The following is a 72,089-nucleotide window of genomic DNA, read 5'->3' on the forward strand; positions in this document are numbered from 1 at the left end:
AGGTACACTCGGGGAATCTCCTAGTGAAGGAAGTTTCTGAGCGAGTTCATTTCTTATTTATTAAAATACTTTCTTGTTGGGTGAGATAACATCCTTATCTATTATGACTTTTTTTTCTTATATAAAAATGTAATATTTTTCTATTAAATTTGTAGTGTATCACGCTTTAAATAAAAAAAAAAAAAAAGACATGTTCTAACATTTCGTCCTGAAAACAAAAAATTTTAACATTTTCAACCATATGTTAAAAATGTCACAAATGAGTTTTCGATATTTGATTTCTAGAAATTCCACTTACACACTACTTTTAATACGTAATTTTAAAAGTAAAGCATTAAATAAAAAAGCCCTCTTGTGCCTTCACTCTCAAAGGACCCTTTTGCCGTAATGGGAAATTACTTAAATTTTTTAGTTCAGAAAGGTGTGATCATAATCCAAAATACTTAAATATAAAAACACTATATATAAACTTTTAGGTCTATGAAGCTTTTATAAATTTGAGTATTTTTAATTAAGTTTAAAAAATTGTTTATTTTGAATATTTAAAATCTTTATATCTTTTAATTAAATTTTTATTATTATTCTTTTTGTAATTTAGTAGAATTACTCATTATCTTATCTATTTATACTTATGTATTAAAAAAATATGAGATTTTAAAATTAATAAAAAATTATATTATAATTAATATAAAATGAGAAATAAATTTTATTATTTTTGTTAAAATTATGTTAAATGAGAATAGTAAAAGTCAGTATCATCTTACATTAATTACAATATTATTTTATAATAAAAAAGTTATATTTTTAAATAAATCCCATAAATTAATATATTTTTTAGACCGTGTTCTTATGTGAGTGATTATTGTGTAGAGATGATAGGAAGCAAACCTGAAGAATATTTGTGTTCTTTTTCTTAGATTTGAAAGCGTATCACATCGACGATTTGAGAGATTTGTGGTTGCATCTCATCCTTTTGACATGCAAATATTAGAGAGTGATTGAGCTGATTTTACAGTATTGCCCTCGTTATTGACGGTGCTGCGAAGTCAAGTCTTAACATTATGGATCCGCACCTCTTTTTGGAATCAGATCTATTTTTGTGGATAACCACATCTATTTTTGCAGTGCTTCAATTAAACCTATCAACTTTTTGTTGGATCCGGTTCCAACTCTCTCAAGCCTTCCTTTTAACCAGTTCTATTTTCTGTAGAATCTATTCCATTCCATTCACTTTTTTTTTTGTGTCATTCCAACTCTGTCAAGCCACGCATTCCAACTATGTTTTCAATTAATAAATATTTATAATATTTGTATTTATGATAGTAATATATGAAAAACTAATTACAACTTATATAAACATCATTTTATTATACTTTTTTAACACCAAGGATAATTAGGTCATTCTACATTTTCATCTATTAAATTTAATTTTTTTAGTCACATCAATCAAATCCTTTACAAAAATTACTCTAAAATTCACTCTATTATCACTCTCAAATCCATAAAAAAGAATAACATAAATATCACCTTCTAATCAACCCAAATCAATCATCTCCCTCTTTCTCAAATCATCACTCACATAAGAGCACACCCTTAATAAAGTTATCATTAGTTACAATCTCTTTTAATTATATTTTTAAAGATTTTATGATTTTTTAAAATAAAATTTAAATAAAATTATATATATATATATATAACTTTAATTTAATCTAAGAAAATATAAATTGAATTTTAACTTAATAAAACTTAAATCAGTAGAATATCCGCACCCGACCTATTTATAAAGGGATATTAAAATATCCGCTACCCATGAGTAACAAATACCGGCGTGTGTCAATATCTGTTGCAGATTTTATCCGTGAATATGAGTATTTTTGTCATCCCTACAAATGATAGAGAATACCATTATCTGCTCATGGGTAGACATGTCAAAGTGAGCCAACCCGACTCACACAGGTTGACTCACCACGAGTCGGGTTGAAAATGAGTGAACCTAACCCGGCTCACTTTATGGTGAGTCAAAAATTTTGTAACCCGGCTCAACCCACTAGGAGTTGGTGGGTTAAGTGGGTTGGCTCACCAACCCACATAAAAAAATTATTTATGTATTTATTTTTAAGTATTCAAATATTTAAATAATTTTTCAAACAATCCATGAGATGACAATCACAATAAAATCAAGAACAAATGTTTTCATCATGCTCATCACCAATATATGATGAATTGTTTTCAAGAAAATGTCCATATAGTCCAAGAAAACATGACTAACATTACACATTTTTGTCATATTATTCAACAAAATATAAATAAAAAAAAACTACACATTTTTGTCATACAAATCTAGAAAAATTTGCTTATAAGACGGTTGTTTGACTAATTTACTATAAAGATTATAATTAAAGATGAAAGTATCCACATATATAACTTGACAATCAAATTGATTAAACATTCAAACTATTCAAATATTATTGAGCAACATTCTAACATTTAAAAATATGAAATTATGAACTTATATAGTTAGAAGTAGTAAATAATTATTAAAAAAATAAAAGAACATTGTAAAAAAATGTTGATGGGTTAAGTGGGTCAACCCACCCACCCTCAATCCAGCTCGAACCCGTTTAATCTGTGGATTAAGTGATTCGGGTTGAGTTCAATCCATTTTTAAAAAAGTTAAATTTTTCTCAACCCAACCCAACTTAAATCCGTGATAAAATTGATTGACTCACGGATTGAAACCAATTTTAACATCTCTACTCATGGGTGTCCTAGACACTTCCTATCCTGATAATCGATTACCATTGTGTAGCTGAACGGTCGAGAACCTTTGCACCCATTGGATTGTGTTCCTAACCGTTCATCTTGTTGTGGTGTCATGATGACCGGTAGTAGCCGATCTGTCTTATTGGACTGAAAAATCATCCAACTTCGTAAGTTGGGTAGATTACATTAAAAAAAAACCATAAACATGATTAAGAGACATTGGACTGATATTAAACATCTCTTAATCAAAGTCTATTGAAAAAAATTATAAATAAGAATAAAAAAAATATAGTTATTGGTACATTTAATACATATTTAAGTTTGAGTTAATCTGTTTAACTATTTGATTTTGAACTAACTTGAGCGTCCTATTATGTTTAATAGGTACACCATATTGGTCTTAGACGAATAAAGTACTTTAATTGGGAGGGAAGGTCACGTAAGAAAATAGATAAAATTTGCATGAGAACGCTTATTCGAAACAGTAATATTTTATTAAAAGGTGTCATAATATTATTTTTCATAATTATGGTATATTTAATTAAACGTTTTTATTATTTTACGAAATTTTAGGTACCATATTTTCCCTAACTTTCCCAAATTCACTGAAACATCATGGTTCAGTATCTTACATTTAAAATAAATAAGAACTCACAGAAAAGAAATTGAACACCTCCACTAATAGAATCATACTCTTCAAGCACCAAATACATCAAAATTTAATGAATTTTTCTTATTATTTTGTATTAGCACAATGGAACAATAATAACAAAAAATGGACCACCAATCCATCTCTTAATATCAATATTCTTCATAATAAAAATACAAGAAGCAAGAAGGCACATGTATAATGAAAAAACTGGTTTTATTACTCTTTGATCGTAATTTCATGATTCCTACATGATAGCAAAAGCAGACGTTATGATGCATGCTTATCTGCAAATTACAAGATGAGAGAATCCTAATGCAGATTGCTCAACTACAAGTTCAAGGCAGATGTCTTCTAGTTGTTGGAGGACTTTCCAATCGAATATAATCATACATAATTCCTTCAAATAGAGATTTGGCATTTGACTGTGTCAAGTAGATGGTGTTTTTTCCTTTTACCAATTGATTACTATCTACACCTACACTATACAACTCATACAATCCATGGATGCCGTGCCTCGCTATGGCATTGTCACTGCCAATTAACTCTTGTGATGAGAAGTATGGAGGGTTTGAATTCGGCTTGTTGATCCTAACCTGATCATTTATCTCAAAACATGTTATAAACGATACTCATATATATACAGCAGAAAAAAAAGATCAATCATGGAAAAAGTAAATTGTTGTACCTCCAATCTAGAATTAGTGGCAGCTGCCAAGGCCAATTGCAGTGTGTAGTTTCCTCCCTCTATGATATTCTCAAGCTGGAACTGAATCTGCCATGTGGTTGGAACGAATTTGCCCGGTTCTGTGCTCCTGCATGCATCAGTGTGTAATTTAGAGGAGAAAACTAAACTGATGATGACAATCATAAAAATTTCTGTATGTTAAACAAAATTTACCTGGTAACTTGAGCATAAAACCAATTCTTATGATAGTCAGAAACACCGACTGTAAAAATGAGATCTTCTTTTGGATACAAATCAGCGTAACGTCCCCACAAACCGTATTGCCTAAACCTGTCACAGTAGAAATACTTTGGTAAAAACTGAAAATAGAGTGTGCATATTAGTATATACAAGTTAAAATTTGTTGTTGGCAATGAGTTTTTGGCTTACCCATTTTTGTTATCGTTTAGGTACAATTTGTTCTCAAGATCTGGGTAAGGGTCTGGTACATGGAACTCTGCAGCTGACCTATCCGGGATCCCAATTTCCCATAAAGTAGGACCATTTCTTGGAGGATTGTATACAAGAGAACCCAAGTTGATGTTGCCTCCTACACCACATTTTATATACAAGTTATTATCTTAGGAACCAAGTTATAATTATTTTTGGTATTTACTAACATCTCAAAAGCGTAAATTACTATGTAACTTATACTGAAAACTAACTTTTTTTCATTAAGGCTACAAAAGTGAACTATATTCTAATGCCATGCCATGAATCAATTGCTCCAAAAGTTTAAATCTTTGGATAAAAGCATAACTATTTTTATATATTTTACCTGGTTTGATATCAACATTGACTTCATATTTATAATTTCCAATGAAACCAGGGACCCATGCATACAAGTTGTAACTCCCAGGTACAATATTTGTAATTGAGAAGCTTCCATCTTTGTCGGTTTGAGTCCAGAATTGATAACCCTTTGAATATCGGTCAAACACATTTTAGCTGAATGCTTCACTAGTCATTCAAAATTCAACATATTAAAACTCACTACCTTGCTTTCTATTTGCCATGATCCTGCATCTCCAGGTAAAGCTAGACCAATGTAAGAACTTTCAGCTGGTTGAGCCATTCCCCTGATGAATTATATAAAGCAATTACCTATATAATTTGATCCTATGAAAACAAAGAATAAAATGAAGATAAATAAGGGATTGGCACATACCCATCATTAACTTGAAGCTTTCCTGACACCTTTCCCCGTTGTTGGGGTGGAAAGAAATCTTTTGATCCAATGAAATCATAAGGCCATTTTTTTTCTTCATTGGATAACTAATTTACCAAAGAACAACAATATATCGTGTCATAATATAATACTTCACTCTAATAATGTGCAATGAATAATCGTATGTGAGTGTTAAAGGTAAGAATAAGTACCTGTGTTACAGCATCTGACCACAGAGACTTAAACTGAGTTTTGGTTGGCACAGAGTTAAGGTAAACAAAAATTGGCCCAAAAACCTTCGTGTAAGTCTCCCCTTCATCAAATGCAGTGATTGCCTTCTTGCCAGCATAATGAGTGCTGGTAAACATCTGCACACAGAAAAAATAAAAAACCTAGTAGAAGAAGAACAACAACGAAAACAGAACTAAAGAAGTATTAATCTGAATGAAAATATTCAAACATGTTTAACATAGTATTATAATTTTCTGTAACATGCTTAATACCAGTTATCTACTTAATATAAGAGAAAACTCGATAAGGAATTGTTGATGCATGGAGGGATTCGTTAGGTCTTACGGAAAGAGAAGTTGAGCCAACATGAGAAGTGAGTTCTTGTTTAACGGGCCCACCATTGCGGAACTCATTACTGGGAGTTATCAACCAGAAACCCACTGGTGCTGAATCATCCTCTGTAATCCACCCATGAACAGAGTTATCTTTGTTCTCTGCCGAGTATTGGTATTTATCATCAACCTACAACCCAACAAACACGCGTTCGATTCATACACATTATGAGCAACAAAAAGAAAAATAGAAAAATTCAATGTCAATTCAACCAGATGCATAACCAATCACCTCTCCTCGAATTTGTGGGTCAGCTGCATGGGTTAAGAGAACAGCTTCAGGATACGCCAGCGCCTGGCCCGTTTTTCTATCTTCTGCAGTTGGCATCTTCCTTTGCCTTGTATCAGATAAGGCCATATAGTGGAACCTGCATCATTGGTTTGGTTGGTAATAAGTTAACCTTTGTTTTTTACGAGTCAATGAAAATTACTAACGTTAATTTTTGCAAAATCAAAGGCAAATTATGTTTTTTAACTTGTCTGACGGTAACAGTTTTGTAGTTACCTGTCTTCGTCGAGTTTGTAAACAGTTCTAATTTGATAAACCGTGACTGCAGGTAATCCTGGTGGACGATTAAATATTGCGTATGTATAAAACCCAGAATCGCCTCTTCGCAATATATACCTGCACCAAAATACGTTTATGTCAGACAATGTTGAGAAGCTAATTCTGCATTTGATTCAAAGTGTTTGAAAAATTTAGGTTTAAAATCCACACCTTAAGTCTATGTTTATGGGGACACTTGAGCCTTTCATGGAAGCACTCCATGTTTTTAGAAAGGAAACCTCCACCACAGTATCACTTGCTTCAATGACTGAGAACTTTGTCCCACTGAATCTGCAGCACAGTATCAATCATTAATTTGTCTCTTGAATTGCAACAGAGCATAAAGCATGCATGCATGCATGCATGCTTTTACTCTATTATTGGTTTTGCTATCTAGTGACTGAGAACTAATGACACGAATGACTGAATTTAAATTCGATATTCTCTTTCACTATTAATATATCATTTCACTAAGCAGATACAACAATCTTTTCCAAAATAATACAAACAGTGTACCTCTCAAAGATCCCAGATTTTCCTCCCTCGTTCCAAACAACGTCAAAGTACCTATAAAAAAGAAAAGTAAGGTTATTTATATATGAAAAACTAGCCATGACTTAATGTGGATCAAATTAACCTTTTTTCCATGATATACTTTGTAAGAAAATGGAACATAACTTCAATGTAATTTATTTAGCGTGAATAAGTGTAAGATATGTACATACCCTCTATCAAATTGATGGTTTTTTTGATCAAGTATATTTTGAGTTCCGTCATAGTATAGTCCAATAATATAGCCTCCGGGATTTGACAAATTCAGGGAAACTATGCCGTTTTCAATCACTACCTGAAAATCATCTCAAGACTTTAAACTGTTAAACCTAAGTATTTGACAACAAAATCAAAACAATTAATGGTTATTTCTTTATTTATTTTTTTTCAATATCCTGAACGAATTCTATCATTAAAAAGAACATTTATCACCTGGTCTTCATTTTTATTCAGCTTGACAGCAGCAGCAGTAGTCCTCAAACCCTTTCTGCAAGTGGGAAAAGCAGTTAAAAATCAAGTCAAGTCATTTCAAAGTGCGACGTTTTCATTTGACGGTATTCAAAAATAAAAAAGGGAACATAAGGACAATACTTGAGACTGAACTGAAATATTTTCCATAATTTTTTTATTAGAAAAAGATAAAACACCGAGTAACTTAAAAAAAGAAAAATAGGTATAAAAAGGTTATATTAAATATTAAATATTCAATTTATATTCAATTTATAATTAAATATTATAATTTATAATTGAATTTAAAAAATAATTAATAATAATGTCAATTTTATAAATGAAATAGTTCTATTTTAACAAAATTTGAGACTAAATTAAACAAAAATAATGAATATAAAGACTGAATTGAACAAAAATAATAAATATGGGGATTAAATTAAACAAAAATAAATAATACAACCACAAACTTGTATGTGACATTAGTATTGACACGTGACACAATTGTGACTTGACACGTGGACAATTTTTTTGAAATTAAAAAATTAAAAAAACTAGGAACTGACACGTGACATGTACGTTAACTATTTAAACACCATTAGTGAAAATGACCAAATTGACCATAATTTGACGAAAATGTGGACCTAATTGAACACAAAATGAAAATAGTGACCAAATTGAATAAAAACAATAAAAATAGTACACGTGGCATTAGTATCGGGATATCGAATATAGAGACTAAATTGAACAAAAATAACTAATATCGAGATTAAATTGAACAAAAATAAATAATACAACCACAAACTGATATGTGACACTAGTATTGACACGTGGACAATTTTTTTGAAATTAAAAAATTTTAAAAAATTAAAAAAAATTAAAAAAAAACTAGAAACTGACATGTGGCATGTACGATTCAAAATATTTAACTATTTAAACACCATTAGTGAAAATGAGCAAATTGACCATAATTTGACGAAAATATGAACCTAATTGAACACAAAACAAAAATAGGGACCAAATTGAATAAAAACAACAAAAATAGGGACCAAATACATATTTAAGCCTATATAATAAACAATGTAAGAGATGCATATATAGTAATAATAATAATAATAATACAATTTAATATTTAGTACTACAAAACGGTTTGTTGTTTCTCCTTTCCCAGCTATATGTTGTGCTTAATTATAAATTGTAATTCATGAAGAACGTTTTTGGAAACCTAGCTATTGGAATTGGAAACAAAACAATATCGCTTTGATCACTTGATTTAAAAAGAAAACGAAGAGAAAGACAAATACAATATGTTTCTCGTCAGTTAAAACATCAAAAAGAGAGAAATGGGGGAAGAAGAACATTTGAACTCACCTCAAAATGTTTTCATTTTGCTTGCTTGAAAAATTGAGGTAGAGATATGATTTTTCAAATAGGAATAATAATTTCTTGCTTATCTTTGTTTTAAATATGGGACTTGCTGACTGGTGTCCTAAGGACATTAATTAAGGATAGTTAATACGTATTGAAATTTACAACAATTCATAGTTAATTGTAATATTAAATAAAATTTGACCTAATCATAATTAATACAATTTTATTTTATTTAAAAGACAAGAAAATTCATAAATATTGTACAGTTGTTATAATATTTTATTTAATGTTTACCAATAAAAGTTAAACAATAATTAAATAATAAAATAACTATATTATAATGTTATTAAAAATTAAAATATAATTAAACATAAAAAAGTTTAAATTAATAAAAAACCAATAAAAATAGTATTAAACATTCAAAAAATTTACAAAAAATAAAAATGAAAATATCAATTTGAGATTTAATTGAGTCTCCAAAATGGTTATTTTTATTCCTTAAATATATAAAAGGATAATTTTGTCTTTATAAACTCAGTTTAATGCTTTTTATATTATTTTAATTAATAAAATTAATTATTCTAATTTTCAATGTAAAAATGACAAAATCAATGCACATTTATTATTCATTAACCAGTGTCCTGAGGGCACTTGTTAACATTATCCTTTATTTTTTTATCTTCTTTACTCTTTGATAACTTCTTGTAGGAGAATGTTATCCCGTGCCCTAAAAACACTAATTAAAAAATAATAAATGTGCATTAATTTTATAATTTTTACATTAAAAATTGGAAAAATTAATTTTATTAATTAAAATAATATAAATGTATATAACTGATTTTATAAAAACAAAAATATCTTTTAAAATCTCTAAGCAATAAAAATAACCATTTTGGAAACTCTATTAAATCTTAAATTAATACTTTAATTTTTTATATTTTGTATATCTTTTATATGTTTAATACTATTTTTTTGTTGGTTTTTTTGTTAATTTAAATTTTTTATGTTTAATAATATTTTAATTTTTAATAACATTAAAATATAGTTTTTATTATTTAATTATTTTTTACCTTCTCTAAATATTAAATAAAATATTATAATTATTGTATAATACTTATGGATATTATTGTCTTTTAAATAAAATAAAATAATATTAATTGTTTTTATGTAAGATTTCATTTAATATTACAATTAAATATGAATTTTTAAAAATTTTGATGTGTATTAATTATCTTTAATAAGTATTTAATAAGTATCTTTGAACATTAGTTTGCAATACCCAAAAATAAATAAACAATATAGTCTGTGCATATAATCAGCTCGAAGAAATGTTTTATAAACATCTCACATATATATATATATATATATATATATATATATATATATATATATATATATATATATATATATATATATATATATATATATATATATATATATATATATATATATATATATATATATATATATATATATATATATATATATGTCTTGTAAGTTTTTCTTCCATGCTAAAATTTTTCCAAGTTAAATAGTTTTGATATTGTTAGTTTTTTTTTTTTTCAATTTATGTATACCATTGTTTTATATATTATTTATATAGAAAAAATTTTGATTTGGGTTTTGCTCCTCTGTATTATTTGTTAATTTTTATATCTTTTCAACAATTTTTGAATACCTTCGTGTGGATATAAATTTTTTATTGAGTAAAAATGAAATAAGAAAGAAAATTTATAATTTTATTATTTTTTAAAAAAATTTATTGGAAGTGAATTAGATGTCTTATGTGGTGGACTTGCGTATCATTTGTATTGTGTTCGTCCCCGTAAACTTTTCTCGAAAGCTTTTTTTGTTCTTATGATTTTTTTATTATTGAGTCACAAAGAGATAAGCATAGAGCAAAAACATTGGTAACTATAATGGGGAAAAAGTAGAGTAAGGAAGAACCTAAACGAGACACTCTGAGAAGTGGCAGAGCAGGCACCAAAAAAGATTAAGCTGAGAAGCAAAGCCATTCTAAACCACCATTGGAAGGGAACTTGCTTCCTTATATTAGTTTCCACCATCATCTCTTACCGTTATGAACCTGCAAGTAACTTCAAGCTTCATTTCTGGTTATAAAAGATCACAACAATATTTCAAAGAATACTAAAATGAGTTTTAGCAACATGCCAAACTAACTTATAACGACAAAAGAAAAAAGATAAAGCTAATATTCAAATTCTGAAGAACACACAGAAACCTTGACTTTCACCGTTTTTTTTTCTTCAAAAACCGATAATAGAGTTGCAGAAAACCATATACGTACAGGAGGTGAAAAAATTTTGATGATAGATATTTTTCTTTGTAATTGTTTTTCTATAATAAATCTCTTTCGGAACCTTAAATATGCAACTTCAAACAACGTGTGGGAAGTGAATTACCTTATCTATGTAAATACAAAGTCAAATTTTCCTTTTAGGGTGGTGATAGACAAACATCTCTTATTTTAATAAACATTAATTCTACATTAATTATATCATATTTTTATTTTAAAATATAAATTTACTTGACAAGAGTCAACTACAAAATTTAAAAGTATTACTTTTCTCATATAGAAATTTAATTGAGAGGTCCACGTGAACTTTTTAGGAAAAATTTAACCTTCTCTATTTCTATAACACAAAAGTTGTTACTTTACAATATTACTTCGTGTTATATAATTTTCTTTTTTATATTCTGAAGTTGTGTTTATGTCTACCATATATTAAATTATAATGTCATAAACTCAACCACAGAATGATTCCTATTTTCTGAATTACATTTATGACCATGTGTATAAAGGAGGTTTGTATTACTCTTTAGGAAGATGACCAATAGATCAAAGTGTGAACAACTAATAATATTGCTATTATTTCCTTTTCCATGTATATTGCCATATTTGGCATTTGAAAGCGTTACTTTTTATACATTTTACAATTATTGATTATAATTGTAAGAAGTGTATTTTGACTTCTTTTTTTCAAAAAGTAGGCAATGCCAAGTGAAATGCACTTAATAATATTTTTTCTTAATAATGAACTTAATCTTTTTTTCTTAATAATGCACTTAAAGTTTTCATTATTAAGTACATTAAGAAAAAATATTAAATGTATTAAGAAAATTAATTATTATTAAAAATTTATTAATATCTTAATGTTTTCTAAATGGTGCTTTTAATGAAGACAACACATTACTATGATAGTGTAATTAATAAAAATTTAAACACTAATTAAATTTAAAATATTTTTAGAATAAAAATCATTAAAAAGGTGACTTTTCTTTTACTAGGTACACTTACTTTGTGTTTGGATGAAGCATTTCGACAATGCTGAGAATTTGAAATGCCTTGTATTTGAATTGCTTGCAATTAAATTCCCTTCATTTTCTAAATAACTTGTTTGGATAAATAAATTAAAATACCTTACATTTCAATTTCTTGTTTGAATAAAATAATTGAATTTCTTGTGAGATAAAATTTCATTTTTATAATATTTATTTTAGGCTTAATTATGTTTTGAGTTCATGATAAATTTGAAAACGGGTCGGTCAGGCTTGTCAAGTCAACAGGTCGATCGAGTCGTTGGGCCTGCCCGACACGTTTGCGTCGTCTGGCCCGCCAAACCCATGTGGGTCGCCAGGCTCGCCCGTCTTGCTTGGGCCATCCGCTGACCTGTCATGGTTGTCAGGTTTGTCGGGTCTGTTTGGGATTGAATCTAGAGTGTGAGGTTGAGTGAGAAAATTTTCAAATTCTACCTTTTTTTAAGGCATTTGAATTTCTTCTAATTTAGTTTATTGAAATACTTCAAAAAAATACATGCATTTTAATTGTTTTTTAATTTCTCTATCCAAACAAAGCATTTCATTGCAAAGAATTTCAAATTCTTTAAATAAATGAATTACTCTCTTAAATTGTCTTATCCAAACACATCATAATGTGAGGGAATACATTTGTGGGTGGGTGGGTCTTCATTTGGTAAAATATTTCTTAAAAAATTGTTATAGACTAAAGGAAGGTTCATTCGTGGGGAAATACATTCCTTGTGAGAGAAGTTTCGGTGTGGGTTCATTTGTTAAAACACTTTTTTTATTGGATGAGATAACATTGTCTATTATTTTTTTTCTTTATAGAAAACATTTTTGTATAAATTAATAATGTATTATGCTTTAAGAAAAAACCCATGTCGTAACAGTGGTCCAGACAAAAAAATTGTAATATTTTCAACCATGTTGAGAAAATGTTAAAAATATCAGTAATGATTTTTCGAAATCAAATTTTACTTTCAGAAATTCCATGTAGATAGGTATCATTTATTTGTAATCATAATTTTAAAAGCAAAGCATTTTAATAAAAAGCCCTCTTGTGTCTTCACTCTCAAAGGACCCTTTTGCCGTCAACTGAAATTACTAGAATTTTAAATTCAGATGGAAGGTGTGAAATATGATATGGACATAGTGTAAAATATTTACCTATAAAAACATAACATGTAATTTTTTAGATTTTATAAAGTTATAATTCTTTTTTTTTTAATTTGAATATTTTTAATCAGATTTTAATAAAAAAATTATATTTTATAATTAAGTTTTTATTTTTTTTTTCATAATGAGATGAAGTAATAATGTTTTTATTCGGTCAAGAGATAACAAAAATATTTGTATTTGCAGATAAAATTCGCGACAGATAGTTAGTATTTACGAGTATTTATTATTTGTGAAAAACAGATATTTTAATACTCGTTTATAAACAGGTTGAGTGCAGATATTATATTACTCGAACTCATTTAAGAATATTATATTTTATTAAGCTAAATTTAATTAAAATTATATTTAAAAATTTTATATAACATATATCTTTTTTAAATACTTAGAGATATATAAATATTCATTCGTAGCTATAAGTTTTAAAAGATTTAACATATATTTTTTAAATAAGTATTCAATGAATAAACTAATGAGTAATATTGTAATTTTTTTTTTCTTTTGTAAGTTGGATAACAAACAAACACTATTGGTGATCGTCGTGACCCATTGTTATCCTTTCTATGTATACGTGTATAAAAAATTATGAAATTTTGGAGTTAATATAAAATAATGTTATAATTAATATAAAACGATAAAATAGTTTCTGTTATATTTTACATTATTTATAATATCGGTTTATATTATATTAATAAAAAAATCTCACATTTTTAATATTTGAAGACAAATAAGCTACATTATATTATAAAATAAAATAACAATCACATCATTTAATTAAACAAAAAATTAATTGATAATCATTTAATTAAAAATATTAAAAAAAATTAGACGTAAATTTAAAAAAAAAATCAATTAAAAATATTTAAATTTATTTAAAATTTAAAAGCTAATTAATCTTAATCTTTACCTCTAATAAGAAAGGAAAAATTGGAGAAAAATAAGTAGACAGTAAAAGAGAACTGAGTAGATAATGCGTACCTGATCTGTATATATTATCCTCTTTTTTGTATTATCTTCTTGTCAATGACCTTTAGCAATAAGACAGTGGTGGCACTAAAATCAGGAAAGAAAATTATTATAATTCCCCACAATTACGAAAATAAAATAAAGTTACAAAGTTATAATTTTTTTCATTATTTGTTTTCTAATAACTTATATTAAAAACTTTAATGTACTGTATACGTACCTGCATGATTATTTCAATTATGTTGATTTCTTGAATTTTTAGATTCATATATAAATATTTTGTAAAAGGATGGGAGCACGGTAATTTTTATTAATAATAATTTTGCTGATTAAAAGGATTTTGAGCATTTAAAAGCTTTTTCATGCATGCAATACATTGTCATATTAACAATTTAAGTAAAGCAACTAGATACAAAAGAAAAAATATACTATAAAAAGGTTGAAATTTATTCTATAAAATTTGAGGAGGCTTTGTAAATATATAGATCTTAAATGAGTTAAAAGACACAAAAAACTGTACTACAAGATTTTTTTTATTAGCAATTTATATGTACGTATTTAAAATAAAACAGTGAAACATTTGGATGTTTTAACCCTTATAAAGAAAGAAGAAAAATAGAACAAAAATGGTAGACGTAATCAAGAAAATGAGATAGAATAAAAATAGGTTGAAAACATTCTGTACAATATATTTTTATATATATATAAAAAAAATATCTCTCAATTGTATGTGTATGTGTGCATATATTCTCATCTAAATATTATGAAAAATAAAAGAAAAAGAAGCAGATATCATATTAGAAAATGATATGAACCTGTGACTATCAGGATTTACAGAGAAGGGCAGAAAGAAGTTGATGTGCTTTTCTTAAAACAATGAGAGCTGCATGTGTATATATATAGCCTTTATTCAACCTATACTAATTATTAAAATCATACTGGTACTAAATAATTTAGTAAATTCATTCTTTAAAATTAATCACAGTTTATTAACTTTACTTTAACTTAATTGAATTCAGAAAAAAACTATTACACATAAAATTCAAATTATCATTTAATTATTCATATCAACCTCTCCTGTGAATTAAAAACAATTTTTAATTAATTGAGTTGCATAAGGAAAGCGTTTTGTACAACTATTATATATTAATAAATTAGGTTTGGTATATTTTGTTCTAAAACAAGTTACTTGATAAATTATGGTTGTGATATTTATCATTCTACATAAGGAGTACTATATTTGTTACTCTTAATTAATTGGAGAAAACTAAAAGTCATTAATTAATTTATTTAATATTAGTATTTAGTATATTCAGTTAATGATAAATACATATATATTTATTAATAATAATATTATCCCTTATTAACTCTATGGCTTCTTAAATTTTATAATTTAAATTGTGATTTAATTAGTAATTTGTTATTTATAATTAAATTTTGTTATTCATTTGAATTTTTATATTTTTTATTCAAGTCACTATTTAAAAAAATAATTAATGTGGCTCCCTATATTAAATTGAAGTTAACATCAGTTTTAATATGTCACAAGTTAAAATTTAGGTTACTTTTTTCATCTTGAAACACTTTTAATTTTTTTTTCTATTTATTTATTTTTATCTTCTATCCAACCTTCTCCACCTCCTTTCAACTCCCTCCATACAATCCTTACAAGTTGTTTAATTTAACTTTGCATTTGAAAAGTGGTGCAAAGTAGTGTGAGGTGGATGGTGATAAGAAATGGAGGGAGATAAAAGAAAAAAAAAACAAAGAATTTCAAAATAAAAAATAATATATATTTTGATACATAACATTTTTCAAGTCAATTTGATGAAAGGATCTCATTGAATTAAAAAATAATAATAATAAAGACGCATTTAAATAAAAGGTTTAATCATGTTTTTAGTCCTTATTTTCGTAGCGAAATCTCAATTTAGTCCCTCTATTTTTTTTTCATCTCAATTTGGTTCATGTTTTGATAAATTTGATCTCAATATAGTCCTTTTCATTAGTGATACAGTAACAACATTAAATGGGGTGTCACGTGTCAGTTCCTCGATTTTTTGAATTTTCTTTTATTTATTATTATTTTTTTAAAAAAATTGCCATGTGTCAAGTGGTCGTCATGCTACGTGGCAGTGACATAGTGATGTGGCAGTGATAATGCCAGGTGTTATTTTCTCAGTCTTAATTTGGTCCCTGTATGCTAATTTTTGTTTCAATTTAGTCCCTATATTTGTAAAAGTAGTGCAATTTTGTCCCTCTCCAAATTGAAACAAAAATTAATTTTTATATAAATGTTATACAAATATTTTTCTTAAATTTGATATTTTTATTCAAATTGATATTTTTATTATATATTTTTAACATAGCTAAGTTTATTTAAATTTGTGTTTCACATTCAACTTTACTTAAAATTGTTTTCAAATTTTAAATTTATATGTTTTTTATTGTTACATGAACTAGTTAATTTATGAATTTTTTTTTCTGTTAACATTATTTTCTATTAACAACTTTAAAATAATTTAAAATAAAGTTCAATGTAAAATATTAATTAAATGAACTTAATTTTGTTAAAAATATTTACTCGAAATATCAATTTTGATAGAAATATTTGTGTACATTTATATAAAAATTAAATTTGATTTCAATTTGGAGTGGGACAAAATTTCTCAATCTTTACAAAATTTGAGACTGAATTGAGACAAATATTAAAATAAATGTACCAAATTGAGAAATTGGAAATAACATAAGTGACACGTGTCATTGTCACTGCCACGTGGCACAATGACAGCTTGACACGTGGCAATTTTTTTTTTTTTTTATTTAAAAAAAATAAAAAAAAATTCAAAAAAAAAATTCAAAAAATCGAGAAACTGACACGTGGTACGATCAAATTTCCCAAAACAAGAACCAAATTGAGATGAAAAAAATAAAGGGAGCAAATTGAGATTTCGCTACGAAAATAGGAACCAAAAGCATGATTAAACCAAAATAAAAACATATATTAAGATCAAAACAAATAAAATACCTAAACATTACTATAAATTAAACCTTAAATTTTCAAATAACTTCTTTTAGTTTGGTTTAATATACATAATTAAATATGAATGTGCTTTTAACTTCTTAGTAATAAATACTATTAATCATCATTATTTCTTAAATGAATATCTTCTTAAATAACTTTTGACTTAAATAACTTTGTGTATAAATTATTTTCATAAATTAAAATTAAAATTATAAATATTAATTTCATTTATAAAAGAAAAAATAAAAAAAATACAAAATAAAATTATTTTCATAAAATAAAATAAACTTGTGTATAAATTAATTTGTAAATGCTTCCTCAAATAAGTTCTTTAACTTTAAGTTCTTATTTCAAATTTTATCTGAATTAATTTTTATAAAAAATATTTCGCTTTTACATTTTCTATAATTTATAGAAAAAAAAACTCAAAAATCCATTCTAAATTTTTTTAATCGTCTCTTGTCATATTATTATGAATTTGGTCAAACAAAATTATAAGTTACGTAAAATTTTGTCAAATTTATAATTTAGTCAAATAAGTTTAACAAAATTTAGCCAAGTTAACTAGTTTTTTTTATCATATTATAAATTTAGTCAAATAAAACATTATACTGTTTCACCGTTTTTTATATATAAAAACTTTATTTCGCTCCTTTATTAAATATAGATTTTTTAATTACTTTAAAAATTTGTATTTTAGTTTTTCTCTCTCTTTCTTATCAATTACTTACTTTATGGGAGTTTGACTTTTTTAACTTAACCTATGCTATTTGCATAAATTAATTTTATATTTTTAATATATATTGATATGTTCATTTATGTTTTAATTTTCAATTACTGTTAATAATAAAGCGTTTTTTGTCTCTTGAGAATCTCTTGTAAACCTTTTGTGTCATTAACTTTTTAATACTTTTTCTTCTTTTATTAATTTTAATTTTTCAGTCAAAATTATATTTTAATTTTTCTACTACTTTTTTTATCTCGTTAATGTTTTTAATAATATTTTACTTTTGTTATTTATTTTATTAGTCAAGCAAACTTAATCTTTAACTCTTTTAAAATCTATTAAACCTTTTTGAATCGCATTCATTTTTTATTTGTGTTATTATTTTAAGGGTTAAATATGTTTTTGGTCTTTCAAGTTTCAGCGAAATTTGGAATTAGTCCCTCATCAAAACTTTTGACCAATTTAGTCTTTCATCTTTCAAAATGTGTGAATTTAGTCCTTTTAACCAAATTTTGTTAAGTTTATCTGACGTTTCAAGCGCATTTCATGATAGTATTTAAATTATTTACACTGTTTGACACATTTTTGTTTCAATGTTAACTTAAATACTATCATGAAATGCGCTTGAAACATTAAATAAACTTAACAAAATTTGGTTAAAAGGACTAAATTAACACATTTTGAAAGATGAAGGACTAAATTGGTATAAAGTTTTGATGAGGGACTAATTCCAAAATTCACTGACACTTAAGGGACCAAAAACATATTTAACCCTTATTTTAATCAAATTAATTTTTAATTGATTTAAAAATTTATTAAAAAAATTAATTATATCCTATTCTTTCAATTTATTATTTGAAGTGATAAAAAATATAAATTTATTTTTGAATTCGTAAACAAGTTAAATTAACTTTTAATATTATATTTATGCATTTCTAATGATAAAGAATTAAATTGGTCAAGATTTTCAAGAAGTACTAATTGCAATTTTCATTAAAAGTTAAAGAATAAAAAACATATGTAACACTATTATATATATATATATATATATATATATATATATATATATATATATTTGAATTATGTATCTTTTGCTATTATTTATATTGATAGATATATCATATATTTGATTATTTGATTATTGTTATTATTATCAAATATTCTGTTTTATTAGGTTTTACTTTTTCCTTCATATGATGGGACATTTTACTTTATATATTGGGCAATGATATTTTGACTATTAAATTTTGACAACTTTCTCTTACCTTACAACATGATGTGTCATTTTATAAGTGATTTTTAAATATTGAGAATGAGAAAAAGAAAAAAATATAAAATCACTTAGAAGATGACACATAAGATTGTAAGAGAAAATTGTCAAAATTTAGTAGTCAAACATTCATTTCCCTTATATAATAAATCAGGTTCTAATAAATCAGTAAACAAGCTATCATTGAGTTGTTTTCATTAAATACTTTTTTTTTAACATTTGTCTTTCTCATCGTTTATACATATCTAACAACTTATGTGATTGATATGAAATATTATGATAGATTTATATGTGATTAAATAGAATATAATGATATTATTGATTGTTATGAAAAGTCACAATAAAATTAAAATAAAAATTTACCGTAAGATATCGATAGACATTAGTTAATAAAACGATTAGGTTTTGTCTTTAGTTATAATTTTTTTTTCGAATTAACTACAAAAATAAAAAAGATAAACTAGGAAAAAAAATAATAGAAAGATTAGATTTTGTCTTTGGCCATATAGATTTTTTACCATTAATCATAAAAAAAAAGGAGATAGATTATAAGAAGAATGTTCAGTTGAAGAAGAGAGAGATCGAAGAACGTATCTTGAATCTCATGAAATTATGAGTTCTATTGTGCATGCCTTCGTACAAATTGTAGGATGAGACAGGTCCTATATGGTAGTGTAAGTATATACTTTTAAATCCAACAAAAAATCTTGAACAATAATTTTAGAATGTGAAAATAATATATTTAAATTACATAATTTTAATATTAACTTTAAATAAAGTTTCTAAAGTTGATTATCTGCTTATCACAATAAATAAACAAATAATAAAATAAGAGTCTCTCTGTTCACTAATACCACTCCCACTCTGTCTTCAAATAAAAAATTTAAAAAATAATGAATTTGGCTACAGGGTTGGAGACTCTTCCTACTCCCTCCTTTATAAACTCCGCCATTTTCTATGCACAAGGTTCAGTAGCCGTTGGAGGACTTTCTAAGCGAATATAATCATACATAACTCCCATGAAAGGACCTTCTGCAAATGACTGTGTCAAATAGATGATGTTCTCTCCTTTTACCAATTGATCACTATCTACACCTACACTATACAAACTATACAATCCATGGATTCCGTGCCTTGCTATGGCATTGTCATTGCCAATTAGCTTTGTTGAGAAGTGAGGACGCTCTGCATTCGGGTCGTTGAACCTAACCTGATCACTCATCTCAAAAAATGTTAGCCACATGTTATCCGGACACGGACACGGGTATCACAGACGGATACGGACACAGGTATCACGGACATAAATACGGAGATACGACTAAATCGAAAAAAATAGAACATGTGACACGTTATGTATATACATGTTAAGTTTGAAACTGTCAAATAACACATTGTCAACTAACACAAAAATAAATCCAATCTTTCTATCTAATATCCAATCGGCGAAAAGTAGTAACAGAATAAGATTTGTTCCTTAGTTTAATCGTCAAAATAATGTCAAAAGATAAAAAAATATCTTTTAAATTGAACATAATATGTTTTTCAAGTATTGTATGGTGTTGGGTGTTCGATACATGTCGTACACGAGACACTTCGAAGCATCATATAGCATAAAAAAATAAACAAAACATCAATCATGGAAGAAATGAATTGGTGTGAGTGATACCTTCAATTTAGATATAGTAGCGGCTGCAATGGCCAGTTGTAGTGTGTAGTTTCCTCCCTTTATGATATTTTGAAGCTGGAATCGAATCTGCCATGTGGTTGGCATGTATGTTTTTTCTTCTGTCCTCCTGCATACATCAGTTTTTTCTTCTGTGTTCCTGCATACATTAGAGTAACTTAGAGGAGAAAATTCATAATGACAGCTACAGAAAGTTCTACAAGTTAAACAAAATTTACCTGGTAACATGAGCAAAAAACCAATCCTTATGATAGTCTGAAACACCGACGGTGTAAATGAGATCGTTTTTTGGATATAACTCACTGTAACGTGCCCACAAGCCATATTGCCTAAACCTGCCACAGTACAAAATAGTTTGAAAAACTGAAAAAGAAATTGCAGATAGTAGAATAGTTAACATTGTTGATAATTGGTTTTGGTTAACTTGTCTGGGCCATTGCTGGGGTATAGTTTGTTCCTGAAACCAGGGTCAGGGTCTGGTACATAGAATTCTGCAGCTGAGCGATCAGGGATCCCAATTTCCCATAGAGTTGGACCATTTCTTGGAGGATAATAAACAAGTGAGTCCAAGTTGATGTTTCCCCCTACAGGTACATTACACAATATTATCATTGTCTAAAACATCAAGTTATAAGGGTTAATGTTTTGTATTTCTTCAAAAAGATAACAAGCATACTTTACCTGGTTTGATGGAAATCTTAGCTGGATATATATAATCTCCAATAAAGCCATGAACCCATGCATACAATTTGTAATCTCCAGGTACAACATTTTCAATTAAGAAATGTCCATTTATATCAGTTTGAGTCCAGAATTGATAACCCTGTGAATTGCATATAACTCAAACTTTCTTTTTTTCAATCAATGCGTAGACCTTAAAGTTGAAGGAATAAAGGTTCATTGGTTCAAACTCATATTGTACCTTACATTCCTTCTGCCATGATCCTGCATTTCCAGGCAAAGCTAGTCCAACGTAAGCATTTTTAGCAGGTTGAGCTTTTCTTGTTCTGTAAAGCAAGATTTTCTTTGTAAGATATTATATATGTCAGCAAAGAATTTAAATGCATCTATGTAAGGCGTTGGCTTATACCGATCTTGGACTTGTAGTGTTCCTGACACTTTTCCCCGTTGATTGGGTGGAATGAAATCTTTCGATCCAACGAAATCATAAGGCCATCTTCTCACTTCTTCGGATAACTGATTGATCAAAGAACAATCATATAGTGTTGTAAATTAATCACTGCACCTGAATCATGTTTATTAAGCAAACACAGGGGAATGTTGTTAAGGGTAATGATATATGCACCTGTTTTACAGCATCTGACCACAGAGACTGAAACCGAGCTTTGTTCGGAGAAGAGTTAAGATAAACAAAAATGGGGCCAAAAACTTTTTTATAAGTCTCCCCTTCACCAAAATTCATGGTTACATCTTTGCCACCGTAGTGAGTGCTTGTGAACATCTAAACATGGAAACAAAATAGCAATAATAAACAGATAAACAGAACAGAAAAGCTATAACATTCTGCAACAATATGCTGGTGTGAAAAACCAGAAACAAAATTAAAAAACCCTAAGATGGTAACAGATTCAAAGAGTTGAAGATTGTGAAAATATGTAAAGTGGAAGAACTTACGGAAAGAGTTGTTGGACCAACATGAGAGGTTAACTCTTGCTTGATAGGGCCAGCACTGCGGAACTCATTACTCGGAGTTATCACCCAAAAACCTTCTGCTGCTGCTGCTATATCATCCTTGGCAATCCAACCATGCACACCGCTATCTTTGTTTTCACTCGAATATTGGTATTTGTCATCCACCTATTCCCAATAAAACACCATTGTTTTTCATAAAAACTAATTTTAGTTTATTTATTTTTTCTTTGTTATAAATTTTTTTGAAGAAACTCAGCCAAATCTCAGGTTAATTATATCAGAATTACCTCTCCCTTAAATTGTGAGTCAGATGGATGATTTAAGAGAACAGCTTCAGGATATTCCAAGGGTGTACCCAGTTCTCTGTCGCTCTGAGAAGGCATGTTCCTTTGTCTAGTATCGGATATGGCGAGGTAATGAAACCTAGATCATTGGTTGCATATTAGTTAAGCTCACGTTTCGTTTAGTTTTTTTTTCTCTCAGATCTATTAACATTTTTTTCAATCACCTGGCTTTGTTGAGTTTGAAAACAATCCTAGCTTGATAAACCTCCGCCGCAGGTAATCCTGGTGTTCTTTCAAATATTACGTATGAATAAAAACCAGAATCGCCTCTTCGCAATATATACCTACACGAAAATATATTTATAAAGAAAAAAAATGTTAGTGGGATACCTCTGCAATTGTATTCAAACTCACGAATGATTAAGGTTTTCGGAATACACCTGTGGTCTATATTTATGGGGACACTTGAGCCTTTCATGGAAGCTGTCCATGTTCTTGAAAATGAGACCTCCACTATGTTCTCGTTTGCTACGATGACTGAGAAATTTGTCCCAACAACTCTGCAGAACAGTTTCAATCGTAAGTCTGTTTTTTCAATATCACTTGATGCAAAAATGAATGCATCGTTTTACTACTGGTGTTCTTCCCGTAGACGAAAAAGAAAAGGTAAATTAAAAGTAAAAAAAAAAATGTAGTAAAAACAGACAGCAGTAGAAAGAAAATTCGAATAAAGAGGAAATAAGAAAAAAAATGAGAGTAAGTTAAAATAATTCAAACATATGTACCTCTGATACTTCCCAGCTTTTCCCTTTTCGTTCCAAACGACGTCCAGGTATCTATAAGCCAAGGCCAGATTTTTGCAGATAAAATTTTCATTACTTGATTACTGTTATGAAGAAAATATTCGTATTCGATGTAATAATTTATTAAGCAGGTGATAGGAATATATATACACACCCTCTATCATTTTCTTTATTTTTAGACTCAAGTAGATTGGTAATTCCAGTATATATTCCAATGATGTGCCCTTTGGGTTTTGACAAGTTGAAAGAAACGATGCCGTTGCCAATCACCACCTGAAAATTAAGGAGTATAGGATGAACAAAATGGCTTCAACTAAAATACAATTCACTTGAACCACAAGCTGAATTGTACAATAATTGAAGCAAAACATGATAGGTTATATATATATTTCATATAGGTTATATATATTTTCATATATGGTTATGATTAGTCATGGTTATGGCATAGTTATGGTCATTGAGAGATTGTGGTTCTATATGGTTATATGACATTAGTCTTACACATATAAGACCTTAGACACCACTTTTACACCAAAACCTTAAGGCAATGTTGTTATGGGTCTTTATTCTTATATAGTGTTTAACTTTGTCTTTTCTATCCAATGTGGGACTTTTTTGACTCACACTTGGACTATTCCCAACATCTCCCCTCAAGGGTGAGTCCCTTGTTTTTTTTTTTTCATATGGTATATTTCCCTTCAGGTGTGTATGAGTGACCCCTTTGGTTATGGTTATGCGGTCAGTCACTCTGAACCATCGGCTCTGATACCACTGATGGGTTATGTTTCATATGTTATGGTTATGGTCATGGTTATAATCATGGTATAGTTATGGTTATTGAGAGATTGTGGTTCTATATGGTTATATGACATTAGTCTTACACATATAAGACCTTAGACACCACTTTTACACCAAAACCTTAAGGCAATGTTGTTATGGGTCTTTATTCTTATATAGTGTTTAACTTTGTCTTTTCTATCCAATGTGGGACTTTTTTGACTCACACTTGGACTATTCCCAACAAAACAAACAGTACTATTCTCATGTTACTTTTTTAAAGAGGGATACGAGAGAAGAACAAACACTAATGAAACACGAGTCCAATCATATAAAGTAGTGACACCATTTTTTATCCAAAATAAAAAACAATAGATTTATTAGTTTTTATCATTATATAGTATTCTACTTTCTCATTTCTAACCAATGTGAGACTTAGACTCACACTTGAATTTCTAACCTCCGAATCTAACAACATATTTTAAATTGATTGAATCAAACTACAGAGTAAGTTGCCTTGAATTGTATTAAACTGTTTATTTTTCAGTATCTGAACGAATTTTACGATTTAAAGAATAAAATAATGTATCACCTGGTGAGGATTTTCGGTATTCAGCTTCACCGGAGGACGTGAAGGCCTCGCTGCTAGGTTGTTGAAGACGGTTGAAGGTCTTTGCAAGTGGAAGCAAAGAGTTGAAAATAAAATAACACAAGGTCAACGAATGTCAATTAAATCAAAAAAATAAATATGATACTACAGCTAGAGAGTGAACTTACATATAGTTGCCAATATTTCTACAGTTGTTTTATCAAAATTTAAAATAAAATGAGTGACGTATAGTCTCATTACATTACTAAACCATATACCATCCACGTTGTCGTTTATAAGCAGCAAAAAATTAATTCACATATCTTATAAAATAAAAAGCAGTTAAAATATTTATACATATAAAACAATTATAAAACAGAGTTCTAATATTATACATTTAAATTCATACAATATTATCGAGGATGTTACAATATTGGACAGTGGCAACTTGAAGTTCACGGTGGAATTTTGAGAGTATGATTATGGCAATTAATGTGAAGATCATACACCCGTTAACTGGAAAAACAGTTTACCGAAAAAAAGAAAGAAAAACAGAAAAGCAATTTAAAGATGAAAAATAATTTTTTAACAACTAAATTTTAACAATTTTTTCTTATAATTTTAGATCTCATTATCTATATAATTTTTTTTTTTAATATTTCAAAATTACTTCAAAAATTATTGTCTCTATGTTGTAAAATAAAATTGATAGTCATTATTCTTTAAAGATATGGAAACCTAAGTAAGACTCACTCAGAAGAGGCAGTGAGCAAGAGTAAACTGAGGTGGAGAACCAGTTTAAAGCAGCAGTAGGTGGAAAATTGTTTCCTCACATGATATGTCACCTTCATCTTTTACTATGATCAACCTGCAATTATCTTATAACAAATTAATCATGGATACAATGTATTTTTTAACAGGTTGAATTGTAAATAGGTTATGATATATGTTCTTAATAGTAGATAAAGATGGATGTTGATGGATCATACACTCAAAATAATATATTCAAATTAAATGTAATTTTATAGCATCTGATCTTTATAAAAATTAAATCCATTGTTTACAACTATTTTCATAAAAGTAATACATATGTTTTGCTAGCACAAGAATAATGAGAAAAAATTATGTTTTTTAATAAAAGTGTTTAGGAAGTCAAGAATTACAAAAGACTAAATAAAGTAAAAGAAAAACAACACATGTTTCTTGGTGTTATTTCGATTGCAAGAAAAATAATTACCCATATAACAAGTATTGGTCAGTGGAGACACAAAAAATGTCACTATGTAATTAATTGGAATATTAAAAAATATATAAATCTCAACATTCCCAATAAGATGTCAAGATTCCAATAATAAATCAACACAAAGTATTCCTTATAATATATTAATATTGTCTTGCAACCAACAAATCTATAAAAAATCAGCAACATCTTACATTAAAACCAAAAAAAAAAATCCACTAATAAATATTTGTCTAAGGGTCTTTGTCGGAACTGAGGGGTGCTTTGATCCCCAAAATTTTCTTTCAATTATAAAAGTTAATATATAATTCAAAATATTTTCTTAATTTTAATATATTTTATATATTTGACATCTACAAATTTTTAAATATCTGATAGTAGTTGTACCAACTACATAATTCGAGAACTTTTCAAAGAATTAACATTATGATATTTCTAAAATAAGAATTTAGAATGAAGTCCAATTGTTGTGGAATGTATTGCAATTACAATTCATTCATTTGTCAAATTAATTTCTAATGTCTTGTATTGTATGTTTCTTACATGAATCAAAATTTGTTAAGTGTTTTAAATATTGGAAAAAGGTTATAAGGTGTATTTAGATAATAAACCTTGTGTAATTAGAAGTGTAAGAGTCTTCCTAACGAGTGTTCTAATAGTACTCGTTAAAAATAGTTAATACACATAAAAATTTATAAAAGTTTATAAATAATTGTAATATTAAATGAAATTTGACCTAATAACAATTAATATGATTTTTTTTAATTTATTTAAGGATAATGATAATATAATTCATGTTTTATTTACTTTCATCATTTACTTCCTGACGTGACATATGACTTAGTGTGAGTCATGAATTAATGTATCATTATTTTTTTCTTTGACAGGATCTACAAGTATTGTATAATAGTTTTAATATTTTATTTAATGTACACCGATAAAAATTTAAAAATAATTAAATAATGAAATAATTATATTTTAATGTTATTAAAAATTAAAATATAATTAAACATAAAAAAATAATATTAAACATCTAAAAAGTTTACAAAAAAAATTAATTAAAATATCAATTTGATATTTAATTGAATTTCCAAAATTTTTATTTTATTGCTTAAAAATTTGAAAGTTATTTTTGTCTTTATAAAATCAGTTATATATATATATATATATATATATATTCTACCTTGCATTATAAAAATGACGTATTTATTATTTCTTAATCCGTACCTATATCCAAAGTGTAAATATATTTGAAAGATTCAAAATTCTTATGAAAGACAAAAACGTTCTATTAGATTTGATGAAACAATAGTTGACTACAAGATATAAAAGAAAGATCAAAGATGTCTAAAAAGAGGAAATATATAAAAATATATTAAAAGAAAGATAATCAAATTTAAAATTTAAAATTCAAATAAATAAAAATTAAGACATTTTTTTTTTCGATAATTTATACTTAGTATCTTATATTTAAACTAGTCTTTAAGAAATTTTACATTTTTTTATAATGTCGCTAACATAAAATAAAAATATATTTATTTATTATTTATATTTAAGAAATTAACATACTGTAAATATTTAATACCATAATACATTTTACTCTATATATTAAATACATAAATAAAATAAAAGTTTTTCCATGTAATATATAACTTTCTAAAATATATTTTCAAAACATAAAATTCAACCACATCTTCCAAGTGTGGGTTATACTCCCAAGTCATTTGTCGCGATGCCCTTTCAATAATAATTTTATATTTATAAAACGGATTTATTTGGCTGGCAATAGTTAATTTATGATATTTGAATTTTCCATCCAAAACTTCTGTTGAAATAAAAGGATGGAGGGGGAGAAACTATGTTATCAACATTCATATATATATATATATATATATATATATATATATATATATATATATATATATATATATATATATATATATATATATATATATATATATATATATATATATATATATATATATATAACAGCTAAAACAGTGAAAATGTGGATCACTCTTACGAAAACAAATATTTGAAACTTCACAACTTAATTTATTATATTCCTCACTACACAATACTCTGTGAGTCAACTTGAGGAGAACCACAAAATTTAACACAATATACCTTAAAAAAAAAAAAAAAAAAAAAAAAAAAACTACCTGAGAAATCAAAAGAGCAGATATAAAATAAATGTTTAATTCAAAATGTTCCTTCATATTATTTTTTTCTGCATATTGTCATCTGAATATAAATAAGAGGAAAAAAAAAGAAAGAAACAGAGATAATAGAGAACTATACTGACCTGTGCCTGATAGAGGATTAATGGAGCACGGTTTGGAAGAAAAGAAGAGCTCAAATGTTTTTGGGAAATTGAGAATATATAAAGGCATTATTCAACTAAAACTAAATATTAATTATGGTAATCAAATTCATTCAAATATCTAATTTAGTAAAAAATTATTATTGATTCTTCTATAAATATATACAAGTTGGAAAATGCTATGGCTCTTAATTATATTTTACCTGAAATCATAAAATTTCAGAGTAATATTTGACCATACGGATTTCAAAACAACATTTAATTATATGTACTGATATGACTATATATTTTCCTTCACCTATTCATGCACCTCCCCCGTTCATTTTTTAGAATAAAATAAATTTAATATTCTCTCACTTAATTATTAAAAAATAGATTAATCGAAAACAATGAGGTATATATAACAAAAAGGTTAAAAAAAATGGAAATGGAAAAATGTGTATTTAAATAACTTGTAACGTATATTCACTTATTTGATTGTGTAATAGTGCATGTCTCAATATCACGATTACGAACAAACCACATATTAACTTATTTGTTTGAATGTATATTTGAGTAAATTTTAAAGTTAAATCTACCATGCTCTTAATAATGAATATAAAAGAAAAGGATATACACGCCAGAGTTTAAATATTAAAAAAACTATATAAATACCCGCCATAAAGAAAGAGATAAAAAAACAAATAATTAAATTATATAACATAATGATTTGAATAACATTGAAATAAAGATATATGGCAAAAAAACAAAATCAACCTATAGTAAGAGGAAAAAAAAATATTAAAATTCATAATTTTCAAACTTTTATTTTAATTTTTGTAGGGTGGAGTCCATGTTAAAGAAATCGTTAACAAATCATCTATTTACCAAATCGTTACACATTCTCTTTTTACCATCTATCCACGCGTAAAAAAAAGTTATTTATTATTATTTATTACATATAAAAAGTAACTTATTATTACATATAAAAAAGTAAATTATTATTACATATAAAAATTGTTGAAATTTAAAATATAGTCTTATAAGTGATTCTCCTTTTTCTTATGTACATTTTGGTTCCTATTTTATCTTTAAATAATGTTTTTTAAATTAATTTTTCCAATGTTACCTTAAATGATTTTTTTAATTTAACCAACTTTTTCAAATTTAATCATTTTTTAAAACTAAAATAACTATCTATAATAAAATTTATCTAAAAAAAATACTATCTATAATAAAATTATTGAAAAATTTAATTATATTTTATTATAAAAATAAGTAAAAGTATATCATAATTATTGTGATTGCATTTTCATGATAACTGCAATTCAAAATAGTGATTGCACCTTCTGTTATTTAGAATTATCAAATGTAAAATCATCTGCAAAAACTTCCACTAAATATTGATTTTATGAATATATAATTCATTGTGTTAAACTCATAATCATTTGTCTAAAGCTGAACGAAATGTAGATTTTATTTAGTACGAATATAATCGATTGTTTGCTGATAATGAATTATTTGATTAAAATTTATTTTTCATAACTCCATAAATAATTAATTATAAATAGTAACACTACAAAAATAAATAAATTACATAATTAACCAACTTTAATAACAAAAAATAATCATAGTGACCAATTTAGATGCCAGTTTATAAATTAAATATTATTAGTAACTAAAATAGTTTCGTTTCTATTATGAATAAAAATTTGTGATTGGTCTCTAACTTGGTAATTAAAATAATTTCTATTAAGAATTAGTTCTTAAATTGATCACTAACATTAGTTATTAAGGTTTTTGTCTTTAATTAGTCATTTATATTGTGTTTGGATCCGCATGAGTACTGTTGATGTGGATGAAAAGTGAATTGAAAACACGTTTGGATCTGCTTATTTGGGTTGATTTGTGAGTGTGAATTTGCAGGTGAGTTATAAAATTTGGCATTCTCTAAAATGAAGAGATATGCAGAGAAAGCCAGATCATTGTATTAAAATTACTTTATTGTCTCTCTCTTTTAACAATTTAATTTACTTATATTTATTATATTTATTAGTTTCTTTTTTCCCGTGAACATATGCAGGAAACATTCATGAGTGCACACCTTGCAAAGGTTCCTACATGTTACATGCATATAATAATTAGTATTATATAATAAAATATATATATGTATATATATATATAATAATTATATGTTAATTATATGGATATTGATAATACTATATATATTATATATATATATATATAATTATAATTATTATAATAATTAGTATTCTATAATAATAATAATTAATATTATTATTCAAATAAATATCTTTTGTAAATGAATTAATTATATAAAATAAAATAAATTTAAATAAATGTTGAGATATAAATTAAATAGTCTATATTTTAAATTATTTTAAGTTATCATTGAGAATAATAATAATTTATTTTAAGTTATTAATGATATCAATAAATTATATTTTTCTAATTTTAAATAACATTTTTAATTTTATTTTAATGTCATTTCTTCTATTTACATTGAAGGGTAAAATGGTAATCATATAATTTACTCTATTAAAAATTATAATTTATTAAATTTTATCAATCGCATCATTCACAAACTTTCATAAACTTTTCACTCATGTCTACTCAAATTATATCATCTTTTCCTTAATCCAAGCAATTCCATATTTGCCTACAAATCAACTTAAATCAACGTAAATTCATTCTCTCGAATCCACACTCCAATTCAAACATAGCATTAGAGACCAATTCTTTTTGTAACCAAAAGTTTGGTAACTAATGTTAGTGACCAATCTAGAGATCAATTTATATTAGGAATTATTTTTTTGTTACTAATTTAGAGACCAATTATTTATAATAAAAATTATTTTAGTTACCGATAATCTTTAGTTTATAAATTTTGACTAATTATTTTTTTTCAATAAAATTGGTCATTATTTAGATATTTTCTTGCAATGTAAATAATTGATTAGATTAACTAAACAAAATAAATCCTTTTACACAAATAATTAATTGCGTAGAATAAATATTTGATTAAATTCTTTTAAGGTGCTTTCTAGAATTATACAAGAGTATAATAATTATATATATATATATATATATATATATATATATATATATATATATATATATATATCGATATTTTAGAGATAAAAAATAATTAGTCATTATAATAACTAATCTAATATTAATTTATAAACTAAAAATTATTATTATCCAAAATAATTTTTAATATGAATAAAAAATTATAATTAATTTGTAAATTAGTAAGTAAATACATCTCCAACATATCATATTAGTTACCCATATTTTAGAAACAAAAGAAAGTTTAAATTACTAAGAAATCAATTTAGAGAATATTTTATAACATATAAATTGATGTAGATTATTAACGTAAGGTTCCGCCTAATCTTTGCTAATCCCAATAAATAATAAAATAAAAAATTAGTATAGCTTTAGCCGGTTAGATAATAAGTACTAAAAATAAATACAATTAGTATAAACTAACCTGCATTAATCTTACTAATGTTTATTTTAGTTAACGTGATGCTAGTTTGACATTAATATAAATTGTCTATTAAAAATGGTTAAAAATCGTTAATATTATCATAAAGTTGGCTAAACGGACTTTAAACAAATTTTGCCTATTATAACGTCGAGCTTAATTCGACATTAACATAAATATTTATGTATTAAAAAAATAAAAAAATATTAATATCAACTTAAAATTTACTAAACTTACTTTATTTATAGATAAATCATTTAAAAATAATTTTATATTTTTTAATATTTTTAAATTAACTTTTTTCACGTTAAAGTCCTTTTAATAAGCTAATAATATTGCAAATTGATCGGAGGTATTTAGAAGTTGATTTGATTTTTTTCTTAATGAAAGAAAAAAGTTCTCACTTTATTTTTTTTTCAACTAAAATTTATATACGAATTTATTTATTAATAGTGTATGGTCGCTGGCCTGTTTTGACATGTTTACGATATACTAATGAAAAAAGTTTTTTTAACAAAATTTGACGACTATTTAACAATTCTTAAAAATGTAAAATAATCTTAATAAAAATTAATTTTTATATGTTTAGAAAAAAGAAAAAATGAAGAGTAACGAGGAATAATATTAAACAATAGTAAGGAAAGGTGTGATGTCAAAATACTCGTATCCTAGACTAATGTATTAATAATATGAATGCAAGATAAACTTTTGTCCTAGAGCAGACGAGATGTTATCATTTATTATTTATGATGTAATGTAGTTATTAATATTCTACTGTGACAATTCTTAGTATTGAAATAATTTTTAACCCACAAAATTTTCAGCTTACATTAATGTTACTGATATGATATAACAAAATTGCAATTGAAAAATTACTTGAAAGAATAAGTGTATTAAAAGAACATAGTGGATAATTTTGTAAATTATTCTTTCAACTGTCGTAATTGTTTAAATAGCATTAACTATTATTTTTAGTCATTTAAATTTTAAAAATTAAACAGTTTAGTTTTTTACTGAAAGTATAGTTCAATAATTTGTATTTTGTTCAGTTAATTGATTTAAAATACCATAATTAATCTATGTTATTTCCCCTTTTTCTTCATAAATGGATCATGTTGCGTCGTCCTGTGCATGAAATGATAAATCATATATATTAAATATCTAATTAACTCCATATATTGATTGAAGTTTTGAACATGCAGTACAACATACGTAAGACAATACCAACGTAAAATCAGCTTGCTATCGAAGAGAACAACACCAACGATTAAACAAGTGAGAAATACACGTTATTAACGGAAGAAACCAATCAACCAAACCATCAAACATTGAATTAAAACTTCGACACAATCTACGAATGAAAACGGTCGATTTCCTTCAACTGTGACAGTGACTGCATCTACAAGGCTGCTTCGAAACCCCAGGTAAGAACGTCATGTGTTTCAACCAAATCGCCGGTGGCGGCAGAGAAACCAACTCTGATCCATTCCGGCAAAAAGTTTCTGAGATCAACAATAGTAGAGACAGTGGCATTCCTATTGTCCCCAGGGTAAACCACAAACACACTCAAACGCTTGGACTCAGAGTTATAGTTTATGCTCGCATGTGCCACAGCATTATCCGGTTCAAGTTCACTTGGCCATTCCACACTTGCCACTGACTTAATCGAGTCAACGTCAATTCCAATGTGAGGAGACTGAGAAGGTGCATTGGGGTCCCAATCATTGGTATAGCTATCAAACTCGATCGCCACTATTTGGTTTTTGGAAGCATCCAATGCAGTTTCCGGGTTGAAAAGTCCAAGGTACCCTCCGCTTGAGTTTCTAGGTAAGTGAAGGTCTGCTGGTGCAAGAAAGAAGGCAAAACCATCAGCATGAAGGGTTGAGCCATTAGGGTTCACGACAAAGCTGAAGCCAGAGGTGAAATCCGCGAGGTTTCCATTGTTTTTGTCCCAGAGGTGTATTGGTGTGATATGCACTGCTCGGCCAACACTGTGAGGAACCGGGTTCCCAAGTTGGTCGGTGTTGGTTAACCTCAGAACCCCACCAGATATTGAGGCATTGCCCAATAATCCTATGTTTATGTTATCTTCTTCGAAAATAGAGAAGCCGAAGGAAACGGTTTCGTATGCGGACATTGGGGATGGTTGTTGTGCACTGTGATGTTGCAGCAAGAGGAAAGGGACGAGGAAGTTGATAAGTAGAATGGAAAGAGGACTCAGAGATTTTGAGTTTGGGAAAGCCATTGTGTGATGCAGGAAGCAATAGTGTGAGGAATGAAGTTACATATAGGCCTGTTTGGCCAGCTAAGAATGTAAATTGGAATGAAGTTCCCATATAAGATACGCAACTCACATATATTGCCGTTTGCCAACTAATTGAGATGGAAAATCCGAGGAAATTCTGCATAAAAGTTTGATTATATAAGTCCATAACATGGTCTGCAAAACTTTGGATATCTCTCTTTCTTAAACGATCAGGGTATAGTTAAGAAAGTTTGAGGAATATGCTACTACATTTTGGTAATGTTTGCAAAATGCATGAGCCCGTTCTCTTTGGCCATTTCTATAGAAACAAAATAGAAGTCACTATGGTATTTGGTAACACCTAGTTTATGTCATATTTAACTGGCCTTCCAACATAAAAAAAGTGTCATCTGTAAACTATTACAAAGTTCGAGAATTTCCAAATATTCTATTAAATGTTACAAGATTTCAAGTGGATCTCCATAGTGCGCATATATAAAGTGGTAAATAAAATATATTTGAAACAAGGATTCCAAAGGTTGAACCGAATAGGATTAATTCTGAACGATTTTTCTTAGAGAAGTTTATCTGTTTTTCTTTTCGTAATTTTTCGAAGAATTTTCATACATAAAGCAAACACATTTTTGGGGACTGATGATTGATGTACAGTTTGTTTATTTAAGCTTGAAGATTTTTTTTTTTTTAATTGTCTATACTGTTCAATGGAAGAGGAAAATTTAGATGCTATATATCTGGAAGCTAAATTCATCAATGCCACCTTACACCAGTGCCATTTTAAAGGTGGTCCATACTCCAGAGATCTAGTGTGAAAACATTGTATTATTTAATATGAAATTCCTTAGGGAACTGCTAAATGTAGTTTACTGCATTGAACCACATTGTGTAAAATAGTTAGTACCCTTTATCATTTATATATATATATATATATATATATATATATACACACACAAATGTGATATATTAATTTCATTAGTCGATAATAACAAGGTATAAATAAGTAGTTTGCTTGGCCGGATAATGAATAGTTTAACAGTGTTATCAGCTGTATCTTGCTAATTGAAAATGGCCCGCTTTATTAATACAAAGAAAAACGACATACATTGATTAATTATTGATGGAAACACATAAAATCTCTCCAATTGAAGGACAGAGATATCTCGGAACTACTTAACCAATTGATATTTGAATTTTCATAGGAAAGCTTCCTCGCTCTTTTCGCCTAGGTTTGACGACGGCAAAACTATGTAGTTTGGCTACACAGTCCAAATTAATATAATGAATATTTTTTAGTTATTTTTCTGAAGACACTGCAAAACCCAGGAGTATAAGTAGCGACATTCATGCCTCGTTCTGAGCATCCTCACAAATCATTAAGAACAACAAACACTACAATGGCCAACCCTTCAACTCAAAACCCTTTCACTGTTTCCCTTATGCTCTTAGTGTTTTGCCTCTCGCTAATCACCACAGCCAAATCAGACTCTTTTTCTTTCAACCTACCCAGTTTTGAGACAGGTCTCAGAAGCATACTAGTAGGTGATGATGCCAAGACAGTAGATGGAGTGTTACAACTCACCAACAAGGACACAAGTGGCAATCCAACTCAACAAAGCGTTGGCCTCGCAGCATACTTCGGACCACTTCATCTCTCTGACGCAAAAACTGGAAAACTCGCAGACTTCGACACCGAGTTCTCCTTCGTTGTCAACACACATGGTGCATCATTGCACGGCGATGGCTTCACCTTCTTTCTTGCATCAGTCGATTTTGAGTTCCCAGACAACTCCACTGGCGGCTTCCTCGGACTTTTCAACCAGGAAACAGCATTCAACACTTCCCTAAACCAAGTGGTTGCTGTTGAGTTTGATAGCTTCGCAAATGAATGGGACCCTAACTTCCCACAGTCCGATTCTCCTCACATAGGAATTGACATCAATTCCATTAGGTCCGTGGCAACTGCGCCGTGGCCACTTGATATTCAACAAGGATCAATAGGAAAGGCTCGCATAAGCTATCAATCCTCCGCCAAAATATTGAGTGTCTCGGTGGCTTATCCGGATAGTTCTACGAGTCCGAACACCGCTGTTTTATCGTATCCCGTCAATTTAGGGAGTGTTTTGTCAGAATGGGTCCTGATCGGTTTTTCTGGTACCACCGGCGACTTGGTTGAAACTCACGACATTCTTTCCTGGTCTTTCCATTCCTTCTTGTAGAACAGTCCTGTTGGTGGGAGAAGATAATAAAGGGCTTGCCTAGACAATGATCACGCTCTTTTATGGTTTGATGGGTGTTGTTACTCTTTACTGTTGTCGTGTTTCTGTTTCCGAATTCCCCAATAAAAATTGGTTTAAAATTTCAATTTATGATTAATATTTGTTTGCATGGAAGCTTCTCATATCAATATTTCCCTCCATTTTTAACTAAAATATCTTGTGGTATTGCCAAATTACAAATTACAAGTTACTAGAATATAGCAAAACCAGAAAAGAAGTCTTTGGACATAGACTTGATCTACCACCTTTGTTGTCAGATTGGATTTTGCATAGAATCATAAGTAAAAGAGCACCCACCACCATAGATTTCAAATCAGAAAATACATCAAATCATCTTAACAAAACTATTGTTGCTATCCTGGTAGGCTCTTATAATGCAAAAACCAAAAAATATTTAAGCAACACAAACACTGTATATAAATAGAATTTCATTTTGAACCTATTGTAAACATAGAACATTGCATTCATGTCCCCAGCCAATAAGATAATATATCAATCTACTAATATAGAGGATAATAAAAGAGTCCTTCAACAACTTGAATAGAAGAGTCTACTATGTGCTAAAGGCACAAAAGTTGCAAACACATGCTTAGACATAAACATCAATTAAAGTATGAAAAAATTATTTAGGATTTATACTGTCCAAAACCATGATTTAAGTTGGGTTAGAGTGAACGTTTCGTCAGCATCAATCCTTTCTAAAAATGATATTGTTGGAATATGATTCCAAATGCACCATGTAATGACCACCCACACATGACCACAATTTGTTGTAATTTTGATTCGTACCTTGGAGTTCAAACTAATGAAGTGTGAAATTGCTATATTATAATGTACAAATGATAGTTCCACCTATAAGTCATACATCTCCAAACGTGTGTATCTACCTTACACTCAAAGAATAAATGGCTAACAAATTCTACATTAATTCCACACATGACACAAGTATCGTTACTCAAATGCACACTTCTTTTCTGTAAATTATCATATTCTGTCACTTTATTCATTATAACTTGCCATGCAAATAATTGGGCTGTAGACAAGGCTTTGACTTTCCAAAAAAGACCAAACACTGCATTCTCTTGACTTATATCTCCATCTTGAATAATATTATACGTTGACTTCACACTATACACTTTATCTTCTCCCTTCCAAAACCACTCATCCTCCCTCTCTTTACATATATTCCTTTGTACATTATGCATCAAGGTAATGACCATATAGGTTTTTCCCATTCAAACCATTATTTTCTTCATAAAAGGTTCCATATCCATTGATCATCATTCCAAACACTCATTTCCTTCTGAGTAGCTTCCTTTAGAATGGAATTTATGTACATCATAAGAAAACTAGTTTTACCGACCTACCTATCTTTCCAAAACTTTATTTTATTTTCTATTTATATGCTACTATATTAGGAGTTTAGCTAGACACAAGTTTGTAAGGAAAATGAAAAAAATAAATGAACAATTATTGCCTACTCAGTTGTAACCTTTCATTCTTGTTTTCAATTTCTTTGTTGAGACATGTAAAAAAACTTGCTCGAAAATTCAGTAAGTCAAATTTTTTCCTTGTCACATATTAATTTGATTAGTCTCAGTTTAAAATATTTCATTCATATTTTGGTTATAAATAAAGATGACATTAAAGTTCTTTAAACAAAAATAATTGTTGCTCAAGAAATAATATGATATATTGAACAACAATACGTTATTTTGATAGATATGATGAAAAGACTATCATGAAACATGTGTAAAAATTATCAAAACTTGATGTCAATAAGTTATAAATAAAACCATATAAGAAATTAATATATTATATTGAACCTAAATTTTTAAAATAATAAATTTGTAAATCTTTCTATTTACATATTATTTATCTTTGTGAAACTTTTAATTCTGTTTACATTTTTAATAAATTATTTGGAAATAAGGTTGTATTTCGTTATATAATTTATCATTGTTATGGAAGTTGCACATATTATTAAGAATTGAGAGGAAAGATAGTTTAAATATTTTTTTTTTACTTTAAGATGATGGATGATTGACTCTAAGAATGTCATTTGATGAACTTAAAATCAAAAGATTAATGTCTCATAAGATGGAATGAATATTTAAATTCTATTTAGCCTGTTTCCTAAACAATGTGCCATCAATGAGCATGAGAATATTATTCATGTCTTGATAACTCATGAGCAAAAAAATAAAATAAAGGCAATACCACAAGACATTTTAGTTAAAAATGGAGGGAAGTATTGATATGAGAAATATTAATCATAAATTGAAAATTTTAAACCAATTTTTATTGGGGAATTCGGAAACAGAAACACGACAACAGTAAGGAGTAACAACACCCATGAAACCATAAAAGAGCGTGATCATTGTCTAGGCAAGCCCTTTATTATCTTCTCCCACCAACAGGACCGTTCTACAAGAAGGAATTGAAAGACCAGGAAAGAATGTCGTGAGTTTCAACCAAGTCGCCGGTGGTACCAGAAAAACCGATCAGGACCCATTCTGACAAAACACTCCCTAAATTGACGGGATACGATAAAACAGCGGTGTTCGGACTCGTAGAACTATCCGGATAAGCCACCGAGACACTCAATATTTTGGCGGAGGATTGATAGCTTATGCGAGCCTTTCCTATTGATCCTTGTTGAATATCAAGTGGCCACGGCGCAGTTGCCACGGACCTAATGGAATTGATGTCAATTCCTATGTGAGGAGAATCGGACTGTGGGAAGTTAGGGTCCCATTCATTTGCGAAGCTATCAAACTCAACAGCAACCACTTGGTTTAGGGAAGTGTTGAATGCTGTTTCCTGGTTGAAAAGTCCGAGGAAGCCACCGGTGGAGTTGTCAGGGAACTCAAAATCCACTGATGCAAGAAAGAAGGTGAAGCCGTCGCCGTGCAGTGATGCACCATGTGTGTTGACAACGAAGGAGAACTCGGTGTCGAAGTCTGCGAGTTTTCCAGTTTTTGCGTCAGAGAGATGAAGTGGTCCGAAGTATGCTGCGAGGCCAACGCTTTGTTGAGTTGGATTGCCACTTGTGTCCTTGTTGGTGAGTTGTAACACTCCATCTACTGTCTTGGCATCATCACCTACTAGTATGCTTCTGAGACCTGTCTCAAAACTGGGTAGGTTGAAAGAAAAAGAGTCTGATTTGGCTGTGGTGATTAGCGAGAGGCAAAACACTAAGAGCATAAGGGAAACAGTGAAAGGGTTTTGAGTTGAAGGGTTGGCCATTGTAGTGTTTGTTGTTCTTAATGATTTGTGAGGATGCTCAGAACGAGGCATGAATGTCGCTACTTATACTCCTGGGTTTTGCATTGTCTTCAGAAAAATAACTAAAAAATATTCATTATATTAATTTGGACTGTGTAACCAAACTACATAGTTTTGCCGTCGTCAAACCTAGGCGAAAAGAGCGAGGAAGCTTTCCTATGAAAATTCAAATATCGATTGGTTAAGTAGGCCGAGATATCTCTGTCCTTCACTTGGAGAGATTTTATGTGTTTCCATTAATAATTAATTCATTATTTATGCCGTTTTTCTTTTCTTTATATTATTAATAAAGCGGGACATTTTCAATTGTAAAGATCCAGCACCGTTAACTTTTCATTATCCGGCCAAGCAAACCACTTATGCATGTCTTGTTATTATCGACTAATAAAATTAAGAAAGTATTATTCATTTGTTCTTGATCTTTTACCTTTTTTGTTATTATACTGAAATATAGTTTCTTCTAATTGTTGTACAAGTTTTTTCTTTCGCTTCCTATCATTGAAAACAGTTTAACTCCGTTAAGGGATTCATTATGTGATGGTAATACTGGCATACCCTGTTTGTTCCATGTTGGTACTTATTCTTACTAGCATTACTTTTACACATTTTTTAGCCTATACAGTTATACAAATTTTACCTTTTTAAGTCCAATATTAAAACCATTATTTTCAATATATGTGCTGAAATTTTTGTCCGCACATACTCTTTTATTTCGCTGAATTGCAGATTCCATGAAAAAAAAATAGTCCACTCTGAGTTTTGCACTGTAGTTCTAGTTTTTTGAAGACCAAATTCAAGTTTATTTTCATCTTTTTTTGAGGAAAGATTACTTCACGCTACTCGTTTGGGTGGAGAAATTGAATCACTTTTCAATGGTTGATAATTTGTCTGACACTAGTATTAGTTTTTATTTTTATTGAGTTATACAAAAAGAATTATTAACAAATGAAACTAAAGGTCTGATGGTGTCTTTTTTTTGTAACTTGTTTATGGTCTTCAGATTGTAATACTTTCACTATGCTGTAAAATAATTGATTGAAAGACAGTTTTATTGGATTATCATTCATATAGAGTTACGATACAGGTTTTCTTGTATTTGAGGATCTATTTGGAATCAAATTTGTAAAAATGGGTCTGTTCAATTTTTTTTTTTTTTGTCAATTAAGATCAAGTTGTTAGGATAAAAGACGACATTACAGGTGAAGTCGTTCTTCATGCAGTTGATTTCTATTTTTGTACGTAGGAAAGTGAAATCAGCTGCAATGGTGACGACTTCTCATTGAAAACCGACATAGATCATAACTAGGGGTGGCAATTAGGATCTGACCCGACAGCCGGCCCGTAGGCCTGCACAAAATACGCGGGGTGGGCCTAGAAGTTGAACTCGCAAGCCCGTCACAGTTCGGCCCGCAGTCCGCAAACTCGCATAAAACAATTTTTTGCACTTGTGTATATTAGTTATTTTTTTTATGGATTCTTGTATTAACGTTCCAAATTCTTATATAATTGAAAAAGACGAGTATTATGTATTTTTTAATGTGCTAAAATTTAAAGAATAAATTGTGTATGTCATAGTATGAATATGAATATGATGAAAATGTTGAATTATCAATTTATCATCCAACTCCCCAAAGTCTTTACTTAATATTGTGAACTTCTTAAAGTTTTCAAATTTTTAAACATTGAAAGTTTTATCATAAAAATTAAAAAAATAAAAATAACCAGGCCAGCGGACCAAGTGATGTGCGGGGCAGACCAGTGATTGTAGCCTGCATAAATTATGCGGGCGGGGCAGGCCAGCTCGCGATGTACGGACCTTATGCGGGCCGGGCCTAAACAGGCCGGGACGGTCCGCATTGCCATCCCTAAGCATGACTTCAATATACCATTTAATGGAAACCGACTATAGTGGTGACGACTTAATATTGGAAACTGTATGCTTGAATACCGACTTTGCTTTGTCCAAAAATGTTGATAGAGGCACGCGTTGCTGCAATCTGTATTGCACAATTCACGCACACAGAAACTGTCGTGTGTAGGGACGACTTTGCTTTAAAAAAAAAAAAGAAACCGACTGGGTAAAGGACGACTTCACCTGTAATATCGTCCTCTATCCTGACGACTTAACCAAATTAAAACAGAAATTCAACGGATCCTGTCTTACAAATTTATGATCAAATGGACTCTGAAATAAAAAAAAATAATAATAAAAGCCTTCAAACTTATGAGATTGAGATTTGTGGAATATAGGTTGCACTACGAGTTTAAAATTTTTATAGTTTCCAACACTAAAATCTTCAAAAAATTAGGATTGAAAAGGAGATCTCAACTTTGCCTAACAATCTCAGGCCCAACTTCCCGTTAATAATTATGTTGGAAAAATTCATCTTGAAATAAAAATTTCATTTTCATCAACATACTCAATTTTCACAAAATTTTTGTTTTATCATCATCTCAATCTTATAAGAGGTATATTCATATTCGTTATTACTCCCTTATTTTTCAAATATTAATTAAATAATCTATATAAAAAATTACATAAAAAAACATTTTATTATTAAAAGGACACGCGTTTTCTTTTCTTAAATATCAAACATAACAAATAATAATTGAACAATCTCAAAACAAAATACAAAGGGTTTGGATACTTGAATTGAGTGTCACACATATTTTTCAAATATTAGAAAGGAGTATATTAAACATCTTACACATTTTTCAAATATTAGAAAGAAGCATCTTAAAAATCTTAATAAACCCTTTGAATATTGAACAACGTACAGAAAGAAAACAAAAATTATTTTTCAAATGGAAATAAATTAGATAAAAGAAAAATGATCTTTTAAAGTTACTTAAAAAAAACTAGACGTGTTGTAATAATTTAAATAAAAAACAAGTATGAAAATCGAAATACGTGTTGAAATGAGGACAGAAATAGATATGTTCATGTGCTCTCTTGATCTCACACCTAATTTTGAAAAATCAGATATATATTACTCATATTCCAAAACTCTTACTAATTAATATAGAATTTTTTCATCAAAATCATAACATCATTACAAATTCGAATTGATCAAGATGAGTTTATTCTTGTTTCCAATAGAATGACTTAGTTAATAAGCCAAATAAACCAATTGATTGAAAACACAATGAATACTTTGTAATCAATAGTTCCCTTAACCTAATTAGGGAAACAGGAAACAGTAACAAAATCAAACCATAAGCATGGAACATTCTGTTGTGGATCATCTCCCACCTTTTCTGCCCTATATGAAGGAGTTGAAGGAGTTGAAAGACCATGAAAGAATGTCATGCGTTTCAACCAAGTCACCTGTGGTACCAGTGAAACTATCAAACTCATTCATTTGCGAAACTATCAAACTCAACAGCCACAACTTGGTTAAGCGAGGTATTGAAGGCTGTTTCATGGTTGAAGATTCCAAGGAATCCACCACTGGAGTTGTCTGGGAACTCAAAGTCGAGTGATGCAAGATAGAAGGTGAACCCATCGCCATGGAGTGGTGCACCCTTTGTGTTCACAACGAAGGAGAACTCGGTGATGAAGTCTGCGACTCTACCAGTTTTTGTGTCGGAGAGATGAAGTGCTCCATAGTATGCTGAGAGGCCAACACTCTCTTGTGTTGATGGTCAAACATAGGCGAAATATACGAGGAAAGATTTCCTGTGTTGAAAAAACAACCTAGTTGAACAAGTTCGGAATATGTTTGTCAAGATGTTTTTGGACATTACTTTTGTCCTTGAACTGAGAGATTTGGTTTGTTTCATGTGATTTATGCCATTTTTGTAGATATTAATAAGCCAGATTATTTCCAATTAATGAATAAATGTATGTCTCATTTATGGAAAGCATTGATTGGTTTTGTCACTGTGCAAGTGGATAATGAATTGGTCCCTAATTTTAGTTAAACTCAGTTTCAATTATTCCAAGAAAAATCTGGCCGGCAATGGCAGTTCTGGGCCGGATCAAGTTGCTGAGTGCTCAGCAGCAACAGCTTATGCCTCATATCAATGGAATAATTTTCTTTTTATATTAATGTTAGTGTGTTACCAATAGAAAGTATTCCTTGATTTTATTTTTCCAGTATAAATTTTCTTCATATAATTACATTTTCTAATTTTTATAAGAGCTTAACTCATCGTGATGATATTTTCTAATTACATTTTTTTCATAATGATAACTATTTTTACTGGTAATAAAAATCAAATAAATAGAAAAACATATCAGATTATTTTAAGAGATCTCATATAAAATTGAGTTTACAATATATACAAATATAAATCTTACTTTATAAATTGGTTTTTGTAAAGTTTAGTTAGATTTTAAAGATTAAATTTTACACATTATCAGATTATTGGATTCAACATTCAAAGATATATTTACATCGATGTGAGAGTATATGTTACAATTTTCATATCGACTAGAAATAAAACATATTTACAGTATATTTTTAAGAAGGAGAATGATAATCAATGTCCTTAGAACACTTGTTAAGGTATAATTAATGATATTTGATTTAATCATTTTTACATTAAAACTGAAATAATTAATTTCATTAATTAAAATAATATAAATTTATATAATAGATTTTATAAAGACAAAAATATCTTTTAGAATTTCTAAACAATATCTCTGATACAAAATAAACACTTTGAAATTTATAATGCATTTACTAAGATGCAAGAAAAAATATCTCTGCGACGAGTCTTCTCGTAGATGCTTGAATGTTTCAAAGATATCGTCTTTAATTTATGAAGAAAAAAAAATCTCTTTAAAATTTATAGTCTTTTCAAATTCTTCTCTGATAAAAATATTGTACTTTCAAGTGAAAAAAAAATTCATTTTTTTATAATATCTTTTGTCACTATTTCAAATTAAATTTCTTTTATTACGTTTAATTATATTTTAATTTTTAACAATATTAAAATATAATTATTTAATTATTTTTTAACTTTTATAGGTATGTATTAAATAAATTATTAATTAGAGATGTATATCACTTATGTGATTTATGTTTTTTAAATAAAGTAAATTGCATTTAAGAAGATTAGATCAAGATTTATTTAATATTACACTTAATTACATATTTCTATAAAATTCAAGATATATTAATGATCTTTAATTAGTATCTTAAAACACTAGTTATCAGAATCCTTTTAGGAATTATTTTAATTCTTTTATATATAAATCATTTTTAATTGGGAATAACAAATTTAATTAATAAAGACAATTGATTTTTCTCGACCCATCTACGAAAGAAAAAGAAAAACCAAATATTATCCCTGTAACCTCGTCCTTTCCGATATATTCATAAACCACCTAATCAAATTTTTCTTTTGGTCGAAATGCAAATATTGGTATACATAATTTTTCACAAAATCCCGATGTAGTAAATTATCATATTTTTGAGAAATGTTTCGTTGACAACTAATTTTAATAATTAAAAATTGTTAATTATAATATTAATTTACAAAATAAATAATTATTGATTACTAAAATAATTATTATTTTAAATAAAAAATAGTCAATATGAGTCAAAGATAATAATGACGGGTCGAGTGAAATTTGATTCGATCTTGTTTATCTTGATATTAAACCAATCCACATAAGTTGATTTCTGCGTTGGCTGGGTCCTACAAGACTTTGAAACTATTTTAGTCATTAGACTTTCTTTACTTTAATCCACCTAAGAGTAATCTTATGAAATTAACCAAATTGATATATCTATTAAAAATGTAAATATATAAAATACTCTTATTAAACGTGAGAAGTGGAATTTATAAAATAAAAATAAACCACAACATGTCTGAAATAATATTTTTCAAGTTTTATCAACTATTAAAATTAACTTTCATTCAGAAAGTTATATTTTTCAAGTATCATTCATAACATTAAGTGTGTTCGCATTTTTTAATTTTTACAAAAAATTGAGTTAAGATCATTAAAAAATATATAATTAATTTTTATAATAGTTATTAAATGTAAAATTAGAAAAAAAAAAATATATATATATATATATATAAAAGAAATTTTTAAAATAACTATTAAAGAAAAAAGTTTTTAAAATAATAGTTAAAAATAAATTATTTATGAAATAATTAATTTTTATAATAATAATTAAAAAATAGAATAACAAAATATGGAAAAAAAAGATCTTTTCTCTATATATTCTTTTTTATATATTATTGTAGATAAATTGATTAATTTTTTCACAAAATTGGTGGACAAAATGTGTTCATATGGGCCCATATGATGCCCATTAATTTCAATTATTTTGTAGAAGTCAAGCCCGTTATTCATTAAATGAAAAGCTTTTTCTTCCCGTCTCATTATTACTAATTGCACTCCACATTTCTAAGAAATAAAATTAAAATATCTTTGTCGTTGTAGTCCTTATCGTTATTATACTACTGTCGTCATCACCACTGCACTATTGTTGTACCACTTGTGTTCTTCATTATACTCTTTTTGAGAAAAGAAAACAAAAGAATAACTCATTTCGGAAAAAAAGAGTTCATTTCAAAAAATCTAATTTATATTTTGCAAAGTTTGTTATAAAATTTTATTTTGAATACAAAATCTGTTTCAAAATATTTGTCCGGGAAGTCCCTTAAAAAGATATTCAATATGTTTCAAAAAGTTTGTTTTGAAAAGTTTATTTCAAAATTTCATGTATTATGAAAAACTTGTTCTAAAAATCTTATTCTACAAATCCTATTTTATGCAAATCAGAAAATTTGAAAAGCTTGTTACCGAATATTTTCTTATAGAATTTTTTTTAAAATTATGGGAGTGCTGGAAGAAAAAACCTTTAGCGAAAAGCAGTGTACCCAATATTTCTGGTTATAACTTATCTGATTGATTCTATTTGTACACTGTGCAAAACATTTTTTTATTTCTCATAATAAAATATGAACGAAAGTATAAGGACAAATAGGTAATAATACATTGAAGTAAGGTAATTACTTCTTCCTCACATATTTTTTCTCCTGCACCCATCTTTTCATAATAAACAATTTTCAATTTTTTTTTTTTTACGAAAGTCAAACATTTTCTCTTTTTACAGAAAATATTTTTCAGAAACTTTTAATGAGGTGGGAGAAAAAATTTAATGGGTGAAAGAAGCAATTACCTTATTAATCGTGCTGAATAATGAAGGCCCTAAGAAATACCACCATGCTCTAATTACGTGTTCCCTTTTCAAATAAGCCCAAATGATTCTAAAGACAAGCCCAATTTATTTATAGAGTTTTTTTTTTTAAATATTTTAAATAAAAAATACCAAGTTAATCTTAAATTTATGTTAAACCTAACTTAGCTCAAATATCTACATTATGAAGTGGGGCTACAAAAAGCAAGAAATAAAGATAGGTTATATTTCTTTTCCATTTTAGGGAGAACTTTGTCTATTATGAGGATTAATCTCTCACATCGATACAAAATAGGTCATATGACATATATTAATTGTTAATAAAAAAATTATTTAATGATGACATACTCCTTAAAAAAAATTATATAAATCTTGATTATTAATTATCCTTTGATACATATATTGTTACTTTAATTTCTATTTTTTTCTACTAACCATAAAACAAGAACACAAAAAGTAGTAAACGCACAATAAAGTCAACGGTGCGTGAATCTCTTGTTTTTTAGGGCAAAAGTTTTTCATGTATTCTAATTACCAAAAGTAAAGTCTCTTGGAAATACTCTTCTTCTCTGGCTACATTTAACTCTGAGATAGGTTTTGCAGGACTGCGACATCATTATGAGATATATACTAAACAAGTTATTTTTGAAAAAAAAAAACTGTTTCATTTATTGATTTTATTTAAGTTTTCGGTTTACAATAAGGACAACCCTATTAGATATACTAAACAAGTTATTTTTGAAAAAAAAAAACTATTACATTTATTGATTTTATTTAAGTTTTAGGTTTATAATAAATTAGGATTTTAATTAAATTTATAGTAATTTTTGGTATTCAGAATTTTTTATTTTTTTCAAAACGAATTTTTATCATTTAATTTTTCTTATTAACCGAGTGACCTGTTAGTTTATTATAGTATCTTTTATTACGACGACTTTTATAGTCCAGCAATGAAACTATTTTTCGTCGAACATTTACATTTGAAGTAATGAAAGTTATTAATTTTATATTAATTATAATATTATTTTATATTATTTACAAAACCTCACATCATTTTACATATAAAATCGAGTAAACTGTAGTTCAACAGAACAATATGTAACTTAATTAGCAAAAATTAAATGAGCGATAATTAATTAAAGATCATAAAAAAATATTTATGTACATTAAAAAACTAATAAAAAATACCGGAATTTATCAAAACTTATTAAAAATCTAAGTTGTTCAACAACGTCCCTAGTAACTAATTACCTTTATGAGGACCTAAAACTAATTATGTCACCAGTAAAAATATATGTACGCATGTATTTTTTTTTTATAATAACAAAAAATAATATAATTATATTATAAATACAAATATAAATAATTTTTATTATATATAATTATTATATATATTATAAGTAAAATATTAAGTAAAAAATTCATAATTAAAAAGGAATATTTAAGAGATAAAATTGGTAAAATAATTATTTTAATTTAAAAAAATATTATCGATTAAAGGATAAATTTAATATATATATATATATATATATATATATATTATGTATTATATTGAATATGTAATTAAAGAAAGCCTTATGGTTCTAACATATTTTTACTAACTAATTGAGTATATAATAAAGCTGTAGAATCCCACGTTGTTCATCAAATATTTATCTTAAAAATAGGTCTAGGAAAACAAAATTATTTCTTCTCTTTCCCAAAAATCTTGATACGATATGAACTTACTTCCCTCTATTTTCAAAATTTGGCAGTCATACAATATTAAAAATTGAAATAACGGAGAACAAACTAAATCCATCGAAAATCACCCACGAAAGAAATTCTTTGAAACATTCCCTTTTAATATATTATTCTCAGATTTTCACCATTGAAAATCTGTGATAAAAGATGTTATTATCCGTACATTTATTTCAAGAAATTTTGATAATGAAAAATTTCATCGTGCTATAAAATTTTCATCGTGAAACACAACACAAAAAAAAACAAATAACAAACAAGAGAAATACATACAACCAACACCATTAGTTATTGAAATAAAGAAAACTTAATCAAATCCTTATTGTATTAGGTCTTGGAATATAAATTCTCTACTTGCACATTTCTTTTATCATTTTACTAATATGAAAGATGAATCGTACATGTTTATTTAAATTTTTGTTTGTTTGAAGTACTAGTGCGACCATATATAATAATAGATACTAAAATTGTGCTTGGTCTAACGAGAGTGAAAAGAATGTAATGAAGAGCAAGAACGAGAACACGGTGATCAAGAAATATAAGAACAAAAGAATAAAATATTGTACTTTCTAGAATGGAGAACGCAATAGCAAGTTTAAAGGAGTGAGATAGGAATATTGTACTTTTTAGAATTAAAATGTTTTTGGTGAAGCAAAACTAATGGTTCATAATATTGTTTATATCAACTCTACAATAAATGAATCTAAAAGTGGTTTTGAGATTGATTCCTCATACAAGTGATGTGCAAATTTAGTTTTAAAAGTAATAAAAAGAAGTCGGTCAACATTTCAGATTGATTGTGACGAGGACAATTCAAAAGTTACTTTTGTCTTGGTATAAAGTTTGATTCAGATTATTATTTTTTTTTTCGAAAGATGTCTATGTTTTTATATTGGTTATTAAGAAATTGTATTGTCATGATAAAAAAGAGAGTACGAGTTATGGTCTTATACCACAAAGTATATTAATCAACAATCTAATAATCTACCTATATCGACGTTCACTTAAAATTTGAAATTTGGAATAAGTGATTAAGTTGTCCTATAGTTAAATTGTAGATCATTTTTGAATTAATTTATACTAATTTAAAAGAAAATTTATATCAATTCTGAAAAGATATTCGGTTGTTAAAAATTTAGGATTTAACAGAGTAAAAAAGATGTATATTTTCTTGTGTTTTTTATTTTTAAAAGTTTGTTTTTTTAGTACTCCTTATTTTTAACCTCAATTTTTGTAAGGATAATTTATTTATAAATATAACTCTCGTACGAATGATGATAAAGAACCGAATAGATGACCTTCTTCTCTCATTCCTTTTATCTAGTCACTAAATCACATTGTTATTATTAATTATATAATGTGTATATAATTAATTATTGGGTCTAAGGTAATTAATATGGATTGAATTTTATAAAAAATATATAAGTAAGTGTAATATTAAATTAAATTTGAATTAATTATCATTAATGTAATTTTATTTATTTAAAAGAAAAAACTGTTCATAAATATCGTACATGTGAGTTTCATATTTTATTTAATGTTCACCGATAAAAGTTAAAAAATAATTAAATAATAAAATAACTATGTTTTAATGTTGTTAAAAATTAAATATTATTAAACATAAGGAAGTTTAAATTAACATAACAACCAGAACAAAAAAATAGTGTTAAACATTTAAAAAATTTATAAAAAAAACTAAAATATCAATTTTTTTTTTATAAAACTTAAAGACATATCTTTCAAAGGTTTACAGTCTTCACATTTGAAATTTTCACCTTGAGAGACTCTTGAAATGTCACCAGATATATTTTTTTCTTGTTAGTAGAGACTTAAAAATTTCAAAGTCATTCTTCTGTATGTTATTGTCTACAAATTTAAAAGGATATTTTTCTCTTTATAAAATTTATTATATGCATTTATAATATCTTATTTAATGTATTTAATTATTTCGATTTTCAATATAAAAGTGAAGAAATCAATGTAAATTAATTTTCCTTTAAGTGATCTAGACACGGGTTAACATTCTCCTTAATTATTTAATTACTAACTAAACTATTATCGATTGATAAAGAAGAGAAGTTGAGAAACATCATTTTTCTATTATCACTATACGACCTAGCATGTTTATCATTCTTTTGCGTTTCCCATTGGTAAAAACAGAACACACCTAAAATTATAAGTGATTCGATCTGATGAATGTCAAATATCTCGTCACCCCACAGTCCACATACAAGTAAAAGAAAACACCAGTTTTCAAAGGTTCACATGCTATATAGCTCGTAAATCCTTTTGAACTCGGTGATTACATAAATTTCATTAGCCATGAGGATCATTTCAGCAACCTAATACAGAAGCAGATAAAATGTTTGATAAATTTGTGAGTGGGTTGAGGATGGCATAGTGAGGAAGCATTAACAAAGAACATTGAGTTGAGAATGCACGATAGGTAGCTAGGTTTGAGAGATGCCTGAGGGTTCAGTTCTACTACTTTTGAGAGCCACGCTGATGAACAGTACACGTAAATTGATGGGAGATCATGAGAATCATAATTGGACAAGAGAAGGGACACACATGCAAGTCACGAGAAAAAGTGGTGTGGTCTTTTGGTGAGGGTGAGTGTATAGTTGAAAATGATTAAGTTTCATGTGCTTCACTGATTCAATGCCGCTAAGAAAAAGAAGGTATGAAAATGGCACGATGACCAGTAAAATAAAGCAGCATTTTCCAAAGCTGGAGGAATAAAGAAGTGGTTAAACGGGTTCCGTACACAAACTGATGATTGACACTTGGCTGAGTTGGTGCAAGTTGCGTTAATGAATCCGCAGACGTTGATCGAGGTGCCATCTGAAAAATAAAATTCCGGCGAGATCGAATCTTATTGGTGAATGAGAAGATGTTCACTGTTCACGTGGGTTGGAGAAATGATGTGTGGAAAGGTGGAGAAATTTGGAGACAAAGAGGAAGCTTTATGAGCATTTGAGCACTAAAAATTGTAGGCCAAATCGAGTATTTTTAAATTTACTAGGGACCTAAAAACCATGATCTATATTTCTAACTATAGTAGCGCGTGGGGATGTCCCAGTTTGTTTACGGGTAGCGCAAACAATGCTACCATTTTTCTCAACCTCCACACACGCGTGCCAAGGCTTCCCTCGATTCTCGAACACTGTTCTATCAACTCTTTCGCACCTCACTGCTCAACCACTTCAACTCACACCTTCTTTAACAATTCAATTCTTATTATTCAGAACAACATCAATCTACTAAATGCCAAATGCAGTTCTATATTTCTTGTTATTGTTGTTTTTATTCATACATGGTCACTAAGACGAATTTTACTTGATACTACTCATAATTCTTAAGCTAATGGAAGAATCTAAAAAGTTGAATTTATCAAAACATGAGAAAGTATTGGATTGGGATGGATATATGAGAATTTTAGCTGCTTTGTTTGAAGGTTGCTCATATTGGTCGGTATGTGAGGTGTATTGCTTTTAATTATTTAAAAAGTACAAAATTGTAATGTCATCTCATAGTCATATATGTTGATTCTAGTGTTGTCCACTTCATAGCCAATGTTTTCGCATGAAAATTAATTTCGTACATTCTTATAATGAAACTACACGTAATATATTATTCAGTTAGAACTTTTGAGAGGAAAATCTTTTATCTATATTCTTCTCTTCTTCTCCTTCGTTGACATTATTCTCTCCATCTCATTTCTTCTATGTGTTGGCACAAATCTCTTCTTCCCCTTCATTCACATTATTCTCTCCATCTCATTTCTTCTATGTGTTAGTACAAAAATAACAAGTGCATTGATCGCAATGTAACAAATAATAAGTATTTATGGTTCTCTCTCAATTGACTTGTAGAACACATGACAACTCTTACATTCAATAACTCAATTAGACAACAATATTTACAAAATGACAAAAAAAAATTAGTATTTTATCAAACACTTAGTGTGCAAGTGAAAATTAACATAAAATATTTACAATTTTCAAGATTAGATTTGAACCACTACATTCACAATCATCTCAGTTTCATATTTATGCCAAAATCAACTCACAGGCTACTCAAATTCTATCTTTAGTGACTTTTAACCTATGATAACTCACCAAGTTCAAATTCTTTGAATCCTCAACAAGTGAAATGCATTAAGTTCAAGACTCTTAAAATACTAATGAATGATGTTTTATCTCTAGATACAATTAGGTACTTAATTTTAGTTTTAGATTCAAAAAACATTTTTCTCAAGAACTATCAATCAAACCATGGGTGATCAAGTTACAACAAACATTAAGCATAGAAATAAAATATTAATATAGAAATGGAAAAACATATATATATTTTGGATGAGGTAAAATACTAACTTATCAGAACTTACAAAGAAAAAATACAACCTAATGTATTTAGTTGGATGAGGTAAAATTAGTTCATTAAGTTATCTGATCTAATAGACATTCCTACTTAACATAATAAAAAAAAGTACATCGAACATGAAATGGTATACAATTGTCTCTATCTTTCAAATTTTGTACATATATACACAAACGTAACAATATATATACATTTTTGAAAAAAAAAGAAAACTTATTTTGTTCAATTTTAGTGTTTACAAGATAAGTTTTCTAAATTACATATGATATTACTTATCATAGTCAAAGTCTAGAAAAGAATATCTTATATGATGAACATGTCATATTTATATATATTTTTCATATAACTCGAGATAATTTGATTATTTGTGTTAGTTCTTAGGTAACGTATGCTTATTGTATTTTATTTTTATTAGTAAAATGAAATACAATAAAAAAATGTAAAAGTTATCCTAACTTATATAGAAAAAAAAAGAAAAGAAAAACAAGAAAAAAGTAATCTTGTGACCTCTTCGTTCTACTTGACCAGAGAAATTTATGTAAATATTGGTAGTTAAGGACGACAAAGCGGGTCGGTCCGTGTTATTTTTCTCACTTTGATCGCTTAAAAAGCGAGTCAGATAAAAAACAAACTGAAAATCTTAATTCACCTTGTCAAAATTGAACCGTTCTTTTTAGCTTTTTAAGTTTTATATTTTTAAAATTTATTATATATATATATATATATATTTTAAAAGCACGATAATTATTTTTAAAGTTTTAATTGATTAACTAATTTTTGTAATTGAATAAATTAAAATAATTTTTATTTTTATAAAAAAAAATTCATTACAATTAATAATTAAAATTTAATTTTTAATATTGTTATATATTTACAACCTTCAAATAATATAATATCAAAAAATTTAATAATTTTTCATTAAAAGGAAAAGTGACAAATCAAAACATACTTTTCCAATCTAATTTGCTAAATTTTAGTGACCCTGCCTGCGTGTCCAGACCCATTTTGCTCCTGTTGACCCGTTCTTTGACAGGACAAGTTTGAATTTTCAGGCTGACTCACCTTATCCCATTCTCTATAACTTACTATCAAGATATGTTAGTTACAAGATGACAAATATATTAAAAAGAGGTAAGAAAACAGAGAAGAAAAGAAAACAATAAAGAAGCAAAAGAAGGAAGTCATCTTGTTCTCTTCCTACTTCACCAAACAGGCTTACATGTTGGTTACAAGTCAAAATACTAAAAAATAGCAATTCCTAAACATTGCAAATATTCTTCTTAATCAATCTTTCTATCATATGGTTTGTTTTCCACATTAGCAATTGCATCATAAGCTAACTCTTTGGAACTACAAGGCATGTAACCCATCCAATCTTTTCTCAAGTTTCAGCGCAAATGGAATATATTTCATTGTAAAATCTAAAGACGATAATACTACTAGTAATGTTTTACTAATATTTCAGCTACGCTATTAATTTGTCAAAACCAACTCTATCTATGTCTAAATAGAGCAAATAAACCTTTAATAAATTTATTTGAGTACAAATTTATTATATAAGAGTTAGTATTTTATTCATTTCACTTATAGTATTAATACAATGCATTATATTCCTAAAATAAATAATGTTTCTTTTTGCATATTTAAATCTAATAAAACTATATACCCCATTGTTGTAAATAAATAGAGTTGAAGTGGATGTGTGAGAATGGTTTAGTAAGAAGAACATAGTATGCACCTTTAACGTGTCAGAGGCTTATACGGCTGGCGGCGCCATAAAAATTCTCAAAACTATTGAAGCAATACATTTTATCCTTGAATACTTCACTGTACAAAGTATGCAAAAACTAAAGTCACTGGTTTTATCAGTGATCCAATTTTTAATTTAACCCCACATAGTAATCTGCCCCACTGTCCACTGCCACAAGCGGCTTATACACCTTTCACCCAGAAACTGCTTTTTCTGCTTATAAAATGGAAACCCAGCGCCACACCATTCTTCCCTTGCACCATCTTCAATAGCGTTCACAACCAAGTAAGAATTTTTTTCCTTTACTGAACTATGTCTATGCCTTCACTTTTTCTATTCATATATATATATATATATATATATATATATATATAAATACATAACTCCAATACATAATTGCTTCAGAAACCCTAAACTGTGAACTCAAAGCTACAAATGGGAAGGGGGAAGATTGTGATTGAAAGGATCGACAATTCCACCAGCCGGCAAGTGACTTTCTCAAAGAGGAGAAAGGGATTGATCAAGAAAGCCAAAGAGCTTGCAATCCTCTGTGATGCACAAGTTGGTCTTCTCATATTCTCCAGCACGGGAAAGCTTTACGAGTATGCCAGCACCAGGTTTGATTATCATCACCGTCATCTTTTTTAGTTAATTGCAATAATACCATGTTTCTCCCACTCTATGTTTGTTCCCAGATGCATAATTATGCTTATGATTTTAATAGATCGGTACCAAAAGGTTTATCTGTTGTACGAACCTTAATTAATTCATCTCTATTTGAGCGAACTTCCATGTATTTTAGGTCTCACTCAACATATAAATCTCTCTATCTCTATAATGCAAAAAAGATAAATAAATGCATGGCTACAACTTCTGAGAGATCACGCTCAAGGCATGGACTTGATATATACATATAGTAAGAGAATCTTGTGTAATCATGTAGTTATATATATATCTGCAAAATTACTACAGTTACATGATTGCAGGAGATTCTTCTGATGCTAGACAGTCCTAGATAGCATGTGTATTCATTTGTTTCAACCCATATGAGTTAACAACACTTTTCTCAAGTTTCTGACAATGTATATAGTAAAGCTGATGCTGGATCAGAATTTAACCTGCCAGAGTTTGTGGGGTATTGGGAGAGTATCATCTTGGAAACGTAATAAATGTGCATTATGCTGAAGTCAATAATGAAAAGGGCTGCGGTTTGAATATGATAATATTTTTAAGGGACAATAGATATCCTAAATAACAAAAAAAAAAAACCTTATCCTTGAACTCATGATGTAACATCACATCTCTGAATCTAAGCTTCCTGTTTTCCTCATCCAAAGGCAGAGACCCCTCAGAGAAGAGATAACTATATTATTTGTTTCTGTGAAGAGATAAGAAGAGGAAAAAAAGAAGTATAGGTATGATACATGATATAACATGACAGGAAGTGGGAAACTGTGGGAAAGTGGGAGATAGAGATAGATGATAAGTATTAAGTAGGTATTTGGAAAAATGGAATAGTGAAAAATCACTCCTCAGTCGTCAATTTCTTCTAGTCTCAGCTCAGCTCCATGCATGACCTATCTTATATTGAACATCACCAATCCAACCTAGCTATTTTCCTCAGAAAGAATTGGAAATTCTGCATAATGCATATATGGTTCATATATGGTTCATAAGACATTACAACAAACGATATATAGGCATTATTAAGGTGGAAATACAGAAATTGAAAGTAGAACTTTTGTGGGCATGAAAAGGAAAAGGGCATTATTAACCAGCAAATCATTGACCACAGAGCTGTAACCAACGTATACAGATTTGTTTTGAATAAGCAGATAGTATCTGATTAGATGCATCTTTTAGCTGTGTGATGCCCCATCAACCTAGTCTTTTCTAATTTTAGAAGGTTACATATAAAAGTATGCGTGATTCGAAATGTGAATAATTTTAGCCATGGAAACGATTGTAGCTGATGATACCATGGGTTTGATTAGTCGATGTCAACATCATTGAGGATGTGGATGTGTTAGGTAGAAGCACATTGGTGGCATGTCCCCTCCCATAAGCAAATGATGAAGTCCCATTTAGGATCCCTATCATTGGCAAATGCATGCATCGGATAAAGTGATGTCACCACTAATTTTGATGTAGACAACCTTATCAGGTAATTAAAACCTAGCTATCGAACCAATTTTTTGGTAGGTTTCTTTGTCATTATTGTTTTGGTTTCTTTTATAAATATACATATTTGGCCAAGTGGTGAGTGGTGTTTTACTATGATCCTCTATATATACTTGTTTCCTAGTCTTAGACCATGCATTGAACCTTTCGCTTTTAAACTAAACTTCATAACGTCGTGTAGAACAATAAGGACGCGTTGTGGATAGGTTTTCATCTTTTTTTTTTTTTAAATTAAACTTTTTACAATGATAATAATGAAAATAAAAATTGAAATCTCATACATAGCATCCAAAAGTCCTCACCACCCTGACCCTAACTATTCTTCTGGTTATTAGTTCAACCAAAATAATTATGAGTAAATAAATTTTGAATGAAAATTAAAAAAAAAAAATTAAATCATAGTGGTAACATTTTTTATAGAACTTTTTTACACATTATTTATAATTTAATAATTTTTCTTCAAAATTGTTTCTCCAATTAAAATTTTGACCATACATTTAAGAATTTGAATAGACAATAAAATGTATTTTTTTAAAAAGAACGTGCTTTTAATCCTTATGCATAAGTGAGTATTAAACTAGTTGATGAATAATTAAAAACGTAATTTATTTAGAAAATTTATTTGAATGTCTCGGACAAATTATAAATGACGTAATAACTTGTTAGGTTAAAATCACTATGTTATACGTCAATTAACGTTGTTTTCTTAATATATATATATATATATATATATATATATATATATATATATATATATAAATTTCAATTAAAAATAAATATAAAAACTAGGTTGGGAACAAATCTTTTATTATATATTCATAAAAATTTTGAAACAGTTGAGTATAAAAAACATAGTAAAACTCATTTTTATTATTAAGTAAAATCTATTAATTGCAAAGTTACTTCTATTTAACTTTTTCAAAAAGCAAAAAATTTAAAACCTAACGCAAAACAGTATATTGAAAATAAAAACTATTTTCATTAAAAAAAAGTAACCATGCATTTTTAGACTTCTCACTGAAATTTTTAAGAGATCACTAACTTTTAAAATAAACTATTCAAACGTGTACTGTTTATTGTATTTTATCATTCGATTTTTTTTTTTTTTTTACGAAAACCTTTAACCAAACTTACGCAATAGTATTAATTATATGTGTATATTAATGACTTTGCAGCCTAAAATTTATCTCATGCAAGAACAAACATTTTGGTTCGAATTCATAACTAGACGGTGGAAGGATTTCCTATAATTTTTCAAGTTTTCTTTTATCTATTCTTGTTATATTGTAGATGATATTACAATAAGAAAATTATTGAATAATGACTAATTTTAATGATAAAAAATAATTAATCACTATAATGACCAATTTATAAATAAAAATTATTGACAAATAAAATAGTTTCAAAAAAATATAATTGATCTCTAAATTAGTAACTAAAATAGTTTATATTATGAATTAGTATATAAATTAGTCACTAATATTAAATACTAAGATTTTGACCACAGAAAAAATTGATCTCTACTTAGAAAATTAATTTTTAAATTGGTCTTTAAATGAAATTTAATTAGTCTAACTCTAGATAAAACCAAAAGTAACAGATAATTTAAAAAAAAAATGAAGTGTTTAGTATTGGAAGCCTAACAAGTGAAGATATAATATGTTGTTTGTGAAGCCAAATTATTTCATTTCATGTGTTAATATTGCATATAATGTTTGGAATTTTACTTAAATATTGAAGACATATATATCAAATCCTTAGTTACATATCTCCAATAGGATAAAAAAATTTGCTTCAGTTGTGCTAGCTTGTGGCCAAAATCACATCTTCAACAACCTTATCACAAAGTATAATTTCACATTTAAAAAGATGAGGAAACCCTAATGAAAACAGAAAGAAGTTGAATTATAATTATTTGAGATATGCTTGGCGTACATTATAATACTGATAACAAAAGTTACAACAGGAAATTTGGTGCAATATGCAAAGTAGACGCACAGGGAAACATAACAAAAGCATGCATTACTCTAACATATGCGCCATGCAAGCTCGCAAAGTTTATATACCATAACTAAAGGTAGTACAAATTAAGAACTTAGGAGAAATAAAAATATCTACAATGTAATCATAAGAATGCATGAACTAGAAACATAGTGTTGGTATTGGGGTGTGGAAAACTCTAGAATTATATCATAATAGGTCAAGAACAAATAGTTAAATTAAATATGCATGTTTTTTCAAGGTTGCATGAGGAAGAAGCTACATAATTTAACTTAGGAGGATCATCAAATATATACTAGAAGTCATGAGAAGTTATAAGGGGAGAAGTACACCATAAGATAATTTGAAAATTTTTGTAAAGATCAAGGTGTGAAAAGAAAACTAACTAAAATATAAACGATAATAACTAAAGAATCAAATACTGTAAAAGGTCAAAGCCAAAGGTTTTTTTTTTTTTCCACGGAGCTAGTAATGCAATAGTTTATTTACTAAATAATATACCATAAAATTAAGGAAATGTTTAATGTTTTTTTTATACATATTTTTTATCTATATAAATATTTAGTAATTTTATTAGTGATTAATCTCTAACAACAGCTGCATGACGCAACTTTTGATAAAATATCCTCTATTAATAGCTCTCTTTTTTTTTTTTTTCAGAACCCTAAACCTTAGATGCAGCTCTACTCATTGACTATAATTCTATATTAATATTTGAAGATTTATAATCAAAGATGATTATTGATTATGGATTGAATTTTTTAAATTTAATTCGGATTTAATAAAATAAATGGATCTAAAATTTGTATTTATTTTAGTTAGTTCAAATTGATTTATATTTTTTAATTCAATTTGATTTGGATTAAATCCAAATAAATTTGGTTTACTCATTAGATTAAAATTAAATTATTTTTAAATTTAAATTTGAATTGGTCTACATAAATTCATTGTGATCAAATCTAGTTTAATATAAATTTGATCACACTAGATCTAATATGACATGGGTTTAACTCTATCAAACTAAACTTCTTTTGACTAAACCTAGTTTGACTAAAACTCGATTAAGTCCAACTTGATTCGGTTTAACTCATCCTAACCTAGCTAGTCTAGGCCACTATAACATGTGTTTCCCTTGTTTGACCCACACTTGCTTGAGTTCAACCTAACTCAATCAAAGCTTGACTTGAACCTAACCTCACTTAGTTTAACTTGACTTGGATATGATCTTATCCAAATGGGATGGGTCCAACTCAACTTGATATAATAGATTTGACGTGGACATGACTTATCTAAGCCCAACATCAGGCCTACTCAACTTAGCCCAACTTGGTCTAACTCATCTCAGTCGTTTTGACTTGATCTAATCTAAATATATTATAAGTTAGGATTAAATCCAATTTAGCTTAACCTCACCTCGACCTAGCTTAACTTAAGTCCAAATATTGCCTTAGGTTTAGCCTAACTCAGTTTGACTTTGGAGTAATTTGATTTGACTTAGATCTGATCCAATATGAAATTGGATCCTACAGCCTAACATAATATGGGTTGTGCTTGTTCAAACCTAAAATGGATCTAACCTTGCTTAACTTAACTTTGGCATGGTCTAATCCTATTTGTTTTAGGTTTGATTTGACCTAACTTTGCATGATTTAAACTCAATCCAATCGACCATGAATAAGTTAGACTCAATTCAATTTTGTCTTACTTGACCTAAAATTTCATAAAGCTGGCCTAGACTTATATATTGATTTTAGATTTTCAAAACCTAAAAAATTATCCAATTTATATCCAATCCAGTGTAACTAAATGGATTGCACTGGAAATTCAAAAATATAAATTTATATTTGAGATAAATTTATTAAAATAATATTAATTTAAATCATTATGGATTAAAGTCGAAGATATATATGAATTTTTTTTGTTCAATATGAGTAAGGTAATCGTTCAAATGTGATACATATTTTAAGAGAACCTAGTGGAACCGACAAAAAGGTGGAGTAGAAATTCCGACAACTAAGATTTAGAACAATTGAACGGCAATTGAGCAATCAATTCCTAAACAGTTTATTGAGTAATAGTTAGCATGAGACGAGCCTAAAAATTACTTCGCTTTGTAGCATTGCAATTATTCAGATGATTAAACTAATGTCAAATGTATGTGTAATACGATTCTATTCATAAAGACCATGATGGTTTCTGAACTTGAGTCTTCAAGGGGTATGACATGAATAAATCAGAGAAAAACATAAAATAAGATAGAGATGAAAGTCTAGTAGATTGATAAGTCGAGTGAAGATTCGTCATACAGATGTTAATCTTTGATATGAATCGGAAGCCTAAACCAAAAACAAAGAGAATCCTCTCTTTAATGAAATCAAATTCAATATATGTCTAAAATTGTTTACATTGTTTTTGGTACCTCTGTATATAGACACATAAGTTTAAGAAAACCTGAAAACCTGAAAACCCTACAAGAAGACTCAAGCCCAAAACATAAAAGCATAAACTAATTTATAAAAGAAAGACCAAAGTCCAAAAATATAGAACATAACTGATTTCTAAGAGGAAATCCAAAATCTAAAAACATAAATTAATTTTCCTAAAAACTATCCTTGAAATGTGCTTCAAGCCATGATCTGCATATCCTTGGAATTTCAGATTACTTGTAACATCAGGAGCTTCGAATAATTTTGATCTTCCCATCTCTTACTCTTTGTCTTTGTCATAGGTTCTTTCAATTGTAAAGGTTCATCTTCAATTCCTTTTTGTATGAAATCTTGGAATAGTCTTCTATCAGTGTGATATAGGGATTGAAATGGATCGATAGTATTCACTTAATAAAATGTTAACCATCCTCCATTATTTCTTCATGGTCACCGATAATAAATATACGTCATTATGTGGCCATTTTTGCTAAAGAAACAAAAAAAGTGCATATATCTTGTTTCTACTTCTGCCTTATGCTGATATATCAGAGTCCAATTTATTGGTAGATATATCTCTCGGTGGTTTGCTGTGATATTTATTTTCACTGTGTCTTTTCCTATCTTTTCTTGATGAATGGAATTCTTAATTTTGTATACAAAATAAGAAAAATGGAAAGATTTTTTTGTTACCAGCATGAAATCCATAATTGAAAGATACAACGCATGCAAGGAAGAACAACACCATCAGATAAATCCAGAAGCCGAAGTCAAGGTATGTTCCTGCTAATCACTCTTCACAATTTCCTTACCCTTTTCAGGCTTAAATAAAAACTATAAGCAAGATATGTTTCAAACTCACACTTAAGTTTCGGACATATTATTAGTAGAATATATTCAAGCATTAAGTGTTACAAAATGTCTAGTTTCTGACATATCCGTTTGGGGAATGTTTGGATCTAAGTCAAAACGATAACAATGCATCTCTTGCATTTCTTTTCCCTCAGTATTACTTATATCATTTTACTTTATTCTTGGTAGTTTTGGCAGAGGGAGGCAGAGATTCTAAGGCAACAGTTACAGATTCTACAAGAAAACCATCGGTATAAACTTTTAAAATTTATTTAGCAATTTTTTATATTCTATAAAATTAGATAAAACAGGACATTACAGTACTATAGCAGATTGGCTGCATGTCATGTCTATGATATTTTGTTAAGATTTTACTGCCACTGTCTATTCAATCTCAAATCATTAGTAGTGACCTTTTTTTTTTTTGTTTTTTACCGAAGTAATCCTCCTATTGAATTTGCAGGAAAACCAAAAATAAGATAAAGAAACCATGAAGTAATCAAAGATAGCTATACTTTGATGGGAAAAATAATGCAATGGTTATTGTCATGTCATGCACTGCCATTAAGCGTCCTCTTGTGTTTCTTACCCTGTCAATACTACCAAATAAAACAATTAACTCTGCACTGATCCAAGAAATAAAATGCATACTCTTCCAGAAAATAAAATATCATCACGCATACTTTCTTGCTAGGAAGAAACATGGACTTAAATATTTGAATATGCACACACTACTTTCTTGATCTAAATCTCTCACACAAATAGTTCTCTTTTTTTTTTTTCAGAATAGCATAAAAAATAGTCCATGCAGAAGAAGCACTCACTTTTATCTCCATCTTAGACTACTTACAATAAACATTTATACTATGTCTCACCAGGTACAATCCATAAAGAAGGTTGTGGCAGAATAATGACCTTCTTACTTTACTTTTTCTTCTCTAAATCAAGTAAAGGAACTTCACATGTCAATCATAGGACTATGTACATGTACACAACACGATTGGATTGAACACAAATTTTGACTATGTACATGTACATAACAAGATTGGATTGAACACAAATTCAACCGTAGAGTTCATTATCAATCTTACCCTACTTCAAAATAGTCTTTTTTCATTTTTGTCGATAGAAGATAAACCAACGGATTCACATATCTCATTAAGCCCCATGCATAAGAGCACTAACATTTTCAGGACACAGGCAAATGATGGGAGAACAACTTTATGGTCTGAGTGTGAGAAACCTACAAGATCTAGAGAATCAACTGGAAATGAGCCTCCAAGGTGTCCGTATGAAAAAGGTCAAGTGCTTTTTAAATTCACTAGAGAATGAAGTGACTAATCTCATTAATCTCATTACTAGAAATCGATTAACAAGTTTAGCCAAATTCTGCAGGAACAAATTCTAAAAGATGAAATCCAAGAGCTGAACCGGAAGGTCTTTCTGAAATAACTTGTGTTATTCGTCTCAAAACTTTTGTAACATTGACTCACCTTCACATTTTTCCTTTTTTTCACAAACAGGGAAACCTTATCTTCCAGGAAAATGTGGAACTTTACAAGAAGGTAAACCTCATTCACCAAGAACACACACACTAATATGCAAAATGGCTTCCAAAAAAATTACAAGAGACTTATTATCTTCACATAGGCCATGAAGTGCAACAAATAGAAAGCACAGATGCTTAATAATGAGGCTTGATGTCCCAGGTGTATGGTACAACAGATACAGCCACAACAAGCAGAAATGCATTTGTTCCTCTTCCATTTGGTATGCATGCAGGAGGGCATCCACAAGAATTAGTCCAACTTCAGTTATGCCAGCCTGAACAAGAAGCTTATGAGACATCAGACACTGCCACAAAATAATGCTCAACTCTAATTTCGTCTAATATTTTAGTAAAAGAAAGCTATATAATGATATTTGCAGCTCAATAATGAATCACACAAGAAGTGAAGAGTTCTAGGCCTAGGGGATGAATATTTCTCACTTTACTTCCCTCGGAGAATCCCAGCAGAGAACAATGCACTCCCTGATATTGTATTGGTTATGTAAAATCTAATCAGTAAAATGATATTTGCTTGTAAAACTTCATATGAAAAAAAAAATCTTGAATAACACAGCTTGGACATACATTTTTCCTTCTTTAACCAATTGTTCTTGAAGGAGATAAACCATAAAGTATATGATATCCAATTCAAAGTTTCTCTGTTAAGCATACAAAAACACAGAATAGAGAACTAACCGGTGCTACTGTTAATGTAGAAGAAGATAAATATTGTATCAGCTCTAGATCTGTTTTGAACACAAGAAAACAAAGCCTTTACAATTATGAAGGTCCAACGCATCACTCTCATGTAAGCGAAATCATTAATTAGCATTTCATATACGCTATAGTAACACTCCATACGCGGTTTCTCACACATGCAAATGCTATCTTTTTGCATGCAATCTTATTGTCTGTAGCTGCACACAAATGCAAAAGTTCAATTCGCACGTGTTGGTGCTGTGTATGTCCATCGCTACAGAAATCCAATCGAACAGCATTTCATGGAAGCAATTAAGAGACATACAGGTTTAAGATAAAAATGGAATGATATAAATGAAACCTTTTTGCAATAAAGCACATACATGGCACGTTGAATGTTGATTACTGCATAGGGTGGATTTTGACGTTGTATTTGTATCGTATCCTCTTTCACATAAGATATCAAATTGATCGGTGTTTTGAGGAGAAACACGAAACCAATAAAATGAGTCTAACCTAAATATAAGAAATTGACACAATTCTAACTCCTTAATACAATAGATTTATAAGTTTTGATAGTGCTCAACTTTTTTATTTTATTTTTACGGCTTAAATATCTTTTTGGTCCTAATTTTCGTCGTGTTTGTTATGGATGGTCCTCATTCTGACAAAATGTTTAAAATAGTCCTCATTTTTTACCGAATGTTTAAAATGGTCCTCATTTTCGCAATTCGTGTTTTATTTGGTCATTTTCTGTAATGTCGTTTAAATCATTAATGGAACATTGTACAGGTGATACGGTTTGTATTAGGGTGTGTTACGTGTACTGTACAGGTGTGGTAATTAGATATTTGGAGATAAATAAGTGAGCTAGGGTTTTGGTAAGGAATGTTTGGGCAGTTGGTGAGTTTTGGCAATCTTGTTCCTCCATTCTCAATTGGTGTTGCTGCAATCTTCTTCTTCCTGCAATCCCATTATAGGTATGTTACGGTCCCAATCTTTGTGCACTATTGGTGATTCAACGAGAAATGTATTAACCCCGAGTTGTAACTGCGGAGAGATGGCAGCTTTGAGGATGGCAAGAACTCCAAAGAATATTGGTAGAAAATTTTGGGTACAATCTGTTTTTATTTTTGCGTTAATAATAAATTGGTTTATTGATTTACATAGTGGTGGTTCCAATAATGTGGGCTGCAACTTTTTTCAAATGGTGGTGTTGATGAAAAGGATGTCATCATCATGACACAAATGAGGCAGATTAATGATTTGGAGAAGTCATTGAAGGTTGTTGAGAAGAGACTGCAATTAGTAATAGGGTTCACTTGTGTTGTTATTGTATTATTCGTACTGTTATTATGTGTAATCTTTTAAAGTCCAATCTATTTTGTACTATTGTTAAATGAAGAAATGAATTAATTTGATTATGTTGATATTAGTCCCAACATGTTCAAAATGATATCTTAATCTAAGCATTGAAGTAAGTGATATTGATCTAAGCTTGGGAAAAATTAAATTGATCTAAGTCGGGAAGAAGTTAAATTCATAACGTTAATTCATCCTCATCAAAATGCACTACATCAATGTTTGGCAAAAGTGAAATTGAACGAAGTTTAAGGAAAGTCAAAATACAGTACATCAATAATGAATTTTACATCAGAAATTCCAAAAAATAACTAAGACGTTTGTAGTTGCTATCATGGCCTCCTCCTAATCTGTAATTTTATCCTAAACTGCTGAGATGGTTCTTCTGGTGTTGGTAGTGGTGCTGCTTGACTCTCCACTTCATTCCTTGGTAGTTGAGTTGTTTGAGTTTTAGCAGTTGGTGCATTCTCAGCAGTTTAAGCATCTAGTGCAGTCTCAACAGGTAATTTAGAAACCATGCAGAACATCACAACAATCGAAAAACAAATAAACCCCAAGATAAAATTACGAAAATCCTAACCCACGAGCAAACACAACCCAGAAAATCCTAAACCCACTTACCTCGTTGATGATGATTAATTGGAAAATTGAAATGAAGAGCGCAACTGCAATCCAATGATGAAATGACAAGTATTAGTTGCTTCCTCTGCAAATTCGAGCTCAAGAAAGACGAAGATGAAGAAATTTCCCTAATTGCAAAATTTTCCCTAAATTGAAAAATTAACGTTAATTAGCCACATGTACACTACACGTAACACACCCTAATACAAACCGTGTCACCTGTACAATGCTCCGTTAATGATTTAAACGGCGTTACAGAAAAGGACCAAATAAAACATGAATTGCGAAAACGATGACCATTTTAATCATTCGGTAAAAAATGAGGACCATTTTGAACATTATGTCAAAATGATGATCATCCGCAACAAACACTACAAAAATAAGGACCAAAAAGATATTTAAGCCTACTTTTACCGAGAGTTATACTTACTCTTAGATTACCAACCATTAAGTAACCACTAGAATAAGTGGTGCAATCCAAGTCATATAAGTATCTATCGAGAAATCACGCAATAAAAAAAAATCTCTTCAAGCAGAAGCACACCCACAAATAAAAGCAGAAAAATAGAAATAAAAGCATATAGAAAATAGGAAATTTAAAATAGTTCAGCACCTCAAGGTCTACATTTACAAATACTTGACAAAAAGTATTATCACTCAAGTTCGATCTACATCTACAAATAATTAACAAAAAGTATTATCATTCAAATACAATTTTTGGAGAATCAAAACTGCAAAACCTTTTGCAATTTTTCTAGCATAAATTAGAAACATTCCAATGATACAGAAGTACCCAATCAATACTTTATTTTTATAGTACTTTCCTATTGTTCCCTTCTTCATATTATTATTATTTTATGTGAGACTTTGGTGAATAAGAAATCATACCAACCTAGTACCTACACATGTTGTTTTTCACATGTTTTCCATGACAAACACGAAACTATAATTGTGGCAAATATTGAAACGTTACCTTTCCTGATATGTCTCTCAATACAAGGGAAACAAATTGGTTATATATATATATATATATATATATATATATATATATATATATATATATATATATATATATATATATATTTTGGAAAATTTGTTAATTCACTACTTTTTCCTTTCCATTTTTTCAAAACGGTCCTTAGTTTGGGCAATTGTCATGATAATCAATCAAAATAGTGTTGTGATAAAGTATGATTTTAGGGGAAGGATGTTTTTCTTCTTTTTCTTCGAAAACTTGTTCCTTGTTAGTCTTCTCTAAATAAATAAGGTTTAATTACTCAGATAGTACCCACTTTGATAGAGATGTGTCAATCTAGTACTCTATCTCACATTTTGAAAAAGTGCTTCAATTAGGTCTCTTTCAGACGGAGTTGACTAACGTCGTTAACGACGTACCACGTGTAAGTATGTGGTTTTTGTAATTTTTTTAAATTTTTTGAAATTTTTTTTAAAAAAATACCACGTGTCAGTGTCACTATCAGATGTCATTGTGTTGATTTCAATTTAGTTCCCATATTTGTCTTTTTGTTTCAATTTAGTACTTACTTATGTGTATCTGATTCAATTTTGACCTATTTTTTTAATAATTAAAATATTTTTGTAATCCATTTTTTATAAGATTCAAACTAATTAAGTATAAATATTTTTACTAAACTAAGTACTAATATTTATATTGTTTCTCTCAATTGAAACACTTTTTCAAAAGTTGAGATGCAATTGACATTTTTTTAAAAGCAGGTACCAGATTGACACACCTCTACCAAAGTGGGTACCATCCGAGTAATTAAACCAATAAATAAAAAATGTGATTTTAGTCTTATCAATCTTTTATAACTTGTGATGGAATGTTAGTTTTGTTTTTGTAATTTTTTAAAGAATGAACCTTTTGAACCATCTCTGTTTCTTTTGATAACCCAAACCTTGATAGCTAATGACTAACTTAGAGTTTAATTGGTCACTAATTATACTTTTTTATTCATAAAATAGTGACTATTTTAGAGACCAATAATTTTTAGTTTATAAATTAGTCATTGTAGTGACCAATTATTTTTTTGTCTCTAAAATTGGTTGCTAATTAAGAATTTTTTTTGTAGTGCATATGAAAATCTACATAGAGTTTAGATACATCACATTCAACCATCAATTAAGTGGACGTTTAGCTACTCCTATACACATTTGAAACTAAAAAATGGATAAAAAGAGTGGGATGGATGAAGAAAAAAGAAGTATTTGAGCTTTAGACGTGCCTTTGTCGTTGCTCTCATCCCAAGTTGCGTTTCTAATCGGAGAAACTACTTCATTTCATCCAAACTTGACTTTTCAACCACTACCAAAAAGCATCTTCTCGCTAGGTGAGCATAACCTCTCACTCACTGGGCGAGTATTGTACTTGCTGGACGAGTGTACAATATTTTCGTTAGGCGAGGATTTAAGTGGCTAGGCGAGAGAACATTCTTTTGGTTGAGTGAGCTATCTATTAGCTGAGCAAGAAGGTCCTGAAAAGTAATTCTTCATTACTCTCCAATTTTTCACTTTTCTACAAAATAATCCAATAAAAGGTTAATTTTATCTATCTTAAAAAAAATATTAAAATCTTAACTCTTTCCATGAAAATAACATAAAATGCATGATTTGAAGACAAATAAGAAGTCATAACAAGCATGAAAAATAAGTAATTATCACATTTATCACCTAAGTTCAAGTCAGGCTGAGTTGGCTTGTGCCTAAGTTAAACAAGATCCACCTCAAACTAAATTAGAGTGGGGCCATGTTTATTAGGGTTTAAGTCGGGCCGAGATAGCCTCAAATCATGCTAGAAGATAAGTTGGATTGGAACTATGTTGGGTTGGATCCAAGGTAAGAAAGGTTAAATATGTTTGTGGCTATCACGTAAAGTTAGTTGAATTGGATCGAGTCAAGTCTAGGTTAGGTTTAACCTAAACTAGCAACGAAGTCAGAGTTAATTCAAATCAATCTTGATCAGACCAAGTCAACATAAGTTAGATTAAGTCTTGCTCAACTTAAATTTGTTCATATTGGGACAATCTCAAATTAAGTTAAATTAGATCAAACCTACATTAGACCAAATCATGTTTAACCTAGATCGTCCTCGATTTAATTGAGTTAGATCAACATCAAGTTAAGTTTAGTAGAATCTAACATACTTAGACTCATTTTAGCTAGATTAAACTTTAATCAGACCAATTTAAATTCAATTGAAAAAAATATATTTATAAATTGCATTTAATCTAATTTAATCAAAATATGAAAAGTCCAATTAAATTTGATTTAATTAAAAATAGATTTAAATTTTTCATATAATCGAACTTTTGAAAAAGATCACCACCCTTACTCAAACATGAGTTTGTATATGCATTAGAAAAATATTAGCTATTATATTTGTATACTAACTATTTAATGTAACAGGTTCGTAAAATATAATGTTTTATTAATATTATCTTAAATCGGTAAAGCAACCATACTTTTGAAACAAATTAAATTGTTAAAATAACGATACTTTATATTAACCTTCCCTAACATTTATTATTTATAAACTAAAATAATTAAAATTATTTTTAGAAAATAAAATTTAAATATAATTAATTTTAAAAAATTAATATGTATAATTAATTTTAAAAAAATAATATGTAAAATAAAGTTTGTACTCATTGTATTATAAATTTTATTAAATTTCTAATTTGGGTAGAAACTCCTAGATATCTTGATAAAAGATAATTATTATTAAGTTAACTTAGTTGAGTTTAAAAAATAAAATGAAAATTGTAATTTTACTTTAACTTAATATATATTATTTACAAATTAAAAAGAGAAAAAAGTAGAAGAAAAATCAAAAACAAAATAAGTAATATGATAAATGAATATAAAGTATAAAACTGTATGCGCTCAATTTTGATATTTTTTTTAGTATAAAGTTTTGCCTTTAATAAATTAAATACTTATTCTAAAGTTAACCATTTTTAATCATTTCTATTGTTAAAGATTCTAAACATTTCATAAATTAAAGAAAATACAGGGTGAAAAGAAATGGTTAGGTGGCCGTCATATTCTTCTTGCTTTTTCTCCTTTTCATTTTTTTGCTACAGCACGAGTTCCTTAGGTTGTACTCTTCAGATCTACTTCTTAATTTCATATCAGCGTCTGATTCCTGGAATAATTGTCCCTTTATGTGTTAGAATACCAAAAAAACTTAAGTGAAGTGCAACTATGCTACCCTAAACCCAAAAAAGAAAGTAGCAAAATGCAGATTTCTGTAAATAATAATTCTCAATACCAACCACTATCATGTTCTTTCTGTACATGTGAATAAATAAACGACATATACCCCACAACCACACCCCATGACATGATCAAAATCACAAACAAACAAGTTAACATGCTTGCCTCATTACAATTTTTCAAACGTATTACACATCTTCAAACAATTTCATCTCAGTTAAGAGTGTGGTGGTGGCTTTTTGAAGCCACAATAAATATTCCAACCATACATCATAGTCCTCAAGACTTCACTGTTAAAAAGGCGTTAAATTTCACACCCCAGAATCTGCATTCTTCTGTCTTCATAATCCAAAGAGAAAAATTCATTTGCAGAGCATCTCCTTTTTTCTCCTAATGAAAAATATGAAGGGGGTTTCTTAGTTGATAAACACATACTCTAGTTCACTCACCAGAAACTGCTAGAGAGCATCATGCGATAAAACACAGACAACAATCAGAATTGAAGCAAAGATTGCATAGTAAAGTAATACTACTGGTGGATCCAATATATATACAGAAAAGTTTTCGATTGAAAGAACTATGGTACTTTGAGAAATGTGAATGAGATACACCATATACAATCTTGAAGAAGGAATAACTTGTTTGTGCCATACACTAATTAAAAGATGGCATGTGTGGAAACAGAAGGGTCAATGTCCTTGTTTTGAATCCTAAGCAGGTAAAAACCAGAGTTACATAAAATCAATGATGTAAATCCCACCTAAGATCTTGCAACCCTGGTCTTGGTTGGTGAAGATGGCAACCCTCATCGAAGTTCTGGGAGTAGCTAACAGGGTCATATTGAAATGATATAGGTTTGGATCTACACAAGGTCTTGCTCTCCCTCATGAACTTTCTGAGGATGTTCTTCCACCTTCTCACTCTCTTTCTGGGGCTGCTGCAGTAGTGGATTCTCGAGTACTGGAACTCGTTGTGGATTGGCAAGCACGAAGGGGACATCATGCACCCCGGCATGTATGAGGAACGCTGCACTGTCACTGTGAGATCCTTTTCCATTGGAGTGGAGTTTGACATGTTATGTTATCCTTCCTTTTGAGGTGTGTGTGTGTATGTGTGTGAGT

At 28.5% G+C, this 72,089-nt stretch overlaps 7 protein-coding genes across 9 annotated transcripts in view; 2 read left to right on the forward strand and 5 right to left on the reverse strand.

The window, feature by feature from the left end:
- Positions 1-3,660: 3,660 nt before the first annotated feature.
- On the reverse strand, positions 3,661-10,956 carry LOC114174584 (rhamnogalacturonate lyase-like). Its single transcript, XM_028059417.1, has 16 exons — positions 10,934-10,956; positions 7,453-7,516; positions 7,203-7,324; positions 6,994-7,044; positions 6,649-6,768; positions 6,436-6,555; positions 6,163-6,298; positions 5,884-6,060; positions 5,520-5,675; positions 5,308-5,414; positions 5,137-5,218; positions 4,918-5,059; positions 4,530-4,689; positions 4,314-4,430; positions 4,101-4,227; positions 3,661-4,008 (listed from the first exon to the last, which is right to left on the reverse strand). The coding sequence occupies exons 1-16, from the start codon at positions 10,954-10,956 to the stop codon at positions 3,751-3,753; spliced, it is 1,962 nt and encodes a 653-aa protein (XP_027915218.1). The 3' UTR covers positions 3,661-3,750.
- A 9,313-nt stretch (positions 10,957-20,269) lies between these two features.
- On the reverse strand, positions 20,270-25,973 carry LOC114174585 (probable rhamnogalacturonate lyase B). Its single transcript, XM_028059418.1, has 16 exons — positions 25,876-25,973; positions 25,126-25,204; positions 23,911-24,029; positions 23,739-23,789; positions 23,394-23,513; positions 23,178-23,297; positions 22,957-23,092; positions 22,652-22,834; positions 22,323-22,478; positions 22,107-22,213; positions 21,939-22,023; positions 21,698-21,839; positions 21,441-21,600; positions 21,235-21,351; positions 20,999-21,125; positions 20,270-20,542 (listed from the first exon to the last, which is right to left on the reverse strand). The coding sequence occupies exons 1-16, from the start codon at positions 25,971-25,973 to the stop codon at positions 20,288-20,290; spliced, it is 2,055 nt and encodes a 684-aa protein (XP_027915219.1). The 3' UTR covers positions 20,270-20,287.
- A 7,409-nt stretch (positions 25,974-33,382) lies between these two features.
- LOC114166153 (agglutinin-2-like) lies at positions 33,383-34,413 on the reverse strand. Its single transcript, XM_028050827.1, has one exon. It carries the CDS (start codon positions 34,313-34,315, stop codon positions 33,578-33,580), a length of 738 nt encoding a protein of 245 aa, XP_027906628.1. The 5' UTR covers positions 34,316-34,413; the 3' UTR covers positions 33,383-33,577.
- Positions 34,414-35,822: 1,409 nt separating this feature from the next.
- On the forward strand, positions 35,823-36,657 carry LOC114167524 (agglutinin-2-like). Its single transcript, XM_028052628.1, has one exon. It carries the CDS (start codon positions 35,836-35,838, stop codon positions 36,655-36,657), a length of 822 nt encoding a protein of 273 aa, XP_027908429.1. The 5' UTR covers positions 35,823-35,835.
- Positions 36,658-39,144: 2,487 nt separating this feature from the next.
- LOC114169779 (agglutinin-2-like) lies at positions 39,145-39,979 on the reverse strand. Its single transcript, XM_028055087.1, has one exon. It carries the CDS (start codon positions 39,964-39,966, stop codon positions 39,145-39,147), a length of 822 nt encoding a protein of 273 aa, XP_027910888.1. The 5' UTR covers positions 39,967-39,979.
- Positions 39,980-55,127: 15,148 nt separating this feature from the next.
- Positions 55,128-64,613, forward strand: LOC114172641 (agamous-like MADS-box protein AGL21). Of its 2 annotated transcripts, none has more exons than XM_028056978.1 (8): positions 55,128-55,329; positions 55,450-55,661; positions 62,346-62,424; positions 62,691-62,752; positions 63,702-63,801; positions 63,897-63,938; positions 64,025-64,066; positions 64,211-64,613. In XM_028056978.1, exons 2-8 carry the CDS (start codon positions 55,480-55,482, stop codon positions 64,367-64,369), a joined length of 666 nt encoding a protein of 221 aa, XP_027912779.1. In that variant the 5' UTR covers positions 55,128-55,329; positions 55,450-55,479; the 3' UTR covers positions 64,370-64,613. The 2 variants fall into 2 exon arrangements, with proteins under 2 accessions (XP_027912779.1, XP_027912781.1); XM_028056980.1 differs by having other exon boundaries at positions 64,152-64,375.
- A 6,199-nt stretch (positions 64,614-70,812) lies between these two features.
- The window catches only part of LOC114173156, a 1,370-nt gene continuing 93 nt past the window's right edge, over positions 70,813-72,089 (reverse strand). The window contains exons 1-2 of one of the 2 annotated variants that reach the window (XM_028057403.1): positions 71,729-72,089; positions 70,813-70,897 (exon numbers count right to left, since the gene is read on the reverse strand). The exon at positions 71,729-72,089 is cut by the window's right edge and continues 93 nt beyond it. In XM_028057403.1, coding sequence (XP_027913204.1) covers positions 70,879-70,897; positions 71,729-72,042 — 333 coding nt within the window. In that variant the 5' untranslated portion in view covers positions 72,043-72,089 and the 3' untranslated portion in view covers positions 70,813-70,878. Of the gene's footprint in view, positions 70,898-70,941; positions 71,359-71,728 lie in introns of those variants that run through there. The other variant, XM_028057402.1, reaches the window with a different exon arrangement.

Source organism: Vigna unguiculata, chromosome 2 (assembly GCF_004118075.2).
Source record: "Vigna unguiculata cultivar IT97K-499-35 chromosome 2, ASM411807v1, whole genome shotgun sequence".
NCBI classification, from domain to species: Eukaryota; Viridiplantae; Streptophyta; class Magnoliopsida; order Fabales; family Fabaceae; genus Vigna; species Vigna unguiculata.

Excerpts from the sequence above, each read along its gene's own strand:
- LOC114167524 (XM_028052628.1), top strand. The coding sequence starts at position 35,836 with ATGGCCAACCCTTCAACTCAAAACCCTTTCACTGTTTCCCTTATGCTC.
- LOC114174584 (XM_028059417.1), bottom strand. The coding sequence starts at position 10,956 with ATGAAGCTTGAAGTTACTTGCAG. Across the intron at positions 5,219-5,307 it reads AAGCTTCAAGTTAATGATGG|GGGAATGGCTCAACCAGCTG; the intron begins GTATGTGCCAAT and ends ATAATTCATCAG. Across the intron at positions 4,431-4,529 it reads CTAAACGATAACAAAAATGG|GTTTAGGCAATACGGTTTGT; the intron begins GTAAGCCAAAAA and ends CTACTGTGACAG.
- LOC114169779 (XM_028055087.1), bottom strand. The coding sequence starts at position 39,966 with ATGGCCAACCCTTCAACTCAAAACCCTTTCACTGTTTCCCTTATGCTC.
- LOC114174585 (XM_028059418.1), bottom strand. The coding sequence starts at position 25,973 with ATGAAGGTGACATATCATGTGAGGAAACAATTTTCCACCTACTGCTGC. Across the intron at positions 22,024-22,106 it reads ACACTACAAGTCCAAGATCG|AACAAGAAAAGCTCAACCTG; the intron begins GTATAAGCCAAC and ends CTTGCTTTACAG. Across the intron at positions 21,126-21,234 it reads TTTTTTGCTCATGTTACCAG|GAGGACAGAAGAAAAAACAT; the intron begins GTAAATTTTGTT and ends TGATGTATGCAG.
- LOC114166153 (XM_028050827.1), bottom strand. The coding sequence starts at position 34,315 with ATGTCCGCATACGAAACCGTTTCCTTCGGCTTCTCTATTTTCGAAGAA.
- LOC114172641 (XM_028056978.1), top strand. The coding sequence starts at position 55,480 with ATGGGAAGGGGGAAGATTGTGATTGAAAGGATCGACAATTCCACCAGC. Across the intron at positions 62,753-63,701 it reads ATTCTACAAGAAAACCATCG|GCAAATGATGGGAGAACAAC; the intron begins GTATAAACTTTT and ends TTCAGGACACAG. Across the intron at positions 63,802-63,896 it reads AAGGTGTCCGTATGAAAAAG|GAACAAATTCTAAAAGATGA; the intron begins GTCAAGTGCTTT and ends CAAATTCTGCAG.